Source organism: Rhopalosiphum maidis, chromosome 1, assembly GCF_003676215.2.
Source record: "Rhopalosiphum maidis isolate BTI-1 chromosome 1, ASM367621v3, whole genome shotgun sequence".
NCBI lineage: Eukaryota > Metazoa > Arthropoda > Insecta > Hemiptera > Aphididae > Rhopalosiphum > Rhopalosiphum maidis.
Genome location: NC_040877.1, coordinates 63170854 through 63227362, shown reverse-complemented (window position 1 = coordinate 63227362; position 56509 = coordinate 63170854). Strand labels below are relative to the sequence as shown.

At 32.7% G+C, this 56509-nt stretch overlaps 2 protein-coding genes across 4 annotated transcripts; one reads left to right on the top strand and one right to left on the bottom strand.

Moving 5' to 3' along the window:
• Positions 1 to 4583: 4583 nt before the first annotated feature.
• LOC113552166 (serine, glycine and glutamine-rich protein-like) lies at positions 4584 to 6543 on the top strand. The gene is made up of 4 exons (XM_026954902.1): positions 4584 to 4677; positions 5162 to 5537; positions 6034 to 6145; positions 6354 to 6543. The coding sequence occupies exons 1-4, from the start codon at positions 4618 to 4620 to the stop codon at positions 6487 to 6489; spliced, it is 684 nt and encodes a 227-aa protein (XP_026810703.1). The 5' UTR covers positions 4584 to 4617; the 3' UTR covers positions 6490 to 6543.
• Positions 6544 to 7095: 552 nt separating this feature from the next.
• Positions 7096 to 42249, bottom strand: LOC113552151 (homeobox protein cut). 3 transcript variants are annotated; one of them, XM_026954870.1, is made up of 15 exons: positions 41659 to 42249; positions 39139 to 39328; positions 27268 to 27441; positions 14464 to 14645; positions 13430 to 13560; positions 13169 to 13336; positions 12578 to 13037; positions 12191 to 12462; positions 11590 to 11753; positions 11379 to 11521; positions 10903 to 11294; positions 10230 to 10745; positions 9628 to 10148; positions 9263 to 9565; positions 7096 to 9156 (listed from the first exon to the last, which is right to left on the bottom strand). In XM_026954870.1, exons 2-15 carry the CDS (start codon positions 39217 to 39219, stop codon positions 8359 to 8361), a joined length of 4305 nt encoding a protein of 1434 aa, XP_026810671.1. In that variant the 5' UTR covers positions 39220 to 39328; positions 41659 to 42249; the 3' UTR covers positions 7096 to 8358. The 3 variants fall into 3 exon arrangements, with proteins under 3 accessions (XP_026810671.1, XP_026810680.1, XP_026810690.1); XM_026954879.1 differs by having other exon boundaries at positions 11590 to 11747; XM_026954889.1 differs by lacking the exon at positions 13169 to 13336.
• Between the last annotated feature and the right edge of the window lie 14260 nt (positions 42250 to 56509).

The window sequence follows — 56509 nt, the reverse complement described above, 5'->3', positions numbered from 1 at the left end:
GTATCAAACCGTTGGGAATTGAAATATGAATTTACTTTGCGTGGTATTTTCTTCAAAACCTATGTACTGCAATACGCGATTAACCGTTTAAAATAGTTATACAAATCGATTTTCCGACATGATACAATCAAGCCAGAAGTTATGGGATGCACCGTATATAATATTATACAGTCGCTCGTCGCTGTCGGTTTAACATAATATAATTCACGCAGATGATTTTCACGATTTACTGTTTACGGAGTAACGGTAGAGATAATGACGGTCTCGTGTATATACTATATATATATTTAAATATATATGTGTGTACATACATAATATATATAAATCGAGAATGATTGAGTATAATATGTAAGGAGGTCGAGCGTGAAAAACCCACAAACGAGTCTCATTATAATATACAACGTACGTCATTTTGTGTATTTACTATTTTGTACTACATTATTATTTCTATTGCCCGTATGACCATAAGTCATAACAATATATATATATATGTAAATATATAGTTTTAAATATATATCTCAACAGGAGAGGCGTTGTGTCGTAAAATCTTATCGCCAAGTGTCCGACATATATGTATATGGTATAAAATATAAATAACTGAGTTTTATCTATTTAATTATACTTTTAACGGATATAAAATGTACTCATTTTGTATACATTTGTGCTATCTATTATATCAACGGTTCTCAAACTTTTTTTATTCAAGTCTAATTGAATAAAAGATAATTTTTTTTACACTTACACTGAATAATACGAAAATAAAATATGTACAAATTAATTTTATAGTTAATTTAGTTTATTATTTTTATACCTAAATATATCATATGTACAACAAAAGAAATAACAGTAATTTATTTTAATTTGAATATTACGAACAAATGCGAGAATGTGAGATGTAATATTGAAATGTTGTTTCAATTAGTGTTTCGTCTTTAAGAAACATTTTTTGAAAGTATAAGTTAAACTAAATCAAAAATTCATAAAAGTAGTGATTAGTCTAAAAAATTGCTTTCAGTAAGTGTATATAATATGACCTGGTATTTTTCTTTGTTTTCACTATACCTTTATATGTTATAATTACGATGCATCGTAAAATATCACGTAGTACCTATCTCTTGTCACATAAATTTTTTTTATTATTACTAAAAAAATTATGTTTTGAATTTGTATATAACAAATATAATGAGTAACGAGTTTAAAAGATTACATGACTTAACTGATCAAATTAAGAGGATATTGAATTCCACGTTCTGTGACACTAACTCGACAACTATTTTATGAGAATACTAAAAATCTAAATATGAAATTATAGAAATTGTATTTAAAAAAGACAGAAAATTGTTAGAATTCGTCAAATTATAAAAGTATACAACTCAATTATAAATAAAGCATAAGCTCATATTTAGTATGTTTATCCAATAATAATGATAGTTTTATTTTTCGCATTGATGTTTGAAATGCAACGTAAACTATAATAATATATTTTGTAACTGTAAAAATAATTTATGTGTAATAAATGCACACAATCAATTAATTCGAACTTCGAAGTGTAAAATTACAATATACGCGTATTACTAATACTTTCGCTAAAATATTCGAAATAATTATTTATTAATTGTAAGGTTGCTATATTTAACGAACTATTGAGTTTCATATTACAATTTTTAAAGCCATTGAATAATATATGATACAAACTATTTCTTAATTAATCCGTGTGAAATAATTGACTATCCACTTTCCCACTGTAAATATATGCAAGATCGATAATTTAAATGTTCACAGCAATTTGATCAAAAACAATTCATCCGATCGAAGTTATCATAATGTAATAAAATATCTTAATTTATTATGCGAAATTGAATTATCATCACGGATACTTGTAAATACTGACAAATTGTCAATACCATTTAGATTTAACACGACAAATTAGAGAAAAACAGATTACTCCTATAGTTTTCAGCATTAATATTGTTTTTTCAATTAATCATCATTCAATGATTTATAGTTATTTAATATGTTTCTGAGTAGGTAATCAGTAATAATATTTTATACTGTTACCATCTGGGTTTTAATTATTACTGATGCGTTGATTGGTTACATTTGAGTTCCAGGGTTTGGCTCGATAAAAATTCTGTCCACGTATACTTACACAACATAATATTATCGAACCCTTATTGTAATCTTTTTTATTTAACTTATATTATGCAAAAACTTTATTTGGCTGAACATACTTGTTGAATCGTATTTGATTTATACTTAACAGACAATACGCGTGGTTGTAGATATTTGCTGCATTACTCGCATCTGAAAACAATACAAAAATCATCATTTAAGTGTATTATATTGTGATAAAAAAAGAACGAACTCCCAAGGTTATTTAATCTGTTGGCCGTCATTATTTGTTTCGACTGTATCAAAACATTGAGTATTATAATTCATAACAATCAAAGCATAATAATTCCAAACGTGGAACATGTTAAATGTTAAATAATTATTACATATACATTATCTAATTATTGGTCATATACATACCTCTTACTACGTATTGAATAAAAATGATAGGTAATTGAAGTTAATTAAATTAAAACAAATAAATTCCTAGGAAAATAGTATAATAAATGTGTAAAATTTTGAATAAATTATTGAAATTATGGAAATTTAATTCGCAGAAAATCTTTAATCATAATCTATGTGTGGTTATAAAGATAAACGATGGGTAACCATTCCGTACTGGTAAATAATTAAAACATAAAAAGTTAAGTTATAAATATTTGGATATTTTTTTTCTCAGACGTTTCCACGAACTGTACAAACATGCCACTGATATAAGTTATGCATCATGATAATGTATAACTGTAACGGGATCGTTGAATTTATTTTATAAATATAAGATAATTCAGTAAGAAGTTTTAAAACGTTTGGAATCATAATTTATTTATAGCCAAGAAGCTTTAGAACACTTAGATCAAATAATAAGTTCTTACTGATATATTTTATGATTACACAATCTTAATTATTTATTATTTAACTTAGCCTCGATTGGATAGTATATATATATTATAATATATTGTACGAATGACTTACGAGTATTATAATAGTAATCCGTAGTTTCTTAGTGTACGAAATACTACGGATGGCGCGGTATAGGCCCAAAATTAATGAACTTGACACGATGTGTTTTGTATAAATAACGTTAAGTATATATTGTATTAAATGTATACAGTGTACACGCGGATGACTATTATATATTTAGTGAGCATTATTCCTTATTAGTTGTTACATATAACATATTTACGTATACTTTGTAACGTTATATCATACATCCGTGATTTGTTCTACAATGATGACACAGGTGATGATTTGGTCTCTTTTGAGGCATATTAACAAACGTTGTATATCTGTAAACCTGTGCTAGTATGTAACTAAATGTTTGTACATTGATGCGTATCTATTCTATAGATAGAATTCGTGAGTGTCATGACAGTTCATCTTCTTTGTCGGATTTTTTGTTCAAACAAAACGCTGTAGAAGTGTCAAATAACACATATAGATACTTAAAAAAATTAGTTTGTCATACTTAAAAAAATTTATACTACACTATAATATTATTATACAGAATGATTTATAAACAATGATCATTTCATTTTCTTTTTAATAATGCAGTTATACAAAATCTGATTTTTAGAATTTCTAAACATACATTAATATCATATTTTTGAATACTTGAGATTTTTTTGTTAACTTAAGAAGTGTTCTGTGGTATCAGCATACTTCTATTTTTCAAATGAAAACCACTTATTTTCTATTTTAAACTTTTCAGCAGATAGTTTAAATATTTTAAAAATGGTTTTATTAAATTACAAAATATATGAATATTATTAGATCATTAATATATAATGTGGAAAGAGAGGGGTATTTTTATTTGAAAAAACAGAAGTTTGGATTATCACAGGAGACAGGACACTCCTTAAGTGGTACAAAAAAATATTATGTATTCGAGAATATTGTCTAAGTACATTATATAAAAATTACGAAAATGAGGTTTTGAATAACTATTAACTGCATTATTAAAGAAAGAATTAGTAATGAATATGCTTGGTGAATCACCACGCTTGTATACTATATTATATATAATATGCTTATCGATGAATATTAAGTTTGCGTCGAAGTGATTACCTGCAAGTTACAATTTTCTTATTAAAGTATAACGTTGTATATTATTATAATATTATCGGTAATTGTTAACGAGTTTAAATATGTACCAAATCAATTTTTGGACACCCATAAAATATATGCGAATTTTCGATTCTAGATCATTAGATGGACAAACAACAGATTTCGTTCATTTTAAAACAATACACTATTTCGCATTGTTTGCGCGTACCTTGAAATCGGTGAATTGAAATTGTTGACCTTAAAGGGCTGTCCTGTACAAATTACGCATCAATAAGAGCCAATAAACCTTATTACAATAGTATTGGAGAGGGACTTGTAAAACACTGGAAAACCGGGGAAAAACACTAACCTCCATTTCGCTCAATGTCATTGTATACAAACGTTCTGAGTATAAAACTCAACAGCACCGTATACAGTTGTTAAATCATATTTTACATCGCTATGCATTTCAAAGTGACATACACCACATGGCTGGTAGCCACACTATTCATAAGTCAAACTGTAAGTACATACATTTTTTACTATTACAATATTTCTTTAACTGCGTTTCATAATTATATAGTCTGCACTTGTTTTATCTGGACGAGTCATACATATTGTGCGTTTGATTTGTGTATTACCTATTATAATATGCGTTTTTTCAATTGAAGTATACTTCTTTTTATAAAAGTTATACTTAATTGACGGGTTGTTTTATTATCGGGGTAGTAAACAAAAATCAATCAAAACATAGGTTCTTTAGTTCCTATGCATATTATTATTTTTTTTTGTTTTAATATTATTTGTGTTTGATGATGCAAGATGCTATAGAGAAAAGAAAAAATAGCAATCGGTAAACGCAACGATGTATTTATTTTTGACGATTTTAAATCGTTTGGATATAAATGTTATAATATAAATGCTTAACACTCAATGCAATACAATATTGTCTAAATAAATTGGACTGCAAGTATGTTGACTGATAATTCGGATGTAATTGTTTTAGATATGCGACGATAAAGCGTCTGGCGACGGTCACGGCAGTGGCGGTGGTAGTGCTGGTGGTGGCAGTGGCGGTAGTGGCGGCGGTCATGGAGGCAGTAGTGGTGGCGGTGGTAGTGGCGGCGGTCACGGAGGCGGTAGTGGTGGAGGTAGTGGCGGCGATCATGGAGGCGGTAGTGGTGGAGGTAGTGGCGGTGTCGCAATCGGAATGGGTAACATGTCTTTTGGTATGAACGGGATGTCGGGAATACAACTACCATTCCCGTTTTTCCCTCCGTTCGGATGTGACACGATATGCCAACCAATCCAATTGCAAGTATTTCAACAACAACAAGTACAAGAAGTGGTGACAAAAGCTACGCCGACGACCCAGGCGCCAAGTAAGCGATTTATAATAGTTTTATTTAGGACACTAACAAGTAGTACAATATATGTGTATCAAAAACCCACTTTATGTAAAATCGAAATTGTATGCAAACTATATGAAATTAAATATAAAAAAAAAATGTATACTGATTTTAATAGTAAATATTATCAACTTAAATCGGAAATAAATATTGTGAAAAATATTGTAACAATAAAAAAAAAATATACTTATATACTAACAGACGCGGTGTATTTCAATTTTAAATATTTAATTCGTTTCCAATGTTTATTTTCAAAATTAAATTATATTATGCTACACACGCGAGTAAAATGATAAAAATATATCCACATTTAAAATATTTGTATCATTTTTTTAATATATATTATAAAGATGTTTAGTATTTTGACATCATTCCATCTTTGAATTGTTATTTTTTATATTTTCTCCTTTCAATTTTTTATCAACTATTTCTAAGTACATCTATGAAAATTTCGTTTACACGATTTCAGCCACACACCCTCCGACGACCATGCCACCACCGAAATCTACAACACCAGTACAAAGGCCGTCACCAACGACCACGACATACACCTCGCAAACGATCATTATGTACCCTAACTGGTAAGTCAGTGTAATATTTTGTTATACCTGTATAACCTATAAGATTGTTTTGTCCCGGTTCCGTTCCCTTAAGGACCATTATCTGTGCGATTGTTGATATTATATATAATATATACATATTACATAATATACCATATACGTATTACAGTTATGACATTATCTTACGTCGATTGTTATGGTCGTAATAATATTAATAATACGATTTCAGGTGCCAAGGCTGGTGCAAATTTTTCTACCAACCACCACCGCAGCCGGTATATTATCAGCCGAACTGTCTACTATTTTCTTGGATGGGTTTAGGATCGGGGATGGCCATGGGAATGCCAACCACCGCACACTCGTGAGACTTACCACAGATTTTATCGTGTACTTGCGTATAATATTTATTATTATGATATATTTTTTTTGTTTTTATTAATATAACACAATGTCATCAATAATATTAATAATAATAAAAAAAACAATTTTAAATGATTTCGTTTTATTGTTATTTTTAATAAAATCAATTTTTTTTAATCATTTTTACACATTACTATTCACGAGAACAATCGAATGATATGAATCCTTAAATCGTAAGAGCAATTCGTATCTATATACAAAATAAATATGTTTGTATATATCAATAAATAATATTTTACTAGGTAATTATCGATTAATACTAACGAGATATTGATTATAATAATTGTATTTATTTATTGTTTTCTTAAAAAAGGACAGACGGTGAGATGTCACGTGGAAATTTTCTTAACTATAAACCAATGAAAATAAATTAACAATTATATCGTTCATAATATTGTAGTCAACACCAAATAGTCTTACTTATAAAGAATAATTATAAGTAGAATAGTTAAAAAAAAAAATAATAATAAAAATATCGAACAAACAAATTAATATCAGAACGAAGAAAAAAATAACAATATTTATTATTTTTGAAAAAGTTTTTGATTTGATTCCACAAAAAAAAAAAAAATTCAACTGCCTAAGGTACAACAATAATAAGCGAGTGAAACTTAATAGAATATTTTAAAAAATGTAGAGTATTTACACTAAACAGTTGGTTTTTTTATACATATTATTTTTGGTGCAATTAGGTAGGCTTATCTTAGTACATTCATTACGGTTCTATGTCCATCATTGAGTCATCGTTATCCAGCAGACTTGTCTCATATAAACAATACAATTTTGGCGTATACCTACTAAAAAAATCTTAGCAGGGTGTTTACGCCTATATTAGCATGTGGTGACAGAACACACCACTAGCATCGGCGGCGATAATGACAATGACTCAATGACAATCATAAAACATTATCAAACCTACTTATCTAATATCTAGTGTATATACGATTTCGTTAAAACTACACGATATTATACAAATAAATATATTTAAAAATTACAAAATTATAGTAGAATAGGTACTCATTTACACTAATAATAATTATAATAATAATAATAATAATAATAAATAAAAGGTTTGGAAACCAAACAGACCGAATCGTTACGTTAATTTAAAGAGTATATTCCAACATAAAAATTATTTGACATTTCATACCTTCAAAACGTAATTTTTCCCGATTTTTTTTACAGATATTAGTCTCTTATTATCTAGAACTATTAGTTAAACAAAATAAATCGGGTTGATCCGTTTGGTTTCTTAACCCTTCGAATAACACTATAAGTCTTATTTTAACAGGTCTCAAATGGTTCCCAATGGTTTTCGGTTCGAATATTATAATTATTGCATTATATAATATTATAAGGTATTTTTTTTATAAATGAAAAACTTTCCCAAGACTAGAGACCGTGATAGACTAGAAAAAATTGTTTACATCGTGGAACTAAGAAATTATTGACACTGTACTTAAAGATGTGACAGTCTTTCTAGTTATTTTAAACTGTTTTAGTTGAAGTTTGTTTTTCACACTAATATTAAATTTAAACAAAATAGTAAGTTGTAATAAAGAAACTATATAATCACAAAAAATATAGGACCACTCAAGTGATACAAATCAAACAATTTTTGGGATGCGTATTTAAGTCTAAAAAATTGCACATTCTTTATATTTATATATATATATAATATAGTATATGATTTTTATAATAATATATTTATATGTATAACTATTTACAAACGGTGTATACAAAACGTTATAAAAAAATTAACTATGTCATCTGTTACTCACGTAGGTAGTGGTAACATTTCGTTGACCTAATCTCTAAAATTCGTTGTTCCACGATTTTTCTTCCTTAACACTGATAGCTTCCTGTTCGTGTTCACCATCTGATTCTTGTTTTAAGGAACTGGCTTCCGATGGTGTAGATCTACCAGACTTGTCTTCGTCGTTGACATCCGACGGTTCTACTCGAATGGTCTCAGACCTTCTTCTTTCAGCGCAGCCATCGGCCGCTTGCATTACGCAAACGCCATTTATAATTACTTCGGATTGCTGCTGTTGTTGCTTCTGTTCGGATTGTAACCAATCCGGGTTCACCCATTGTGGAGCAGCTGGTTTTCTGCGAGAACTTCCGACTACGGGTACGGCCGGGATTTCTTCTCGAGGTTCCGACTCTTCCGACCGGCTATCTTCGTCATCAAAGTCAGTGTCTACTTCATGTTTCACACTCAAATCTAATCCGGACATTTGTTCATCTACAGTGGCCGAAGAGGACGACGTAAACATTGGCATGAAGGAAGACAGATCGGCGTTATGTTGTAAATATGGGTTTCCTGCGTTAAACGGTATTGGAAGGCCACCAAAACCTAGTCGATGGCTCAAGAGAATTTTAAATTGAATTGGATCGAATCCGGGACCAGTTTGTGATTGTTGTTGCTGTGAATCAGAATGAGGCGATTGTTGCTTGATCCTCATTCTATGGTTGTGGAACCAGTTTGTTATTGTCCTAGTAGCTAAGTTTAATTCCGATGCAAGAAACTCAATTGTTCCCACACTCGGATATTGATCAAGAGCAAACGCTAGTTTCAATGCTTCTTTTTGTTCATCGGAAAACAGAACCTGAAAATCATATGTATATTTATAACGACCATAATACATAATTTCAAATGTATTCACTTCACAACGGTTAGAATAATAACACTTATAATATTTATATGATTCTTACTCGTTGTTTTTTCGCGGCGGATGGAGGACTACTAGTGCCACTGTGATAAAAGTCTGAAGTGTCATTCGAAGATGTATCACTTCCATTGTCTTGTTGGCCAGATCCTCGTCTTCTTTTGTTCAACTCCCTCCGTTCACTTTTAATCGCTTGCAATCTTTCCACATTATGTTGATCAGATAGCCAAAGTTGCATCCGAATGAATGGTTCACGGCCTTTAATGCTCAGCATATGCCATGGCTTAGGCTTTGATAGCAATTCACTAACTGATCCTTGAGAGAGTCCCAGTACAGCTTCACCGAAAATCTTAAAAAACATAAACAATAAGTAAGAAGCACAATTATTAATTTTATATTTTTAATATTTACTTTTTGTCCAATATTATTAGCGAGGAGTGCTTCTTTGATTTTAGTAGTAATTGTCTGTGTGTCAAGATCTTGCGTTAGAGCAGCCATCTCATAAACTGATGGTACAACTGCTGGTGGGTGACGTGTACCCGTATTTTGGAAAGCTGCAGCCACGTGTTGCAACATAAGATTTTGCGGAATACCGTTGTTTGGTATAGGGCTTGCTTTAAGTTTATTTTCAGTGACTATCATAGATGCAAGTTGACTACCCGTGGATATTAATGAAGAAGCAGTAGATGAAGTTGCCTGGTGATGTCCACCTGGAGACTGAAGTTGAATATGATGGTTACTCGGTGATTGCAGTGAAGACGCCATATCAGAGTCTTCTGACATTGTTGTAGACGTGTTGCACATTGAGGTAAGTATATGATGATGTGGTGTTTGACGATCCACATCTCCACTAACTTTTAAGAGATCGAGAGGTGAAGGGGTCATTTTACCACCAAAAGTGTGTGTTGACTTAACTAAATTTTGATTCATAGCTATATATAAAAATAACAATATTAATAAATTGGTAAAAAAAAATCTATTTAAACAGTGCTAAATTATAATTGTATACTTACGACTTGATCCGCCATATCCTCCAGTTCGCATAAGCTTCTCTGGTGCAATTTTATATTGAGAAGCAACTAGTTTATGTACAGCTTTATCATCTTCCAAAAACATTTTCATTCGAATAAAAGGTTCTCTTCCTTTTTGAGTTAACATATGCCATGGTTTTGGTCTAGCCAAGAGATCGGACACACTTCCTTGCGAAAGACCCAATACAGATTCTCCAAATAATCTTTGACTGATTGAAAATTGACTAAGTTGCTCTTTGACTTTCCTTACAATTTCTTCAGTATTCAAATTGTTAAATTGGTCAAATTGTTGTTGAGTAATTGGTGGCAATACAGCTTTCAGAGGTCTCTGGGAAGGAGAATGATGATGTGGAGTAGCGGGCTGAGAAATTAAAGCATTTGTAATTGAAGCCATTCTTTGGAGTGGACTGACTGCAGCCGATTGACCGAAATCTTCTGGAGGTAAAATATTATTACCTAATGGTGAGCTGGCTGAGCTTCCTACAGAAGATGTACCACCTAATTTGAACAAAAATAAACATAAATATACCATGTAATATACAGTATATAATCTATACTTAGGAGACATATTGTATGTACATAGATTATATTATATATCTTTATTACACTACTTTTTTTTTTGTAATATTATATTTTAATTATTCAAATAACTCACTTTGTTCAGTTTTAGGTCGTACAAGCGAAAAAGCACTTCCGGCTTGTTTCATTGCTTCTGCTACAGTTTCAGACTCTTTGTCTGAAACCTCAGTCCCATTTACTTTAACAGCAAAATCTTTTCGTTGAACAAACGGGTAAATATCTTTTCTGTCTTTTGGTAAAGACAAGTCTTGAGCCATACCGGTTCCTTGTATGGTATTATTATTGTTATTGTTGTTGTTGTTTGACATTGCTGCAACGGCAGCTTGTTGTTGAAGAGCTAATAATCCTGACAATTGGCTCTGTGGGCAGTTTTGTAACTTTGATAATTCTCGGTGATAAGCATCTAATGCAGTTCGAATATCATCGTGGTTGCCGGTATGATTTCCGAAGAAATGAGGGAATAGCCAACTAAAAATTATTTTGATATTAATAATTACAAATTACCAATTTAAAAATCTAAATAAGAATAAGAATAATAACAACTAAACTCACCCCGCAAATGGCTGTTCACCGCTTCTCATAGAATCTTCCAAACGTTTGCCCATAATTTTGGATAGCTCTTCTTGATACAGTCGGGCCACTTGTTCTTGTGGTATATCTTCCTTTGGTCTTTGTCTGGACGGAGAAGTACTCCTCTGTACAACATTATTAAAATTAATACAGTTATATATATATATAAAAGTAAAATAAAAATTATAATTACAATTAATTGATTTGGTGAAGTGCTTTCATCATTGCTTTGAGTATCGTCTTGCTGTTGATTAGGTTTCATCATTTGACTCGCTTCATTTAATATGTGTACAATTCTTTCATCGGTGACGTCATTTTCAGTTCTTCCCAATACCGTAGGTATGCCAGAGTCTTTACCTGCAATCAATGAGTACAAGGAGTCCTTCTTTGATAAACCCTAATGACCTACACCCAACAAGTTTGCATAAAGGGATACTATTCTTAAACACTAATCCCCCTCTCGACTTTTGTCCACCCCAACTATTTAGAATTATTCCGAATTAGTTAAACCAATGGTAAAACTGTACGTTTATACATCTTGACAAAGATTTATTCCTTTTTCACATTGATAATTTCCATGGGTTCACGGTGACCCTATTGACCACAATTGTTTAAAGGGGTTCTGGTAAGTTTCGTGGTTTTAATTAGTGCCCCCAGATTACTTCATCTACTACGTAAAACAAGAACTTAATTGATTTCGGACTTTTGACCCCTCGTGTTTGCCTACTTGAATGGTCTTGATTAATGGAATTTCTCGGGGTTAAATTAACTATAATCGCTTCGGAACACCATACCTTTTTTCGGTATCAACGACTTGAGTAGCATAACCGCGTTCTCGTCACATGCCCACGCATGCATTTTCCTATAGCTATCACGTCCCTTTTCGGTCAGCTTGTCCCACGGCTTAGGTTTTGACAGCAATTCACTGACGGTCCCTTGGGAAAGTCCGAGAATATATTTGGCGAACAACCTTTGGCCCACGTTATGGATGGATAGTAGTTCACGTACGCGACGAGCTATATGCAATGTATCCAAGTTTTGGGTAGAATATTTATCCATATTATACCTAAAAATAACAATTTGATATTATTAATTATTTTATAATCATGTAAAACAATTAATTAATAACAATACTTAAGTAATAATATTAACTAATTTTAATTATGTATAATTTTGTTTACCTAAGCATTTCTTGGAGTCTAGCTTCCATAGGATCACCTTTCGGTATAAGTGATTCACCAAAACGTCCAACCATTGTACAATCACCATCTCCAAATCGATAAGGAGACCTGTGATCAAAAGGCGACTTTATCAAGTCAAAGCCTAAAGCACCAGCAGGTCCTAAAATGTTATTGTTGAGACCAACATTAAGACCACAGAGACCATTTATGAGGCCTGCGGGGATGTTGTTGTTGTTGTTGTTGTTGTTGTTCAACTGAGATGGGTTATTGTTATTGTTATGTGGAGAACTATTGTTAAGTCGTGGTGAACTGTTCGATTCACTTGTTGGTGATTTACATGGTGTTCCGGACCTACTAGCAGATCGCGTAGGTTGAACCATGATAGATGGTGAAGTAGGTGCTGGAGACGTGCTCGGAGGTGGTGTTTTGATAGATTCTAGACCAGGTGACTTTTCCTTGTCTAAAAATAATTTATAAAAAATATTTAAAGGATTTTTTTTAAATAATCATACACGTATTAACTACAAAAAAATAACAATTCTCGAGGCCTCCTCCCCCTCATTTCAAGAACACGTCTAGACTTTTCCTTACCGGTAGTTTCATGTCGGTTTGGAGAAGTATAGACTTTCTTTTGTTCATATTTATTGCATTCGAGGGATCTTCGCCAGTTGGCCACGATCTCTTCGCCGAGTATCGGGCCAAACTGTTCGACGTTTTGTAGCCCGGGAGGGGGTGGGGCCACCGGAACTGAAAAATCATCTGTAAGACAGACAGACGGCCATTTTAGCGATGCTACTTTTTTATGTGATGCTACTAATGGGATCTATTATAATATTGCAGTGTTTCACTTACTTTGAATTTCAGGCACGGGACTGCAAGACGATCTCTGTTGTTGAGGCGATGTGCCTTGTGTGTTTTCAGATTTGTTGTTGTTTGGTGACTTGTTATTACGGTCGTCTGAACATTCAACGGCCTTCAGTACACTAAAATATACATAATAAAAAAAAATCAAATAATAGTTTTTTTTTATCACCGTTATTCACGTTTATTGTGAAAAACCACTAAGCAAACGAATATTTCATTAGCGTTATGACTCATTTACTATGTAAGCCCCCCGCTGACATTAGAAATAAAGACGATTCTGTATCGATAACCATCTTTCCGTTCCATATAATTAATATCGATGACATTTTTTTCTATTCTCGCATACCAGATTTTGTTTTAATAAACTAGTTTGTATCCACATGATTTTAAAATATCGGCATTGATGTCAAAAAATATTTTAGTTGTATATTTATATTTATTTAAAAAAAAATACCACAGCATATTTCTTATTAACAAGTGGTATTTATCAGTTGAACATTTTTGAATGCATCCATAATATTAGTGATCTAAAATATCATTAAAAAACCACCATTGCCCACGTGCATACATTAATGTGTAGGAAATATTGAGATTGCGGTACAACTGGTATAAGGTATTTATCGTGTATTCGTTAGCTCAAACAGACGCTGTTTATTATGTAACGTATTAACGTAAATAATATGAAATATTATAATTTATATTATAGTACATTCTTATAATACAATGTTTCGAAAAACGTATTTTTAGTTTGTTGCATTGAATTGGAACTCACTAAAATTGAATTGGCCTGTTGAACATATTAAATTGCTAGATGCAAAAATAAATAAGAAGACTTATGGACGATTATGAAAAAAATATTCTTGGATCATAAAAAATGGTGTAATTTGGCCGGTATGCCAAAAATTAAACAATTAGTGTAAATTGAAAAAGTGCCAAAAACAGAAAATTAACGTTTTCAACTTTGAGATTCTTGTGTCTTGTAATATTTTATCCAATCGAATTCCTAAAATTTTGTCACTCACCATAGCTGTCGTTTAACTTCTTCGTAGTCTCTCTGAGCATCCAATCTAGCTTCAAGTCTCATAATGTGTTGTCTTTTGTCATGTAACTCTTCCTCAAGTCTGGCGATTTCTTTTGCTGTATGATCTTGTAGTTTACCGATACTAGATTGCAGTCTGCGTACATCCTCCACCAATTGTGAAATCTAAATAAAAAAAAAATTATTTTAATATAGAGGGTGGTAGAAATGAGTATAATAACAAACACAATCGATATCCAAGATGGCGTTTATAAGCATAAGGGGTCCTAAAAAATTATTGTTTATACAATTTGCATCAAAAACCCGTTAAGAGCGTCCCGGTTAATTACTGAAAACCGTTGTCGCCACCGATAGCCTATGGTGCATAGACACGAAACAGAACTATTTACCTTGTGTATACATAATAATAATATATAAAATGTTTATGTATATATGTTTTTTAATTATCATAAAACGTGCGCGAGTGTTCGATATCAAACTACAGTAATTACATTATTATTATTACAACAATTCCTTATTCTCTTTTTATTTTAATATTAACGGCCCGTAACGAGATACACTAAAGGGAGTCGAGTGCGCTCTGTTTTCTGAAAGGTCCCTCCTCCAGTCTGTTCCATAGTGTTAGTCATGAAGGAAAAGTTCCGCGTGCAGACAGACAGACGTTTCCGATTTTCTCTTCAACAATTATAGTCATTATTATGCGCGTCTGTATCCATCAGGATTGATTACACTTTTTTCTCTCGCCCTTTTATTTTACCACGTATACCGAGCTTAAATAATATACGCGATGGGTGTAAAAACAACATACATACGCTTTTTCCATTAAACGTATTGAAAATCCATTTTACGAACGTCCAAACCTGAACACACTGCAGCTACTATACACACTCATTGCAGGTATAACCTACATATAATAATAATATAAACCGTTCTTCGCGTACAGCATTTATTTGAGCTGAATAAAAAAAAATGTCTACATCTAAGTGTATAATAAATATATACATAAAAAAATTATGATATACTCTCGTCGAATAAATTACACGCACGAAAATTCCCCGACGCTTGTTTGCGGTCGGTATCAACGCCAATAAAGATTGGAATACAAATGTTTGTAATTAGATAGATACACACAAACACTAGTGGGTCGTCGTAGCAGTATTCATCGTTCGCAGGTTTTATGACGTTAACGAATAATAATAATAATAATACTAATAATAAAAAAAAAAAACAGATAAAAGTGTTTGTCCGATTATATATCACCACTGAAGGTAAACACACACACACACATACATATATATATATAGATATAGATATACACACAGAATACATCGTAGACAATTAAACGTTAGCAAACAACGAAACTTTATAGAGAAAAATCAAACATGGCCGCCGAAAGGATGCATCAAATGAGGCTCATTAGCCGGTATTTCGATGTATAATGTTATTATATTGAGTAATGACCGAAAGGAAAAAATAAAAATAAAACGAGAGAATCGTCGGCATCGATATATATATACAACTGCACACGCCGAAGTAGCAACCTAAAATTATTACACTGCTCACATGAATAAACATCACGCGAACGAGTAGTTATGGCGGGGGGTCCACGACGATGGCCTGATGTATATTATATACGATGGCAATAGTAGACAGTAGAAGTAGTAGTAGTAGTAGTAGTAGTAGTAGTATTAGAAGCCGTAATATAACTTTTAACTATAGTAGTAGTAAAGTAGTAGTAACTAGTAATAGTAGTTGTGGAATTATAAACGCAGAGGAAAATCGTATTAAAGCGAAACAGAAGTCGTTGTTCGGGTCAGCCCGTAATTTGTTCCAATTGACTAACCGCAATAAATCTTGGGATGTCAAAAAATCATCGGTTTCCTGTTTCCTGTGCTTTTATAACTATTTGTCTGTTAATATAATAACGTCGATATAATCCGAAAATTGTCTAAACTACAAGGTCACCTTGGCGGGTCTGCCGCATAGAAATATAATATAATATTACGACGAATACATAATGCAATGTATACATATATTGTCGGCTGCCAGTGTGATCCGATCGTATAATGTTAGATTGTAAAAACGTACATCGTACAATATATAATATTATTATAATAATATACACGCCATCAAAAATCACGACGTCGTTTGTATACAGCGTCTCTTCGTTACACACGCGCGGCGGCTGTGGGGTGTACATGCACACTCGCACACGCATAAATCTCGTCAGTGTGTTTGACCACCCTCGAAAGAAACTGATTATTTTGCATATCGATTCGTACGGATATACTCGTATAATATGCGCGCTTACAATTAATTTCGTCCGCACCCCATATGCCGATACAAAACACCCCCAAACCGATTCGCAAGGGTCGCGTGGGACATTCACAAGACTCTAATTATTTCAGAAAAAAAAATAATAATAAATGTTTGAAGCCAAGCACCGCCGCGACTCCCGCACCCGAATCCGACACGTTTGTTTGCGAGGAGGAACCGGTTATCGGAATCGACATTCGCCATCGTATAATATTATATTGTAATATACCGGTTATCGATCCCATGTGTAACGCAATAACGGTCGTCGTCGATCTATGGGATTATAATATTGTTTTGTACGGATAATAATAATAATAATAATAATAACTATAGGTACACATATAACGACGATACATAATAATAATAATAATAATAATACAAAATATTTATTATATTATACATTATCGTAATTGCTGTTACATTGCGCATTTTCGCGATATTTCAGATTTTCTATACACACACAAGCGTCGTTATTTTCCATCCATTGTTTTTTCCTCATTAAAATCTATTACGTTTTTAACGCAAACCAACACACTATTGTTACGCGCCTGTGTGTATACTGCAGGCTCGTTTGTTCGAGATCAACCGACCGTGTCCCGTTCGGATACGTATGCACACCGTCCTCCGCGAGCGCGCGCGAGAACAACGTCTGTCAAGGAAAAAGACGCGTGTAATTATTAATTCGGCATGTGTATGTGTGTACGTGCATGCGTGCGTGCGTGCGTGGGTCTGGCATACTGTTTTTCATTGATTTTGGTGAACAACACATCGTGTTCGAAGAGTAAGATAATATTATTATGTTGTATACGATAATATGGCCATCGTATTATATATAGGTTCCTATCGCGCGAGCGCCCATATGGCGAAAAAAACCCGAATTCGTGAGACCGTCGCCTGACGACGACGGGTTCCGTGTGCGGTGTTCATTAGCACCGGATGAGATCCTTTTTCTCAGGGTCTCTAGAACGCGCACCCCCGCAACCGAGTACTTGCCCGGCGACATATCGTTTTAAACCGCTGCACGTGGTGGTAGTGGTGGTGTTTTGTATACTGTGTATAATAATAATTACGCATGCAAGAGGCCGTTCTCATATAATAATATAATATGCGTATGTATGTATATTATGTTTATATGCATAATGCATGCATATGATGTACGTCGCTGAGAAAAATCGATCGACGAGGGGGTGTGAAAATCCGTTCGCATAATGTGTAACGAACGTTCCTGAGAACCACCTCCGGCACACTATGATGCTATAGTCGCCCGGCCAAATGACCATACGATCGTTTAACGGACTTGAAATATATAGGGTAAATAAATGTTGTGCCACTAAAATGACGGGAATGTTGTATGAACCAACTTTTACCATTTTTGTCACACTAAATTTGTAAGACCCTGTATATATATTATATACATTATACTATATTCTTACACTTTTTTTTGTCTATTGTCCAACAATATATGCCGCGTGCCTGTTTGATATGGTTTTTAATTTTCGGCTCCATTTTGGGATTTTGCCATTAGGATTCTCGCCGCAGTTTTAGCTCTGAATTACTTACTTACTTATTTATTTATTTTTTGTCCACCCCAGCTCTTTTCAATTCGTGTTTTTTACTTTGTTGTTATTTTTACGTGTGCGCGAAACAAAAGAAACATTTATTTATAAATATTATTAATACGACATCGGGCGATTTTAAAAGCTGTCGTTTGAAGTCGGTGCCGAGTGCTAATTTTTAATTTTCCCGAGAACATCAAAGACCGTCAGGTTTCTATGCATGCAAGGATCCGAAAGTGACAGATGTTATGTAATATCTTTCCATAAAACGGCCATTGTTCATAAAAATATACCCACAGAAAAAAAGTATATAATTTTTACGCGGTGAGCACACAAGTACACCATCAGAGAAAAATATATACGTATGTTTGATAGAGAGGTATTAGTGAATTATAATGTTTGTTCAATGTGTCCTATTACGTCTATATTATAAACTCGTACTTATGTATATATATATATATACAATTTACAGCGTATAATATATATTATTATTATATATATATATATATATATATATTGTTATACGAGTACATAATATACTGTACACCTTTTAATAATAATTGTTGTCACGCGATACAGAGCAAGAAATACAATTTGGAACGGTACCGATACCATAAAAGTAATTTAGAGGCACTAAAGGTATTTTTATCTATTTACATTTTTGTGTACGATTTTAGAAAAAAGTAACACAATATGGAAACGTATCAAAACCGCAGTCCTGCAGCAGATTGCTTGTGTAATATAACAACGAATCACGATGTATAGTATGAAAGACGGAAGCGGCTGTGGTAGGATGACAGGCGAAAAGAGCTGGCCCGTGTATATTATTGTGCATACGTTATAATATATGCATATATGTTTATTATAATAGTACACCGCGGGGGAAATAACGATCGAACGGCGTGGAAGAAAACAAAAGGCGACCATGGTGGAACACAGTTTTATTGATTATATCGACAAGTGCCGATGAAGGGATTCGGAAATCGACTGACGAACGTGTGCATGTATACATGTCGTATGTATATACGCATCTGACAAGGGCGTCGGTGGTGGTGGTAGCGGCGGTGGCGGTGTCGGAGGCATTAAGATAACGGTCGCCGGAGCCTGCAGGGCGAGTGATTAAGCCTCTCTTCCCCGTGTGGCCTCACGTCCTATCACTACCACGCGGCCGTTGCCCGCCACACACACCCCTACTTCAGGGACAGGCGTATATAAAAGGCGAAGAGCAGTGCGGCGTGGGAGAAGGCAGAGAGCGAAGGAGCGGTAGCGCCCTGACAATTAGACAGATACGGCAAGTTTAAACCCTTTTCTCTCCGTATACATATATTCATCCCTCACGCTGGTTCACACACACACACACACACACACACACACCGATCATCACACTCTCGCCGCCCGTCGAATATTTCTTCTACCCATCATCCCTATACACGGTCGTATATAAATATATATGCACATAACAGGGCCGATCAATTCGCTCTCATTCAAAATACGCCAAGTAGTTTTAGATATATATCCCTCGCCTTTTCCATCGACAACCCTCCACTACCACCGTCTTTTGCCGTACCTTTCTTCTCTGCTCACCGCCACCGCCATACCTCCTGCGCGTCTCCGCCTCGCAACTCGCAACCACTGTCAATCCTTTGCGTGCGTGTGTGTGTGTGTGTGTATATGTGTATGTGTGTATACAGAGTATGTACGTGTGTGTGCAACAAAAGCACATTCGTGACGAAATGTGGGCAAGGAAATTCGATTTTATTGTGTATTACGTCTTCCGGTTGCGAAACAGGGTGTGTGGACGATGACAACGGCGGAGGTGATAGTGGTGGTGGTGGTGGTGGTGGTGGTGAAGAAAGGGTGCCAGTTTAGAATATTTGTCAATAGCATAGTAAAATTATTATATAATATATAGGTACTGTACGAGTTGTACCTACCTATACGTACATTGTAACAGTAATAGGTATGTTTTTTTATTTTTTTATCAACCAAACACTGCTATGCCAATGATTCGTCAAGAATACAAAAATATTATAATGCACGCCATTCGATATTATATATGGTTTCGGCTGTAGTTTGTGACCTTTGAAAGCGATTTAATTGTTTTATTTTAGACGCGTATCACAATGGAAACCTTGACAGCAATGACAGGACCCATTGCGAAATAATAATTATAACCAATAATAGTAATACTAATGTAAAAACTGGTTGTAAAGAAAAAAACACGTACGTCAATAAATTGTTATAAGTTTATCCATATTATATAATATTCAATATATTATTAAGTGTTAATATTGCATGCGTATAAGAATTATACAGTTCCTAAATAAAAATAAATCAATCTTTTAATTACGAAATGAAAAGTTATTGTTTTATGTAAATATTACGAATATTATAATGTACAGATGGAAATATACATCTAAAATGTTTCGACTAAAGTTGTTGAGAAAACTTTGAAACAACTCGATCTTCCGAGTAATTCCACACTTAATAATCTCACAAATTCTTATAGTTATCATATATTATATATTGAGTGCTTATGAACGATTTTCATTAGTCAGTGATTAATTTTTTTCAAGACAACGCGTTTGAACAAGAACCGTATGTACGTCTATCATTACGTAGAGTACAAGTATAACCGTATAGGTAAGTATCTATACCCACGTCATAATCTACCGTAAAACGCTATAAAAGTTCCATCGAGAGTGTAAAAACCAACGTACGATAAATATGTACTACAACACACTTAGTAGTTTTGTCGTTGCGTTGGTACAAATAATATTATACTACACAAAGACGATTGGATTTCGTCAGTTTGTAACACACTGTATATTGTTTTTCCACACACTTATATTCTAACCGAGGGTCGTTGTATCCGACGTATATGTGCGTGTGCAAAACGAGGGGGTGGATTTCGGTAAAAAGACATTATTCAAATTTACTGCGGCGAGCATTACACACGCGCGTGCACGGTGACGTTCGGCGGAGGAGCGAATTTCGAACTCTGTATTAGGTGACCGTCAAAACCTTAAGCGAACAATATATTATTGTATAGCTTACCCACGACGAAATAATAGTATGATGCATAGCGTATAGGTAAAACGGACGATAACCAGTTTAACCAGTTCCCTCACATATAATAGTTCGATTTTTTTTCGTTCTTTATTATTATTATATTTTAATTTTTATTGTACGTCCATCACACACGACGACGTACCTATAATAAATAATGTATCATCTGCGCGTCTATAGTCTATACGATGTATTTCATAAATATAATATATACAGTCAATGCATTGATTGCCTTTACGCGCTGACCGAGTGTGACGAGTGCGCGCGAGTTTTCTGGGCACATCCGGTTTTTTCTCACATGCGCCATGTTTCGTAATATTCACGGTGTGGTGATTAATATTTATCCGATGTTTATTTTATTATATTATACATATTATGTAATACGAGTGTATAGACAGCACAGTATTTACCACGTGTAAATATATGCGATATCACTGCAATGTATACAACAATATAATCGTACGCGCGTATATACCTGCATAGATATTACTATGTATATTGTATAAATAATTATAATATATGACCGCATAACTACCGAATCTATGTGGAGCGAAATCTCGAGTAGAGTATAAATCTTGAGCTAGAACAGATTAGAAGACCGGGCCGGCGACCAGAAGATATACACCTATATTTATTATAACACTCGCATGTACGTGTATATGTACACTCTATGTAATAGTTATATTACACAGATATCTGTATAATATTGATATAGTGTCTTAAGACAAAATACGAATACATCGTACGAATTGTAAATAAAATGATTTTATTAACCGAGTATATGCATACAGCTATAGTGATATAAATTTAAAGATCCGTGTAAGTATTATCGTATTTATATTCAAGTTATACGCATGTATATGTTTAAATAGAGTCGGGATAATTTATAGTAAATTCACCGTGTACTTAATGTTTTTATCTCATTGCGTATTATACATTTACTTATATAAAAATATTACACGGACGTTTACGTACATAAAACAATATATATATATATATAGGTATAGCACAATGTGCGGTGTATGGTCTGAACATTCAGCAAAATATATTATCGATGGGATCACGCGGTCGGTACTTGGCGCACAATACACCTAATTATTGCAGTAAACACGGTTGTCTTAATGGTATATACGCATAAATTATATCGTTTTACGCATAGTATATACACAAAGGAGAAAAGAGTTCTTCACCGAAATACACGCTCACTGAAAGTTTTCGAGGCCAACAATCGCGGGGTACGAACTTCTTTATAGATAGTCGTTGAAATGTATATATAACTTCCGACACGGCGGGAAGCATCATCTACGCGTTTCTTTATTTATACGTAAAACATAAAACTTTTTCTTTTATTTTAATATAACTAATGTTATTATTCTAATTACATTTGATATGTATTTGTTTTACCATTGATATTTATTATTTTTACAATCGGAAACTACGTGAGTACGCGTAATTTTTAATTTAACATCGAGTATTATTTAAGCGAAATAGTGATACACGGTAATATCGTTATTCGGTAATCCGAGTCTAATATTATCATACGAAATAAAGTGTTATATTTCACTCGGCGGTCTAACGTCACTCTTGACGAATTATCGGTCACCGTCTTCAGACTAAAACGTAAAAAAAATCTACTGGACTATAATTATACATATATTATAATACTCGTACGCGGTGGACAGCGTATTGGAATTAGTGGCAGATATCGGTTTCCACGCATATTATACATTGTGCATCGGCAAGGTGATACGACGGAAGAGAGTGGTACGCATATACATATATAAATGACCGAGTTTACAATCGTTACGAGGGTGAGGTTTTGACGGACTTCGTATCTCGGGGGATCGAACGGATGAACGTTGGCGGCGAATGAGGCGAAAAGAGTGAGTATGGGAGAGAGAGCGCACGGGCAGTGCGTATGTGCGCGAGCGGAGACGACGACGACGGACGGTGGAGGCTCTAGGATGTGAGGGTGTAGGGGGTGGATATGAAATATGAAATTTCGTAATTAGAAGCCCCGTCTATATATCGTATCACGTATATATATGGAGCGCGCGAGACACCGACACAGAGCAGAAGAGGGTGGGAAATGGTCGCGGGGTATGATCGGGTGAGGGTGGAAGAGCTGATCAATAATTCAATCCCGTTTTAAAGTGCGGGCCACGTGTGTGTGTGTGTGTGTGTGTGTGGGAATGAGATGCCGAACCCCGGAGATATATCTTCAAATCAAGATGGCCGCGTCAATCGTCTATTGTTTTAATAGTTGCCCGTAGGTGGGAGTTACCCCTTTCGCATGTGAGAGTGGGGACGAGAAACGCGGGTAGTTGGTGTGTGAGTGTGTGTATGTGCGCCCGAACACTGGGTACAGCGGACGAGAGGATGCGAAGTTCCGAACTCATATAATATATATTTATATATATACAGATATAATACGCCGTTATACCACGTTATGTGCCCATCTATCAACCCTCATTTTCTACCCTTCGGCGACCACTCGTCATATGTGCGTTTATACATGTTTGCGATCGCGAGCCTGTGTGTATGCATTGTAGAGTGAACGTCGGCGAAGAAAATCATCGATGGAGAGAGAGGCAGAGCGACCAAAAGTATAGATGCGGACGGATTTGCTTATAAACAGAGAAGGCGACTGCGGGGATCGTGTTTAGTCGTTTTGTTGTGTGTGTACTGGGCTATTAAATTAATAAATTATACGAGTATATACATATTGTGTGTGTGTATATCTTTGTGTGCGCCTATACATTTGTGTGTAGATTATTTGGCCGACGATGATGGTATTTGATACAATACTGCAGCGGAAAAAATTAATTATATTATACAATGTACAATAATATGTACGATTTTTTCTAAGAGTTTAACTTTTATATCATGTAATTATGCGATTATAACGTCTATACATTGATTCCAATTAGATGAATCGGGTCTGTGTAATGCACGTTTCTTATATATACCTATATATTTTGTCGTACATTTATACATAGGTACTTTGAAAGAATAGCGTATGAATAATACTTATGATGTAAAAGGGATAGCGACGCTGTTCAAACGCTTATAAATTTACCATCAACTGGTGTTAAATCACCATATTGTAATTAATTTAACATCAGTTGATGGCCTTAACTTTAGTAGTTAAATTAAACCTGATTAACGAAAGCTAATCGTGTTGTGTCAAACAGCTGGAAGTTCCTTTCAAAGTTTCAAAATTATACTCTTATATATTATAATAATACGTATAGTACTTATATTTGGCATATATATATATATATAAAAAAAAATGACATTTTTGTTCAATTAAATTAAATTCTGTGTTAGTAGTTCGGAATAGATGATAACTATAATGACGCAAATAATTGTTTTTATTTCGTTGTGAGTTGTAAGAATAATTCGTAATTATTTTTTATAATAGTATTTATGAACAGGTATATTATATATACAGTGGGTAATGTGTATCTTTAATAATTAGAAACATCATCGGTTTACTGAATATATTTAAATAGAATATTGTACATAGGAAAATAGTGAAGTAGTGGGTTGCGGGTGGCTGCAGTACGGCATGCGGCATGGATGGTGACAACAACGCGAGACGATAGCAACACCCGCACCTGTCGAGGATGGTGCGGTGGTGGGGAAGTCGTTTAACTAATTTGGCCGCACACGAAAAACCCTTTGAGCGTTTAAACACTTAAAAAACAAACGCACAACATTTAAACATTGACTGAAAAGGCTCCGCTCGGCGTCCCGTTTTCACTCTTCGATTCGCAAACAATTGTGTATAATAAATAATAATATAATGCTGCATAACGCTGAATTTTAGTCGATATTATATAGCTTTAATGTGTCTTTACAATAGTTTAATGTTGTCAATCAATAAACACCGTTAAAAATAATAATACAGCCATTAAATGGGACGTGCACTCAGACGTATGTATAGATATATATCGATCGCGACTGAAAACAATAATCGTCAAAGGCCACGTAATTATGGTATTATATTATTGAATATTCCAACACCCTGTCTATATCATATATATATATATTTATGTACATATAATATATATATGATTATATCTAAGAGATATGAGTGATATGAATAAGCGTGCTATCTGTTGTTAGATATTATATAATATTATATATGATATTCGTATATATAAGTTGTATAGTTATGATTTGCCGAAGTGTATTATTATGCGGATGATATCATTAATATATCACATAATAATAATATGTACACACTGTTTTCAACCGATGAAAAGACTGAAGAATGCACTCACGTAATAAAACGATCAGTTGGTATGTACCTATTATATATATATATATATCAATATATATAGTATATACATGTAAAATATACCTTCATATATATATATGCACACTATTAAAACACTAAATTGCGCGCGTTGTGTCTGCGGCCATTAATAGCGCACAAGAGCCTCCAGCGTAGGTGGTGGGTGGGTGGGGGATATATACTTTGCCCCGCGCTCGCTATGTCTACGAATTCGGTCCTTCGCATTTCCGTGACCTCATCACCGCCGCCGCCACCACGCGTTTATTATACATATTATACGCGAGTGTGTAAATATATATGTATATATAGTCTTTTTACTATACTTATTTATTATATACCTCTATACACACACACACACACATATATATATATATATATATATACACGTTCCACGATCGTATATTGTAATATAGTTTGCAATGTGTGCATGTCGTGCCGGTCGAGCGGGTTCGATTTTTAAGGGCCTCGCCCGATCATATCAGACCCTGGCGGCGGCGGCAACGACGACGATATAATATATACACACAATTATAATATATAACACAATATTATATATACACGTTGAAAATGCAGATGTAATAAAATCAATCCCAAAGTTCTTGGTATATTACACCCACACAAGACTTATTATGCGTCCGACGTAATAGCGTGATTGGACGTGAAACGGAAGGAAATTGCGTGATAGAAGTGGAAAATTTATACCATTACCTTTTTCCCCGTTCGTATGCACACACACAAACTCTTGTTCCTACATAACCATATCATACTATAACTATATACCCCTCCTGCAAGACCACCGAGCACCTTGTTTCCGATTCGATGGCGCCATTGGTCTATATATTTATTATATAAGACACACATAAGTGTATACGCACAAATACACACTCGCGTTTGAAATTCCGTCGTCATGTATAGAGTATAGACAGACGCTCGTTGTATTTTGTTTCGTGGAAATAATGTTTTATTTATCGTACATTTATAATATTAAATATGGTGATGTATAGGACTCAAGAATAATATATTATAATAATAATAATAACGGCGGAACGGCTGCTACTACGGAATTTCCGGGAGTTACCTTTATTCATTAAAAAATAATAATAATATAATAAAGAGAATTATAAATAATAATAATAAAAATGGAGGTGTTTGAAAGGTGATAAAATACGAGATTATAATATGTAAGACACATCATCCGGTACGGCGGTGGCAGGCAAATATTTGAATAAGAAGTGTTTGAATATTATTATTATTAAAAAAAAAAAAAAAAAACGGCACGAAGAGAGCCAAATGCCGGAAGTCGTCTATTGTATACGTTATTATCATATATATATATATATATATTTTTTATTGAACGCAATAAACGCTCGCACGTAATTCAGAGTAATAAACTGTCATCGTATATGTACCTAATACATATATTTATTATTATGACACTGCGTAGGCATATTTAATATAAATAGATAAATTATTATCGTGAAAAATGAAACAAGCCGTTTACTAATATCGTATTATTGTGTATTTTTCGCTCAAAAATGTTTACCTCTTTTTCTTTGGCTGAAAGCTCAAGTTCGGCAGGTGTCTTATTTTGATCCTCAGTGGATTCGACATGATTGCTCAGAGGCGTGGCCATGGTCATGACGTTCGTGTCTTGTGATTTATTGTTGGTCAACTGTTCCTTTAGGGTAGTCACTTCTTTTTCCGCCAAAGTAGCTCTCTGAAAAAGTCAAAAGATAATAGTAAAAAAAAATTGTAAGCAATAACGCGTATAATATATTATATATATAAGTACACCATATAGTATTATATTATAAGTACATAAATCATTATTCAAATTTCATTCTTCAGCTATGCAGCAATAGAAGTCCAAAGAAAATCACTGGTATCCGGTCTTTATATATAATATATGTATACGTATGGATGGATAAATACATGTCGGCCGTATACTATTGTAATAACGGCCACTCAGAATAATAATAATATATATAGTAATATAATCTTTCTGCATTGTGATATATATATATATGTCTAATATAATACAAAACACAGTGTGGTTCTAAGTATTGAACGTGATTGAAAATAATGGTCTACACGATGGTTCGCGGGTCAATTTGCTAGACGACTTCCTCGTCGTTTATTACATTTTATTATATCCACTTATGCCACGGAATCGATCGAATCCGGTCGCGCACATATTATACCTACATACTGTATGATTAAAATAAAACAATTTTAATAAGACAATATTTATGCCATTTCCTGCCATTATTACATATAATAATATATAGCATGCATGTACGAATTATAATACCTATAATATATAATAATATTGACTGAGGCTGTTCTATGTATAACAATATTGTTTGAATGCCACCTGCGGAATAGGTTATGATGTTATATCATTGCCTATTTTTTTCTGAAAAAGCTGTATAGCTATCATTTAGGGCTTTTGAGCGAGATTCGTCGAGCCCATTTCACATGAAATTTCTTAAATTAAATTCGTATACCTATTACTGTGTAGTTGCATATATAATAGTGATGTTTTTTTATGATATAATTGTATAATAATATCTAACTTTTGTTATTTTATCACAGTTGCTTTGATTATAATCTCGAAAATTAAGTTATTAATGTTTTCTATTTTGAGCGGTATAAAATAATAGAATATAGCTACTTTTAAAATCATGTGATTGATGATAACGCAGACTATGTAACAACTGGCAATATAAACTTATAACAGTCCTAGACCATAATAATAAATAAATTAGTACCTACATATATATTACCTGCCATATTATAGCGCGTTAAAATATAGACGTTAAACCCACTGAATTTTTAAAAATATTTTATCCCATAATATAAAAGATTATATGAGTATGATATGATACTAATAGGTACATTATTAAAGTTTAATAATGATAATGTTAATATGTTATAATATATATACACAATAAATCGTAACGCTTAAATTATATGGTGTCTATACGCGTTGCAAAGGCGTGATGAGTGACATTTTTATCATATCATAGTAAAAAGCAAAATGTTTATTTTCTATATATTTTTATCAGTTTTATCATATTACATATAAAATAACCGAAACGTACTATAGTCTAACTATATATATATATATATACTCAATACCTGCATCCTACGATTTATATAGCCTACAATTATATATAATATTTAAAAATAATATAACATGACAGACATCTCATCACCCTCCATCTTTTTCTTTTAAAAAAAAGCTCCGGGCAATTGCCCATGTTTAGACTTGCAGACTTATATGTTTACCGCGCCGCTGACGGGCGGCATTACAGCACGTATATATAATTATTACCAGTCGGTGGCGTTTACCTAGGTATATATTATTATGAAATGAAACATAATTTACCTGCAGCAGTGTTCACTGAAATATTTTATTATACGCATACTATAACAATAAAATATATCACGTGCTGCAGCGGGTATATGTTATATATATATTAACTGCGTTTGGAAAATGGCTACGAAAATATCGACTCCACCTATACCCCCGCCGCCGGGGTAATAATATATCAATCGAGCGTGTATATAATATATATATATATATATTATAATAAACATGATCGCATGTACGCGGTGCGCGGAGGGACGTCCGAATAACGCATACACAATAGTGTGGGTATATTACATTATACGTGTACGGATATAAGGACGACGGACAACGGCGCGCGGCGAAAAGAAAATATCGAACAATATATAAATAAAAATAACAATAAATCGACCTTCTGTTTATGTGTTTATATATATATATATATAAAGAGCTCGGTGGGAGGTGTCTTAAAGTAGGTGGAACTATTGGACCGTATCACGCGCCATTGGACCGGCCCCATCGATAGATCGTCGTGCGTGCGTGCGTGCGTGCGTGTGTGAGGCGACGGCGTTTTATTTCTTTTACTTTTTTTTTTATTATTTTATTCTCTTCTCGTTCTTTTCTGCTCGCCACTATATATATATATATATATACACGGCGACGCCACCGCCGACGCCGTTTGTTTGCGCAGAGTCGCGTCTCGTGTAAGGTGTATAAACACGATAATATAGTACATAATATTATATATATATATTATTAAAATATTATTATTATTCGACGACTGCTGTTGCTGTCGCACGCACGCACGTTTGTGCATAAAAACCCGTATGTGCCGCAATGTGACGTATAATATATATATACCATGTGTAGGTAGACACATAGGTGTACACACTGTATAAAAACGCGTCGGGTTCGGTTTCCATTCCGTATTTATCTATCCCGTCGTCTTTGTTGTCGGGTTTTATATTGTCTTTTTCTTTTTTTTTTCGTTTTTCGTTTTTCGTTTTCCGTTTCTCTTTTCCAACAGTCGCCCGCAGTCACGCCCACCACCTCTGCCGCCTGCATCACCGGCCGCGATCGTGAACTATAATGTGTAATAATAATAATAATACCTATCCATACACATTACATACCTATATATTTGTATATAAGCCTCGGCGGCGGACTTTATAATGTACACATATCATACACTGCAGTGCCCCCCCCCATACCTATACGTTATAGTATATAGTATAATATGCGTGTCTATATATAATATTATATCATTTATAGAGACAGAGAGAGAGAGATACCTTAATCGGTATTCGGTGTACGATAATATATATAATATGTAATAGTACGATGTGTGCGCCGTGATATTTGGACGTCTAGAAATCGTATACCCGCCCTCTCCTTAACACCGCCGGCCGTGCCATCGCCCGGCGGCGGCGTCCTCGCAATAATAATAATATGTTCGCGACCGCTCCTCGACAGCGGACAACGCCGCCGAATAATATTATGTTGTTATTATCACCATCATCATTATCATCATCATCATCGTCGTCGTCGTCATTATTATTATTAAGTTCTCATCGATTCGACAACGACGGATGTCTGTCTCGAACGATTCCGTCAGTCCGTCTATTGTCCGTACATAATTATTACGTTATATATATATATAATAATTTCCTACTATCTACTTAAGTCGAGTTTAGTTTTTTCGTGTACCTATACATAATAAAAATTATTATTATTATTATTTTTTTTTATATCTAGATAATGTTATACCTTATTAATATTTTTGAATATATTTATACTCCGACATTTTTATTCTTTTTAATTAGATTTCTTTAAAAATTCACTGTTGATTATTTTGATAGTTATTTGTACGACGTTACAAGTTATTATTAATAATTATAACGTACCGGATCTATCCATCGGCATCGCAACATAAAAAACATTTTCTGAATTCCCCGCATTGTTCCCGTTCGCGCATTTATTAAAAATAATAATGCACTGATGTTAATGTTAACTAACTATTCGTACATACAATATATTATATGCATGTTCGTTTTGACAAATTAGGCGTAACTACACTTAAGACAAAAAGAACGGAAAAATTTATTCGTATTCGGTCTATTATTTAATACATAACCTATACGCGTATAATATACCAACACCACGAGTACATAATATAGCTGCGGGGTCGTAATATGCTAATAAGAGTGCTTCCGGCCCTCGATAATTTTTACAGCGGCTGTTTTACAAGATAACAACATTGAATAATATACACATAATGCAAATAGGTAATTTATAAAATATTATTTCTAAAAAAAAAATATGTACTAACATTGTACGTATTGATAAACCCTTTATAAATACAGATACAGTATATAAATAATATTTAAAAAAAAAATTATATGCAAGAAGGTATTATATTCATTTACCTACGTCCTACACTATACTTGTTTTCGATAAGTTAATCTATCGTATGTATAACAACTAACAAGCACGTTAATATGAATGCTATATAAATGCTGCATCAAAGTTTACAAGAATTTTGGTACTTCTCGACAATAGCTAAACAACTTCCCCCAATTGCGCGGAATTCGTTCAAACATATTAGCTCCATTACCAGTCATTAGGGTGCGCGTGATAAAAATCCTGGTTTATCCCCTTTCGAAGTGCGTATAATATGTAGAAAAAATAAACCGTATATAACCTGTGTTTTCACGCCAAAACCAAAAGTATACATATAGTTACACAATATACATACCACACAGAGGAGGGTGGTTTTTTTCGCTACATACAAGACAAACACCCTTCAAAAAAATATCTCTACACAATAAATAAAAAAGTCAACCCACTATTTTTCATTTCCATATCTATACTTAATATTCATTAACGTTGTAAAAAAACAACGAAAAAACCGGTATTTTCTGTTTAGTCGGGGTTTTAATAATATATACCTAAATAAAAAATATTCATTTTATCGAGGTTCCTACCTATGTATACGGCGAAAAAAAAACGGAACACATTTTACCTTGTTGCCGAATTTTTAAATTGAAACATATTATTAAACATTCGTACTCTGCGACGCATTATGTATATTGAGTTTTGACGTATATGGAGAGCTCATTGGATTTTTCCCCTCGCATTATAACCCATATGGTTGATACGTATCTATATATATCCATTATGTGTATATTAATTAATTATATTCAATAAAACACCTGCGAATACGGCGGTGGCGGTCACTATTTTCTTGTAATTTATACAGTATATGTATAGAATATTGTCAAATTCGTTCAGAAAAACATATTAAATACTATCGGAATAATATTATTTATTCAGTTTATTAAATATATTACTTATATAGATGCATATATAATGAAACACACACATATTATACATATACGCAAGGTATATTTATTTTCTAATTATTATTTTACATCCGAGCAACCATCGAGTGTCGACGTCGGCGGCGCGCGTTTGACTTCCGCAGGGCAAGTCCGGACCCTTTTGTTTCTAACGCGTGGGTTCCCCCCCATCCACACACCTACTCACCATCCCCGGTCGCACTAGAAAAAAAATACCCACGGGCTCTCGTTGTTTTTCTGTCCATTTACATATTACACTGACACGCACACACGCGTGCGTTTACCAGTGAATGGGCCATATCGTTTTGAAAAAATGACAACAATAATATAGCCATGTGTATGTGTGTGTGTGTGTGTGCATGTGTTTGTATACATGTATGCGTGTGCTGTATGTATAGGTGATAAATCGGATCAAACAGAAGAAAACCCGTTCGTGGGAGGAGACTGCTTTAAAAAAGAAAGGAAAAAACGGTCTTGACACTGACGAATTGAGACTTTATTCTTATAAACATAAATCGCTTTGTGTTATTATTATTTTCTTAGCTGGTACTTTTTTTTGTTCCATTATGCTCATTTATATTATTTATGTGTTTATATACTATTCTCTCTCTCTCTCTCTCTGTATGCGCACATTCAACGCGGTGACTACAGTCTAACCTATTCCTCCCCTGGATTTCCGATGTCCCATTGTTGATCAGACGACACCTATTATACTGTATATATAAACATATTTACATATAAAACCGTTGACCTTTTTTTACGATTAATTAAATAATAAATACGATGCGGGTTTATTGTGTTAAAAAGGTGTTGATGAAATATTTAATTATTATTTGATTTAATAATCAAGAAAAAAACTTTCTATAATACATGTATGTGTGTGTGTGTGTGTGTGTGTGTGTGTGTGTGTGTGTATGTGTGTGTGTGTTTTAGTCCTCGTGGTTTCCTAGTAATTAAGGCGGTACAAGGCGCTTTTATGCATGTACAATGTTATCTTGTTTTTCTGCGTATACATCGATAACGATGAAAGAACGCCGCCTATAAAGGTAAAAACTATATAGATCGATTCTCATAAGAGTTGCAGATTTTCTATAACACACTTTTTTTACGCCTACTTACTCGCGTCTGTAAACTGTCGGCTTTATCTCAAAAGTAGACTAAGGAAAAAAAATAACAAATAAATACATATACATATATGAACGTGTCTAATAACACATCTCAATAATATAGCCACGAATCGTGAGATTACAGTTAATATGTCGTTGGAATTACAAAACTTTTGATTTCAGTATAATAAACTATATGTCTACATCACGTTTTTTAGAGTATAATATATACACGCTATGTATACTAATTATGTAATATAATGTACGTATATACTTATAAATATGGTTTTTGAAATAGTTTATTATATTATTATTGTTCTTACGTAGATATATATAAAGTATATATACCGATTCTAAATTATAAAATATTATGTTATTCTATAAGCAACATATTTCATAAGAACTAAGAAGTTTTTATTTTAATGACTTGAAATAATATATTATACATGTATTATTGTATACGTATACTTGTAAATTTTTATGGTTTTATTTATGTTAATTTTTTCTAGAAGCATTTTGCTGCGTTACGGTGTAGTGCGGTGTAGCTGCTGTTGCTGGTATCGATCAGATCGTTATCGGCGAATTGAAGACAAAATGGACAACAAGAATGACTCATTATGTGCATATACCGCGTGAGCTGAGGGGGAGGAAAATAATAATTGCGAAAGAACACATTACGCGTGGCAGGGGGAGAAAAATGTTTGACACAGGCACGTATGCAAATCACACAAGAACAACAAGACGGGGGCGGAAGTGCATATATACATCCGAAAAGGGTCGGATTTTTATTTTTTGTTTCGCGCATATACATAAAAAATAAAACCGAACATTTATATTGTGTTTGTTTACGTACAATCCGACACGTTGACACGAGGATATCGGATTTCATATCCAGAGCATGTTAATAAAATCATTCAACGTTAAAAAAAAAACGAAAAATAATTCGAATAAGTGATTTCTGTTTACACTGAATTCTTCGTAAACGTCGCATTATTTATTCGCACAAATAATAATTTTCTCGTTATTTTGAATACGTCGTTCCTCATACCTTATTACACGAATCATGGACAAAACACAGAGTGGAAATCCGTTTGAAAATATATCTCAGTAAGCAACTTGTAATATGCAATTTATTACGTATTGAATTATTTGTTTAATCAGTGCCTATTGAAATATACGCGTAGTTTGTGCATTATCGATAATGATACTGTGTCATTATCATATCATGTACATGCATATAGTACCTATAGGTACTATATATATATATATATATATATATATACTATATAATATTATCATCTAAGAAAATTAAAATTATTTTTTTTTTTTTGAAATACGAGATCTAAAAAAATATCAATTGATAGAAAAATATGATTTTTTTGCATAACGTAATTCAGCTATAAAATATAAAATATGATAAAATCATATTTTAAAACGTATAGGTATACAAATCATATATTGCATTTATAGTACCTAATTTAAATGATACAAATATCGATATTATTATTCATTTAAAATATATATCTCGAAATTAGGTTCAGAATAATAATAAAAAAAATATACATATAGGTATATAAATCAATAATTGATAAAAATTAATGAAAAGTAATAAACCTTATAATTTCATAATGTTGAATATAGTGTGATATAATTTATGTGTCAAATAAAAATTGTTGTGAACGATTGCTTATCAAAAAAAAAAAATGACTGCAAGTTTAAATGACATGAAAATACCACACTAAAAATCATGTCGAACACCAGTACTGTATATACATAATTAGTTATGGGAAAACGATGTGTGTTGGGAGGGAAAAACAAGAAAAGTATTCGAAAAAAGCTTTTCTTTTCTCGGTGCTCTGCCAGCCGTATAATTAGAATCGGCGTGTAGAGCCGCCACGGTGGTAAGGATAAAAAAATGGGAAAAGAAGAGGCAAATTTCTTGGTACGTCGTTTGTTATCCAAATGACAGGGCCCGAAATTGGCCCCGGAGAAAGTCTTGGGGGAAAAAGATTTTATTATAAGATATCCTCTACCGAGTAATCCAATTATTAACGTGTAAAAAAAAAGAATCACCGAGGATGGATGAAGATTACACATATACTATCCCCTGATCCCTTTAATCACGTTTATGCGTATATATATTCATATTATATTGATTAAAGTAGTTTCCATATAGCTAAAAAAATAAGAATCTTTGTGGAAACAGAATTTTCAAAAAATGTGTTTAGTGCGTGATTTCATGTAAAGAATTATAATATAAAACGAAATACATATTATTAAATTATTATTATTATTCATTATATTAAATTTAGATTATAAGACCGCTAGCGAGAAGGATGGCGGAGAGGGACGTTCCGGGCGTGAAAGATCTTTTAAGTCGTGATTGCAAATACCAATGGCGGCTGTGGTGTGGCTTATTCGAAATTAATCAATTGTCAGGTAACCCGATTTATCAATGACGGCGGAACCGGTTTTTGTTCGGGTTCACTAACCCCCCTTCGGGAGACAAAAATAATGGATGACAAAAGTCCCAAAAAACATATCCGATGAAATTTTTTCAGCCAAACATATGCAATAACATACTATCGTTATTATATCAGATAATAATAATACGACGTATTGATGTGTATGGTAATAATTAATAATACATACAAGTGTACAACTGTATAACGTTATTTTGTAGACGCCATCGCAATAAATGTTATGTGTATATACTCGTACATAATATATATATATACATATATATGCGTAAGATATACGAAATAATAATAAAAACACAGATGACCGTCGTCTACGCCATCACCACCGCCGCCGCATCGGTAGTATAATAGTTGAGACGACCGACGATAATATTATAATATACGGCGGTGATGGTCGTATATACCGAAATAGCCGTTTTGGATCGTTTTCAAAAGGGATCCGCCGCCGCATAGATCGGATGTGTCACTCTAAACAAACCGATTATTAAAAACCGCATTAAAACGTGTTTAATCTGTGTACGCCATTAGTTTGACGACACCTCTTCACCCGCACATCGTCGTGGTCTTCGTCGGCGGGACGGCGGCAGGAAGAGTTATACGCTCGGACCGGTCGACGAGCGGGGGTGGTTTCGGCGGTGGTACTTGGAACGGTGTAGCAAGTGTGGGGGAGGTGGGTGGAGGTGGATCCCGGTGCTATTTCAGTACGGCTGTCATCGTGGTCGTCATATACAGTTGCCCGTATTATAACGGTGGGAGTTTATTAATATGTGCTTTAAGTCTGTCCAACGCATACACACACACACACACATGTATTTTCGATCTATTGAGAAAAAAGTCCACGCGACAGTGTCACCGATGAACCCGTGTGTCGTCCGTGTCGAGTCGGATGCCAAGAAAATCATAAATTTTCGACATTTTTTTTCCTTTACTTTTCGCTGCTCGTCTCTTCGTTGTGTCACTCACACGCGCATTATACACATTGCTACACACTCCGCCAATCGGTCGGGAGGGAATAGGCGTCATTAAAGAAAAATCGAATGTTTTTGACACCGCCGCTACCGAAAGTCGTTGCTGCTAACGAGCGTAGGAGACACGCGTTTTTCTAAACTTAGACGGACACCGCCATTCCTATATTATTGCTACAACAGAGGGTATCCACGGTCGCGTATACCCAAAACTATATAACTTCCGATTGAATTGACACGTCGCAATAGTATTACATCATCTAGTCCCGCCTAGTTGGTGAAGGTACTTATTATCCACCCTATCCATTTACGGCCGAATCGAGGACGACCGGATTTGATTTTCGTTATAAAAATGATTTCCGTCTTCGTCATAGGTGCAATTTTATTTATAATATAGGTATTTGAGGTATTACTACGATGAATCCTCACGAAATACGATGACAACGACAAAACAACGACGGTACATATTTTATAGCGGGTAGCTGTTCAACCACCGACGCACGTGTACCGCCTGTGCTACCATCTATCGCCCGACCTTTGTGCCGGCGCCCCGAAACGCCGCCCGAACAGATACCGCTGCGGGTTTATTCCACCCCGATCTCATAAATGGTTCACAATTTTAAAGTATAATATATTTTTTTTTTAATTTAGAACAATATAATCATAATATATTTTATTGTATATAATGTGTATGTATGTATGTGCTTGTATTTATTTAATGAGCTAAAATTCTAAAATTAAAACACGCTGTCAATTGTGAGACGTTGCCAAATAATTCTGTAAACTAATAATTTATACGTTCGAACATACGTACACAAACATTATAAACACACGCAAACATGCGCACATAGAAAGAGACATATTATTATTATAAAATTCACTACTGTCACTAGGCAAAGACCGTGAACGGATAGAGGTGTATTTATATCTCGTATATGATATAAAATAAAGCGCCACTGAAAATTATTAAAAAATCGAAAAAAAATACGATAGATATAAATAAGATTTTTACGAGGCGATACGTGCGTAAAGCGATACGGACACAATAAATATATTTAATGAATATTTTTTTCAGACGTCACCCTGTTAATTATACATATTATCGTAATGCGCTCTAAATCTCCCCCGCCGACGGCTGCTGTATGGCGTTTAAGTAAAATTCTATTTCGGACCACGCTGCAACCGTTAATCGACACCCGATGCCCTATCTTGCTTCTTGTGGCGACCGTCATAATTTTAGACGTGCAATGATCCTCTCTATTTAATATATTTAAGTCAAATAACACTAAACGGTCGTCGTTGTAATAAAATATGTTATTAGACGTGTTTTGGATACCTATATATTATATACGTTAAATTTTTAAGTTATAGAGAGGCGTTTAAACCCGTGCGTAGGTTTGAAACAGAAATCGTGAAATTGTCCTAAATAGTACCAATATATCATTGGATTCAATAGTTAATCAATGACATATTTTTACACAGCATAAAAATGTTATGTACAATAGGAAATAATTTCGGTAAATTTTTGTTTATTATATTATTATATACTTGAGTATTAAACTTTTTTATAAATTTACATAAAAATGTTTAAAAATGCAAAAATCCAAAATAAATTCTAAAAATGTCAGTTTTTTTGGATTTCAGCTACTATATATAATGCATTATATAAACATATAGTATTTATATATTATATTTATTTATAAAAAAGATTTCAATAATTACAAAATTTTATAAAACTTTAAAAATACATAAAGAGTTCGAGATAATAGAAATGTATTGTATTCCCCAGGTGGAAATTGGTTATAATTTGATGTTTTACTGATATATAATGGTGATATCGCTGAACACCGAATTTATTGGGGTTTTGGATGTCTGTCGTAAATATATTGAATAACAATAAAGCGTGAACGATTTTATAACGTTTAGCCGTGCGTTAAAGAGCCGTTTGGCCCTGCCCCTTTGCCCTCCCTATCCTGGCGGCCGGCAAACCACATACAACTGGGATGTAACGTCTGCTGATGTTTCTGTGCCAACGGTTTTCTTTTTTACTCTTTTTTCCTCTTCCATTTAACCCTCGATAGTTTTAACAATGTAACGTGCACTTAGTGTTGAAAACATATTGGTTTCTTTATCTTTTGTTTTAGTATTTTACCTGTTGCCAAAATTGAGCCAGTAGATAGATACGTTCCTTTTTAAAGAGCCAATCCATAGACTGCATAGCCTGGACATCCATATCACGTATTACGCATAATTACCGTGAAAAACACAATAATTATCGTACAAACGGCCGTTATTAACAGCGCTTAACACGTAAATAATTTGAATGTTATCTGGCCAATCATCTGAAACACACAAATAGTTTATTATATTTATAATATTATATCAGATAGGTCTAAAATTGACATTACGGTTTTTAATTAAGTTAAAGGCATGTGAGCACTTAGATTGCATATACAAAACGCCTAGCAAAACTATTTTATTATTATTTTTCTCCTTTATATACACATTATTGTTGTTTAAAATAATCCGGAATTCATACAATCGATTAATACATACTATGGTGAAAAATAATTCGAAATAATTTCAAGTACAATACAATGATTAGTAAAATCAAGGAAATATGTTTACCTAACTATAAATAATGTATAGTATATAAATTGGTGAAAACACATGTCTTATATTTCAAATATATATTTGTATTAGTCATTTAAACTTTTTTGAAAATCATCTTGACATTAGGAGTCTAAAAATAATCATCATATTCAACAAATTATGTACTTGGTTGATTATCATCAAAAAAAAGTATGGATCACTCGTAATTCGTAATGAACATTTTAACAATGAACAAGCCATAATTAACATATCTATCTACATATTTTCTAAAATCGAATAGTTAAAAATAATAATATTATTAAATATACTTATTTAATTACCAAATTTGTAATTTCTATACTCAGTGTGATTAAACACATTTTTATTGCGTTTTCTATGCCCAATTAATATAATTGTTATTCTACTTTGGTAATTATTATTGTCGTTTAATTATGGCTGTCAAAATATATTGTATCTATAAATATTTACATATAAAAAAATGAATTGACAATTTTATTAATAATGTTAATTGACATTTATTCTGATCATGTTTAATTACAGTATATTGAACGTGTTTATCATTATAGTATTATATGCGGGCAATCAGTTTAAGGTAGAAACCAATTTTTTTTTTGCAATAAATTCCAAAATGAATATTATCAAAGCATATTAACAGTCAGCCGTCTGACGCACGCACGTCGAATATATGGGTGATGCCGATAACACTAATAAGCGGCTTATCCCTAAAGTTTTATAGTTTTTAATTATTCTATGATCGGGTTTATTGTTGGGAATATTTTTTGTATTTATATTTTTGTTTCGAAGCTTTGAAATTCAATAAGTAGGCTATCAAAATATTATAAGCGTTAAAACAAAACACCTGACGTCAAACAATAGACATAATGTTTTTATTATTGTTTATTTTTCGTAGAAGGTGTATATTTTCAGTCAATCGAAATTAAAAATTTTTATATTGACCATGAAAAATATATTGATATACAAGACTAAATTTAATAAAATTAAAAAATGTTTAACCGTTTTTATTGTTATAGATAGTAGTAGATTTTCATATAAATTCAAAAAAATCGTTGTTTTTACGATTTACAATTAAATGTTTTAACACGGTGATGATGTAAATACATATAGTATAATTATTATTTCTGTTAAACGTATCAGTTATATAATATTAAAATTCGGTCAAATAATAACTAAAATTAAAAATATAGTAATCCGAAATTATATTATACATTAAACAATTTACTAATACCTTCGTTAACATTATAAGTACAAAAAAAAAAAAAAAATCATAGTGATATAGAATACCATTATTTTATTTAACTGAAGATTTTATTTTAAAAATTTAAATAAAAATATTTTTATAAGCGTATATAATATATATAAATAAAATAGGTTGTTTGATAAATACTTAGTGTTGTTTTAACTAAATAATTTTATCAGAATGAAATATATATAAAATATTGTTATTTTATAATGCTTAAAACTATTAAAGTTATTTTTTTTTAGTTTAGATACGTTATTAATCCAAATAGTAATAATAATTATTTTATTACTAGAAAAAAAAAAACAATTCTTTTGAAATTTTAATTATTTTTCACATTGAAACAACTGACTCAGTTATTGTAATTTCTACAGAGGATTATAATATTTCAGACAAAAATTGTTATTTAACCATTATATTTTAAAATTTAGAATTCCTACGCAAATTATTTATAATAATAAGAAGATTTAAACTGCTACAAAATAATATATTTGATTAAATATTGTACTTTTGTAAGATTGAAAATAATAAGGGATTAAAATATTTTTAAACGTAATTATTACGTATTTTTATTTATTTATATAGTTAGTATAGTCAAATAATCGGACACTATTTAATTGGTATTTAATTGACTTTTCTTATATTCACTAAGTTGGAAAATGTATTTTTTTGGGAAAATTTTTTTTTACATGGAATATGAAAAAAACAGATTTACTCATCGATACAATTTTAAAGGTCGAAAATGTGTATATCAGGTAGCAGGAAGATAAAAATGTGCATGTCATAATAATAAAAACTCACCTTTGCGAACACACTCAAATGTACAGCTGTAGTAGGAAAACCGCTGGTGTGACAGGTCAAGAGATTGTCTACCCGGATCGCGGGAGATAGAAAAAAAATGTAAAAAAAAAAATACTATTCGGAATGTTTTAAGTGGAGATAAAAATTTTGTTCTCGAAAAATACCCTAAAAAAAACTTTTATCGTAAAAATGTTTCCGCACTTGTTTTTCTGTACGGGTATACGACACTGTTTTAGGGTGGTATTTCGGACGCACAAAAATCGACGCGTATCGCGAATGAAAAAATGATTTTATAATAAAACGATAATGATAAAATAATAACGACCGACGACGACAATATTATAGGTAAATGACGACGGTAATTATTTGATAATAATAATGAACAAATATTATATGGTAGTAATATTATTATTATTTTCGCGTATAAGACGGCGGCGGCGTCGGACAATGTGATTAGCAGACGCGACGACGGCGAGACACAAACACCACACGACAGCGACCACGATGACGACGACGACGACAACCGGCGACGACGACGAGCAGCACACGCGTGTCGACACCGCGCGTACAATCAGTGACGACTGGCGAGCGAACGGCGCTCGGCGGATACCGGTGGCCCACCGACGAGACGACGCGCGGCGGCGGCGCGGCAACGACGATATCTCCGGCGCGAGCGGTCCCCGTGCACTCCTGCCATCTGCCGGCGGCGGCGGCGGCGACAACGACGACTGCGAGACGACCGCGGTCGCACGGCGCACAATCCTTTACCCTCCGCGTATTATAGCTCAGCGTTATTTTCTTCCTTTTCATTTTTTTTTCCTCTCCTCTCACGGTCACCGTCCTCTCTCTCTCTTCCTATTTTCCGTTTCCGATTTTCCACCGGCCGCCACCCGCCCGCTCGTCCGCCAGCCCGCCTTTTTATTTTCTCTCTATTTTTTCCTTCTCCCCCGCAGCCCCCGTTTTACGACCCCCCCCCCCCTACGCCCACCGACTATACGTTTTCTATTTTGTATACACATCGTACTTCCGTCGGTCCGTCTCTTCCTATTTTATTATATGGGTTGCACGCGAATCGTATGATACTATATATATATATATTACGTTTTAACGTGTGCGTATATAAATGTATATATATATATTATCAATCACCGGGCACGGCGATATTGCTGCGGCCAATCGGCGTGTGCGACCGGCGGCCGACTTGGGCGCATACCGCACGGCGGCGGCGCGCGCCGGGTCGTAAGTGCGTCACTTCGGTGCGCCGATCGGTTTTCGCTTTTCTTTTTTTTTTCCCGATACCGCCGCCAATACACCGCAGCCGATCGCGCGAACGCCCATCACCCGCCCGTTGGGTTTTCATCACATAACATAATATAGGTATTATATATATATTATTATCTAAATGGTATACGGTTTACATTTTTTTTTTTACATATTGATATGCACATATAGATATAATAGTATTATAGGTACTCGCTCGAAATATGGCTTTTCGGTATCCACGCGAAGACACGAAAACGTTTGTTTTTTTTTAAAGTTCTCTTTCGGTATATACGTCAAATAAGTTTCTTTTACTCTCTTTCGACTATACACGCATATGAATAAATTATAATGTAGCTTGCAGCAGGTACATTACATGTTCGGTAGGAATCTAATTGACAAACCGTGATGGTCTTCAAACGATCGGTATTTTTTTTTTATCGTTTCAGCCAATTCAAAAGTGTAATAGACGTAAATCGGACTTTCAGACAGTTTAAAAAACTATTAAACTCTAATTATTAACGATTTCATAATGGCATGTGTACAGCAGTAGGTATACATTATACACACATACAATTATGTTGGTTGAAAGAATTCTGTTTAAAAATTTTATATTTTTCATCAGTAATTTATTACATAGATTTATTATGTAGGACGAGAGGTATTTTTATACATAGGAATATAAATATACCTATTTAATATATATATATATACAATATACATAATTGTATGTATAATCAGATAAGTGATTATATATACTTACTCAGTTGTTTTTATATATATTCACCTAACAATTACCCATATATATTTCATATAAAACGCATACTTTTTGGTGGTTGAATTGTAAATGATAACTAAGTTAACTTACTTTAAATTGTATTCACAACAAAATATATGTATTATATTATGTTTGTCATGTATTTACAATATAATTATTATAAACTTTCGTGACTGAAGAGTTATTGACATAGGAAAAATGGGTAGACTGGGTAGAGTACTGTATAGTAATATCCTCACTAGTCATTACACAATTTATCTGCACATAATTTATCATAATTTTTCATGAATATCGACAATGTTTTAAGCTGAAGTGATTCAGAATTTATTTATTATAAAATTATAAGTGTTAATTGTTGGTAAATATATATATACACGTACAAAAAAAAAAAAAATAATAATAAAACAAATGTAGAAATATACTGTTGTAATCTAAAATGAAAATTTAAATTATATTTAAAACCTATATAATAATATACCTTTATGAGTATATAAAAAAAAATTACCAATTTGTTTTTGTAATTACATTTTTTTATCCAACTACCTACTTGAAATTACTTTATTTATTTAGCTCAATTATTTTTTATAACAGTATAAACTGTTTAGATTATATTAAGAGATAATTTATTAAGATGTATAGATAAATAAATATAGTACCTACAATAAAATACTGTGTATATGTGTGGACACTAATTTTACGTTGATATTTTTATAAAATTAAATTTTTATTATCATTAAATAATAATTGTGACGTATATTATTTAGAGAATAACCAGTTTGATAAAAAATGACTTTAATAAACAACATCAATAATATAACATATACCTATTTATATATGAATCGTGTAAAAATTAATTTAAAATTTTAAAACGGTATCTATAATATATTAAAATGTAATAATTAATACTAATTCAATGTAAAATCTCACACAATGAATTTTACCTGTGTATTTAGTATTTACAGTATTAAAATAACAATTTTATTGATTAATCCATAATATGAGAACAATAATAAATTGTGCAGTGTACTTTTATCTATAGTTCACGGAGCGCATTGCTTAAATCCCCTTCGAAGCACTCCAATATATATAAATAATAAAAGATTATTTAAATGCAACGCAACTGAAAAATTATCGATTCATGAATACACGTCACTTAAAAATGTATACTTGATACAAATTATTCATTATGTGAGTGTATTGTGTATATAGTCTGATAATTAACTTTAATATTAGTTTATTTTCAATTATAATTGTTGCTATCGGTGATGGAAAACGAGATCTGCGCAGACTTAGCGTGAATACTATGTGCGGTAGACATATACGGTATAATATTATAATAATATATATTAATTCTTATATTTGAATTTTATAATATTATTATGTCTAAATATTAAATATAATTTATATAATAATATATATATTTGAGTCTATATATTCATTAAAAATGAGATGTAGTGTATCTATATGAAATATAAATAATATAATTTTGGTCGTTATCGTGTAACACACATGAAGCAACAAAAAATAGTAAGTACAGTTATTACTAAGAAGTAATAGAACATAGCTACTCTCGGTTGACCGGTTCAATTAAATTGAGTGCCGAAATGCCAATACACGTCTCGGAAATTATACACAGTTTTGTACATTACCGTGTACAAATTATACGGGTCGTGAGAAATAGCAATCGTCATTCCCGAACATCATTATTTCTATTTTTTTTCGAATACATTTCGATTAAAAATACGAACCAAAATTATACCTAAGATCCGCAATAATGCAATTGAAACGAAATTGACATGTCCACAATAAATACAATGCACACTGTAGATATTATTTCGTTTACAATAACAATGAGTGGTCGAGATTGTCGTTGAAGTTTATTGTCATTACTTTTTTTTTGATTTCGTAAAATATTATGAATACAAATATTTCGATACGAATTAATTTCCCATAAAAATTGTACAAATATTTTCCCGTAATTCGATTTGAATGTCAATGATGCACTTCCGTTCATAAAACTGAATGGATCCAAATTAAAAGAATTATTATTTACTACACAACCGGCAAGCATAATAGCATATATATAACTTACATATACTTACCTAAATACTATTTAAGGCGAATCTGTGATAAGTTGTGAACCTTATATTTAATTTCTTGTACATTTTTATATCTTTTAATAAAATTCTTTATTGAGATATTATAATAAATTCAATTTAAATTTTAAAGTTTTAGATTTAAAATTTGTCCAGTGTCCTATTTTACGTCGTGTATTTATCTTGCCTCGTGTTCTTTTACCTGTAAATATTACAAATATATTATATTTATGCATATATGTATATGTTTATTATATAGGTATAGTATTTTTCAAAATTCCGAACAGCCGTATGTACCTACATATTATAGTTAAAAGTAACGCATCTATATGGTCTATGAATGAAAGTGATTTTAATTTGTTCGACACCTTTGTATCACCGCGCATATCGAATTGCTGTTATTACCACACCGATGAGTAACAGCGGTCGCTCTCGGGGGTTACATACATATAAAGTTAATTATACATTGTTATACGTCCACCCACGCACACGCACGCATGTATTGTCACCCCCAATGTATAGTTGTAATTCGCCATAGTTTTGCCGCTATCATTGCGTCCTATATACTCGTGTTACGCTTGTATATCTATGCGTGTGTTGCGCGAAAACGATTAACGCTTGTATTATTATAATCCAAACAAATTGGCACGTGCAATATTTAATTCGTGACATTTCACCGCGTGTCCTTGACCTTTGTATGCTGCATATCGTACTTAATATACGCCTGCAGTAATAATATAAGGTTAAAGTTAAAAGCGTGGGTGTACTTACCTATATATTCATCCGATACGCATTTAACAGTTCAAATAACCAAATATTTTATACAGTTATTGTATAATATTCCACGAGAAGGTGTAAGTAATATAATTTTATAATACCTATCATATGTATATAGCTATACAACATTTTTTGTTAATCTTTACGGACAAAGGTCGACGCAATGGTATATTATTAAAACACTGAATTGCGTATAATTATCGTTGAATAGCTGCAGCGCCATTAATAATGAAGATTAAAACGAAAATACGAGTCTTAGAAACATTAGACGTGTTGTAGATAGGTATTTACTCATATTATTAAACAATATTTATTATACATGTTACATGTATATAAAGTATACCGATAACTGTGCCTAGTTATGAGTAAACAATAATTGTATTATTACGGGAAATCAATTATGGCCGCGTGAAAAGAATAATAATAATAAATATGAATTTGCTAATGTTTATGCTTATCAAGGTCACGGTGAGGTGACGGAACTATTAGGTATATCATTCTCTCGGTGATGTTAATGATCAGCCAACTGAGTGTACACACGATTTAATAGGATCTTATATACTTTATAGTTGCGCGTGGAGTTTGTTCTTTAATTTTTAGTTGATGCATGATAAACGTCTTAATATAATATAATACGCACTTTTCGTGTAGGTATAACAGAACATTACATTTTTTGTTAACCATAAAAACAAATCAACCTGGTATTATCAAATTGCTATTTATGTATCACAGTTCATAATTTATTTAGTATTAAACACGATCACGGAATTACACTCAAACCTAATCGAGAAAGGAACGTAATAACTAATAATAAGTGATACTAGATCTGTGCTTAAAACCTATTGGCATTAAATAATAACGAATAATAAATAATATAAAAAATAAATCTCTTGTATACACGTAGATGTACACAAACCTATACTGGTATAATTGAAAATAACTGTCCCGGTGGCACCGAAAAGGGTTATTCATACTACCTATATTATAATATTATTATTATTGTTGTTTAATTTATTTATAAAACTGCCGTAAACTGCAACAACTGGGGGTACGAGTAACTCAATATTTTCTGGTTGTTTTTCTATATTTTTTTATACTGAAAAAGTCTGTCCATCAAGTATAAGATAATACAATGCACTCTTGTGCAGTTTATGATTTTAAAACTTTCAATTATTGACCATTGTCCGCGCGTATACACATAAGACATTCACCTGTTGTTTTCGAAACGCTCTTTTCGTTCGCTTCCTGTATATACGTCGGCATCGAAACATTATCAACAACTACTGCAGTTTACCGTACTATTTCATTTCGTATATTATTGTTATTTTTGGTTTATGATTACTCATTTTTTTTTCATCATTTTTTTATATCAACATTACGCAATAGTACAGTGATACCGTACACACGTACTTATAGGTCGGTCCAAACTGTTGACAAATATTATAGGTATATCGTATATAATGTATAATAATATGGTAATTCAATAATGTGTTAGCATTCTTCGTTCGTCATCAATGCGGCTCTCTGTCTATATCATAATTAATTTAAAAATATTAAATTTAATGGCAACAAAATTTTTCAGGGGGAAAACCTTAACTGCACATCAGCAAGACAAAATATTGTTAGTATAGGTAATAGGTGCATACGACATTATAATTTACGGATTTCGTATCTGAAGCAGATCGAGACTCTGAAGTGTTCTCAAGATGAATGCCTCGTTTAGAAGTTATCAACGCCTTCGAAAATATTGTATATAATTGTATACAGTCATTTATTTAGGTACATACAATTTAAACTATATATTCTGTATAAAACATAATATCTTACATATCAACAACAGTTAATGTAATTTATGTGTGCGGAATAAATATAACATATACTTTAACGCTACTAAAATATTATAAAAGTATACATGTTTTATTCAAATTATTGTCATCATATACTGACATTATAGGTTAGGTTAGTTTCGTTTCACCGTTTTATGGGTTAATATATTGACGGTAACAACGACAGTTATATTATATCGATTATGTGCACTTGAACATAGTATATAGTATGTTATAATATACTATATCGTCTATATCATGTACAGTCGTACAGGTATATGGGTAAAAATATTCTCGACTTTGATGGCGTGACGCGCATACGAGATGGCAACTCGATTTCTCCTCTTGCGTCTACGACATCATATATATATATATAATATGTTTTTATGGTTTTATGTATTATATTATATTATTTATTAAAATTGAAATTAACGAGACGATTAAATTATTATAATACATAGGTCCTGATACACTATAGATATAAGTTGAGAGAAATTGTACGCGGACTTTACTGGAGGTACCCACTGCGTATATAGTTATATTTACTTGTAATATTACAGTGTTATCGTACTACGATGTACGTATCCGATATGAACGCTCCAATGCTCGTGTAACATCTATCTATCTATCTATCTATATAATAAATAATATATTATTTTTCTCTCTAATGGAACAAGCCGTAAAGTATTATATATATATATATATATATATATGTATTATACACGTGTAGGTATAATAGTTGTTGTGTTATTATTATTACCATTTTCTTCCAGCCCGTTCTTTTAGGTAGTTAGGTGTAAATATATCATCGGCAGTAGATCGGCCGCCATTTTGAAATCGCTGATCCGTAATTATCAGCGATGGTTGATGGGTTTATAGTGTATATATTATACGTGTACATAATATACATTTTGTATTCATTTTTTTTTAACGGTCATCTGACTTATTATTGCCGTGAATTCGAATGTGCATCTAATTCGCTGCCGCCACGGTCTGAGGCGCTCGTTTCCTCGACTCTAATCACCATCACCGTCGCCGCCGCGCCGCTTGGGTCTCGTATAGGACTTTGTTCATAATTAGACCATTAACTTGATCCGGTAGTTTATTAAACCGATTTACGCACTGAATAGATCCGATTTTATATTTTTAATGTTCTCGACAAGTGCATTAGAAACAAAAAAATATTTATAGGTAGGTACCTAACCTATGTAATAGCAATAATTAAGTACATATTATATACATACCTATATAGACTTCAGAGATACATATACCTATATAGGTATACCAACAGGACTGAGTAAAGTATTGACTAAGACGCATGCGCAGGTACATGATTCGCGATATAATTTTTATTATATCGTATAATGTATGAGTACTGAGTAGTATATACCAGTATAATAGCATACCAGCTTATGTATCTATTAATGTATATATACCATGTGTACGTATAATATGCTATTGTGACTGACATAAGTATTATATGAACACTATATACATAAAAAATGCTATTGTATTGAGTAAATGTTACTTAGTCTTATAGTTATTACAAATTATTTGTGAACACTCGATTTTCAAATTCATTTCCGAATATATTTTACTGCAGCTATTCGTGAAATGTGCATAGAAAACTGTAAACTCATATATGGCTATATAGGTAAAGGAGAGGTATTTAATTAAGTCATTAAGATGTCAAACCATTTTAAAAAGTTATTTGTCTGTTCAGCTATTATTTAGCCAAGGCTATTATATTTAGGTAGAGTGCATGTAAGCGATTATAAATTGCAGTTTTCATTTAATTTGTTTTGGCTAATAAATATAGATATATATATATACTAACTATTTCTATGATATTTCTTATAACCATCGCCATTCCTCATTATATATAAAAAATATATTTTATTTTTTATAAACAATTTTAATTATTAGTATTTTACCAGTACATTATTCTGATAATAAATATATCTAAATTCATTGTTATTAATATTTATTAGCATATAATAAAACAAAAAGTATTATCTAAAAACTTTTATATTATTTTACATATAGGTTATTATGGGTTCTAACTTACAAAAGTATTTAAACATAAATGACATAGGACCATTTGATTTAAGTAATTTTCAAAGTATTTTCACTTATATATAGTATGTATACAACTTTACAGATAGTATAGATTTTATAGGTATACTATAAATAAAGTATAAATAAACATCCATTTACTACACACATTTACATCAATAATTTATTCATTTCTGCTTACTTACTTATTAAAAAGTGGTAATTATATTTTATTAATTAATATTAAATTTAATACGAGAATACTTCTGAATATCTAAACAAAACACAGAGTTGTTTTATTGTTACATTCGATTGTAACATAATTGCACAAACAGCAATATTGTACAATTTATATAATACGTATTTATTATATAAATTGATGAGTTAATATAATATAAAAGTTGATGATTGAAAAATGCTTGAGATCTTCATTAGATGAAACAACTCAGCTACCTGTATGATAATTTCGTGCATATTTTATATAAAAATTAAACAGTTTAATAAAATGTCATTGTTTAGACGTCAAATATAATTTGTAATTTATAAGCCATCTACTCTAACGATAGCTTATATATATAAATACTGCACTTTATGCAGCAGAAGTACATATAGATTTGATACGGAATTCATATATCTATTGAATAATGTGTTAATAATGTTGATAATTTCGATCGGGACTAGATCGATGACGACTTTAGCGCGTGTATGTGTATGAAAAAATGAGAAATAACTATTTTATTATTTGTACCTATATGATAATATTATATAGGCCATTAGATCGAATCGTTATATGATTCACTAAATCGAATGACAGTTGTGTTGTTCGAGAATCGCGTCAATAACGAGGAAGAATATCCGTTAAATAATTTTCTAACAGACGATGACAGGTGATCATATGTATATACACACAGAGTAATAAAAATAAATAACAATAAAAAAAACCACACACACACACACACACACACACACACACACACACTCACAATCACAAAAAAAAAACAAAACAAACGTACAAACGGAGGTATAGAAAAAAAAATAAGAAGGTATAAAATATAATATAATAGCAATAACATACACGCACAGGTTCGAATTTCAAGATATTGCCTTGTCGATCAAAACCGTTTTTTTATTCGTTCCCCTCAGGACTTCTTTATTTTCCAAATGCACGCAAACCGAACAACGCACGGCAGTAAATGAGACAAGAAAATTACTTTCATCTGTCAACGGGTTCGACGAGTGTTTATTTATACGCGCACACACACGCATAAAAAACGCACAAAAATCAATAATTCGATCTAGATAATAATATGTGTATAATCAAGATGATAGTCTCTGGCTGACCCCGATAGTATATATTATTATAATGTATTATACAATTTACGAGTTTTTCACGTGACCACCACACTGCATTCAGTGAATTTGACGCTTCACTTGTAAAGGGAATAAGAGAGCTAATTACTTTTTATAACAAAGTTTAAAAATATTCGTTCCCGCGGAGTAAATATATACAATATAATTTCATTACATGACGTACTCATTGATTATAATGTATTTTTTTGTTTATTGCATTTAACGTCTTTAGTTTGAAGCCTATAATATAGCTCAACTTCAGTGTACACCACACCTGCGCCTGGTCTATTTAATAGTGTTGTAAATGTATGTACGTACATAGGTATGCACTTAAATGAAACAACTTAACGTTCAGAACATATTTGGATCACACATAATTGTCGTTTGATTTATATAATAAACCATCATGTAAAATAGTAGAAAAGTTCGTGGAGTGTTACTGGTTAGTATAGTAGATTGCTGTGTCTCGATCACCCCCTAAACGGTGCCACTGTCTGCGCGCGATGGTACACGACAAATATATAAGTATACATATATAAACGTTGAACGTTTTTATATATAAATTAGGTATCACGCATATATATAAATGTTAATTGGCTCCTCTGAATTCTATAAAATTCTAATGTACACGCGAGTGGTATATACGCGCCGAACGTCTATACCTATATATTATTTACAGGTGAATGAAACCGGATAGGTGGACAAAAGTGCACCTGCTCCAGTTACACACACCTACGATACGCCCCAAGGGCGCACGTATAACGTTTAAAGGATGTAAATATTAGGCACGAATCGGTTAGGTACAATAATAAATAATGTTGTATCGTCGACCAAAATATATAGCTTTTCACCTGTGCGACAAATTTTTATGACCTCCACAACCATGTATAATAATATGGGGCAGCGGCCCGGGCGACGCGCCGCCGTCGGTTCCGATACATCGGAAACAGGAAAACCAATCTTATCGAGTCGTAAAAAAACCACCGTGAACGCGGGGCAACTATAATATATACCTATATACATATCCTACTATATAGTAGGATTACACGCGCATTACGATTGAGTGTTTAACGCGCGTAAGCGCAAAACAAACCCTAAACTAATATGTGCGATAGCTGCCGCTTGCGCGGGTTACTGGAAATCGACGTAATAATAATGTTTACACGTGGCTTAAAACCCAGCGAACGGGTATACCTATATAATGTGTTCCGGAATAGTGTATATTATTATTATGTGTATAACTATACGCAGGTACACGTCGTATATAAACGATATTATTGTGCTGTATAACATACGCTAAGCTTCGGACGCGACCGTTTGTTTAATTTTTTTTTTTTTTACTCTTCGATCAAACACATCCAAACCGACAGATAAAGACTCGTGTGCTGCTGCAGCGGCGCGGCGCGGTTGTGTTTAACCGCGCTCATGGATTTCCTTCCCTGCGTAGATATAGAGACACGATGTACACATTCTATACATAAGAGTAGTTAGTAGGTATACGTGCGTGTATGTACGTTAGAATCAGCGTTTCCGGCCTCGGTGTACAATTCAAATACGATTAGAGGTTAAAACAACACCGCGGCGTGTTACATATTATGGATACGTTAAACAGTGCAGCATTATATTATTATTATTATTATTCTTAATATTGTTATATTTCCCAAAGCGTAACCTCATTGAACGCTATACAGCAGTATATATAGCTACGTTATAGCATAATATAATCTCGCTTTTAAAATATTGTGTCGCTTGTGTATATTTGGACGACTGTAAAGTGTTACGTCGTCAAATTTAATTCAACCGGAATTGAAAACGACCTGAAAATAAACGTCTAAAACCGTAAGCCCCCGTTACTGAAATGATGGGTCTCGTCACTCGCGGGACCGTCCCTACTCTGTCTAGTGTCTAGTCTATATGTAGGATACCGTATATTATATAGCTGCAGCCGTCGCCGATTTGTTTTTAAGAAAACAAACAGAAGAATGCTCTTTATAAGTACACAAACGAGTGATGGTATATTACACGAGCGATCGGTTTCAAAAGTATACGTATTTATTATAGCGCTAATTCGAATGTCTAAAATAAAACTCAATTAAAACAAACGACTGTGGCGGTCGTTGGAATCGTTCCAATTCAGACGAATTATTATTTTCGGATAGTTAATTTAAATCGCAGTTAGCTGTGTTATACTTTTTAGATTTTCTGTACTGTAACAAGCGGTTCTTATCGAATGTCTCGACTCCCGAAAGGTGTTATAATATATGTATATGTGTAGATAAGTTCCATACAAAATAATGAGGTTGTCGACTACGTAAATACATTACATACATATATTTTATAGGTGCCACTTAAAAAAATTAAGAGGTTTAGGTTCAAACAGACTTTTATGATATACATTCTAGTTAATTAATTTATTCTAATTTACCAATATTATGTTCCAAGCAGCTGTTTTTAGTGGAACCATTACACTGGAATAATTTAAAGAAAACAATTTTCAAGAAATTCAATTATTAATGAAGAATAATTGTTTATGTATACTTAAATAATTTAAACATGTTTATAAGTTCATATATTGAAAGAAATATAGTTTTTCAAATGAACTTAAAAGACTTATAATTATTAATGCTAGAGCTTATAAAATATAGTATTAAATAATAAAAACATGCAATAAACTATAATAAATATATAAAATTAATTGCATTGCTTATAAGTTATAACTATCATTAAACGTAAAAGAAGAATCTTACAAATTTAAGATAGATATTGATTAAGTTAACTTTATAGTTTATATGTAAGCTAAATTATTTTTGTTAGTCATACTTCTTAATATGTTATTTAATAAATTAATAAAAAATTTTTCATATTTTTACATTTTTTTAATCAGATTAAATCAGTAATTTTATGAATTTGAGTTATATATTTAACGCGTAATGAAATATCAAAAAATTCACAGTAACATTTGATAGTTAACTCAATAGTAGAAAGTTATTAACTTGAAAATATGATTTTAAGAGATTAGTTTAGTTTGTTTATATTCAATTCATTTTCAATGATGTTTGCATACCTACAGCTGTTAGCGCCATTAATCTACGCCAAAAATAATATTGATAAAACCAAAGAAGCAATATGTCTATAAAAGGGGTAAAAAATTTTGCAGCTGCGAGAAAATTAGGGCTATCTGTTTTCCTTTTATAATCGCACGACATTATTGTGTATGGGTGGTTTATTATAAAGTTATGTCGAGTGTTAACCGCATTATTAATTTTCAAATGCGTGCATAATGATTCCGGCGAAACTTTGTAACAGAATTATAATAACTTAAATACAGTTTGTTTATTAAGAAATTCCAGTAATGTTTTCAAATTATGTTATCTGACAACTATACTGCGAAAATTGTTATTTCGAGATGTTTCGTTTAAAATGTTTAAACGTGCTAATTCGTTTATGACACAAACTTCGTCGAATATGATATGTAATTATGTAGTAGTAGGGATAACAAATGAAAATACACGAATAACGATTTTGATATAACTGATCGTGAAGTATTCCGATTATAAAAACTCATCTGCTAGTCTAGTCAAGGTAAATGTACAAAAAACGGCAAGTCAACTACAAAATATTTGGGCGGCAAATCAAACGTAGGTAATCATTAAGACTACCACCGCCACTGACGCTGACCGGTAATATGACAATAGACAATAGTGTATGTTATTAATTAAAGAGAAATGGAAACAAAATAAAAACGTGACTGACTTATGTTTCAATGTAATCGATACGTTTACATTTTTGAAATCGTTTTAAGTTTTAAACAGTTTTCTAAAAACGATATGTACACGAGCGTGTAGTTACCCAGAGATAAGCCATCGGTCTGGAATCGTCGACAACGCGCGGCGTAGAGATGTGAATAATATTATTATGTTATAACGTTATAGCGGCTGGCATCGCCTTCTAAAAACGTACCTATCAATATATAATGATCGGTTTGCGCCGCCAGTGTGATAATCGATGATCACAAAGTCTAGGTGTTAACGCAGCCGTACCTATATAATTTAGCGTAAACCATCGATCGGTTATTATACGCACGGAGAGAGAGAGAGAGAGAGAGAGAAAGAGAGAGAGGAATCATAAGATTGGAATAAGGAAAAAAAAAATACACACACACCCTCATAACATCAAGTGTGGTTCCGCGGTGACGTGGTATATCTGGCCACCAATATATTACAATACCTATGTTATGTACAAATTGTATGTTTGGATGCACGTTGTATATAGTTAATATTATGTATTATAATATACTAGGTAACGTCGGAATCTGGTGCGATGGATCGCGGGTCCGAGATACAGTGCGAGCGGTCTTCATATGTATCGCGGCGCGCGTTTAAGACGGTAATGATGGTAATAACGTGATAATAATATTATATATATATATGGGATATAAAATATTACGAAAAAGATCGTCGTTGACGTCGTCTTCGTCGTCGTTCTCGTCGTCATCGTCGTCCATACGCCGCTGAAAATAATAACAATAATATGTATATGAAACCGGTGCGGTATATATATATATATACTATAGCGTCGATAATATACCTATATATTTATAGGTATAAAACATAATATTACGTGGTAACCCAATTTTCACGGTCGATTTTATACGACCCACACGCGGCTTCGGAGTTATCAATTATGGTCGTTTTGCAGGCGTTTTACAG

Coding starts and splice junctions, on each gene's coding strand:
- LOC113552151 (XM_026954870.1), bottom strand. CDS start 39,219: ATGGATGTCCAGGCTATGCAGTCTATGGATTGGCTCTTTAAAAAGGAA. Junction 14,646..27,267: donor TTTCAGCCAAAGAAAAAGAG/GTAAACATTTTT, acceptor TTTTTTATTTAG/ATTTCACAATTGGTGGAGGA. Junction 10,746..10,902: donor ACGACCTAAAACTGAACAAA/GTGAGTTATTTG, acceptor TGTTCAAATTAG/GTGGTACATCTTCTGTAGGA.
- LOC113552166 (XM_026954902.1), top strand. CDS start 4,618: ATGCATTTCAAAGTGACATACACCACATGGCTGGTAGCCACACTATTC. Junction 4,678..5,161: donor CACTATTCATAAGTCAAACT/GTAAGTACATAC, acceptor TAATTGTTTTAG/ATATGCGACGATAAAGCGTC. Junction 5,538..6,033: donor GCCGACGACCCAGGCGCCAA/GTAAGCGATTTA, acceptor ACACGATTTCAG/CCACACACCCTCCGACGACC.